Raw genomic sequence first — 72089 nt, 5'->3', positions numbered from 1 at the left:
GAGAACTTGGTACTTATGTTTTCCTGGGAAAGGTGGGAAACTAGTAACATTGGTTAGAAGAAGAATCACTGAGACAAGAGTGCCTTGAAATCATTGACTAAAGGAGAAGGCAAACAGAAACTTAGGTGCCCAAAAGTGAAGAGATGTACCAGTCTGTCTAAAAAGATCTAATAAGATTTTTTTTTTACTTAGCACGTATTTTTAAACACCTGCTATTGTGCTGAGCACTGAGCATTGTACTGGGCCTTTCATATACAATGGCAAGTAAGATAGGCATAATTCTAGACCTCATGGTGCTTGGTCTGTTTTCTGATGGAAGATTTTTACCATTATGAGGCAAAGAGTAAGAGAACCTGGCTTTATAGTGTTTCCTGGATGACTTCTAAGGGAATGTAACACTTATAACTGAAGGAGAAAAGATGGCCAGGAGAAAACAAGTATACCTGGAAGATGGCATGGCTGAGACCTAGAGAATAGCCCAAAGGCCTGCACAGTTCACTAGAGAAGTTGTCAGGAAAGGTAGTCCATTACTGCAGGAAGAAACTGAAAGTCGAGAAGTGACATTTATCATCATGACACTCATGATGAGCGATTTGCGTTATGTATATTATCATATATAATCTTAAAACATTTTGATTTATTTTTTAAAGATTTTATTTATTTATTTTTAGAGATAAAGGAGGGGAAGGAGAAAGAGAGGAAGAGAAACATCAATGTGTGGTTACCTCTCACACTCCCCATACTGGGGACCTGGCCAGCAACCTAGGCATGTGCCCTGACTGGAAATTGAACCTGCAACCCTTTGGTTTGCAGTCCAGTGCTGATTCCACTGAACCACACAAGCCAGGGCTATTTCTCTTTCTTTTTACCAATGAAGAAAAAAAGACGCGAAGAGAGACTAAGCAACTTGATCAAGGACATGCAGCTTAGTGCAAACCCACCTTTAACCCAACTTCAACCGTTGCGGTCTCTTAAACTGTGCTTCCCATGTACTATCTTGTCTTCCTTGGAGTTAAGGAAACAGTAAGCTATTCCTTGAAGAGAGCTGTTTAAATTTCAAACCAAAGAGCTCCTAATGTTTAAATAATACCAAACTTTTTCTGTGAAAAATTTCATGTCTGGTACATAGTCACACAACCAATGAGTGTGAGAGAGGAATATGGAATACATGGTATGCGGAGCACAAGACAAGGATACACTGGAAACAAAATGGTCTTTCGTTTTGTTGGGTCTTCAGCATATCAACTCAGCTGTAGGTGAATTTTCTAAATCCAGATCAACTAGCCTCTTTTTGCACCCTCTTAGCTGCCGCACAGAATTCTCTGCTTCCTGCTCTGTTCATCTTGTGACCATAGGACTATTTTTGTATTATAGTTTTGCACAGTTCTATGTTTTCTACGACTCATAAAATCTGTCTCACAGACTTATTTGGAAGATGGTATGAGATTAAAGTATATGTGAATTCCTGTTCTTATAAACTACATGCCACAGTGAAGTGCCCTCCATATATATTAGTTGAAGGCAGCGGCGAGGTGGTGAGTGTTGAACAGCACCTTTGAGAAAAAGAAAATTGCTGTGTGGTAGGATCCACAATTCCATAGTGTTAATGCTCCCCTGACTTCAAACTAACAATGTGATGTCACTGAGTGTGAACTTGAGAAGTGAGGTGCCAAAGACTCTTTTACGTAGTTCTCCACTGTACACATATGCTAGATTTAAATAACCTCAATAGCATAGAAATATAGTAGGATAATTAGAAAGTACTCTGTTTGAGTACTTGTTACTTTTAATTTCAACCTAATTTATTTCATTATAATTTTGAATAAATTTATTTTTATTAATGACCATGCTTAGTAATTGGCTTACAAAGTTCCCGAGAATTTAACGATCAGCTCTTCTGAGCTGGTAACAGCTGACTCCAGCATTCAGACTCATGAACATCTAAGGCAGAACTTGTTGTGTTCACCTTTGAGTTTTCAGGGCTCAATCCGTGCTCTGGAACTCAGAAGATGTTTAGTACATCAATAAATGAATTTTAAAAACTAACAAATACCTATATAAAACCAAGTTACTGCTGTATATAAAAAAGATCTTAGACATAGCCTACAGTCTCTCTTGGCTTTGGTTAATTCATTTGTAAGGCAAGGAGCTTGGATGATTTTGACTGATATAAGACTCCCCTGGCTATTCTAATGACCAGAAGCAAATTCTGAGATTATGTCAACTATTTTCTTAGCTGTGTGATTACATTGTGATGACAACATTATAACTACCTCATTTAGGACTCAAGCACTAAGTGAATGGGAGGTTCAGAACTTATTTACTTTCTCTTGAACAAAAATGAAGACTCTTAATTTGCTTTGGTTCACTGCTGAATCATTAGATGTTGGTCTAGATTTACTGTAACAGCATCATCATGTACTCTTCTGCATTTGGATTTAACCAAAAAATGACTATTTCTTTAAATGCCAGAAAAATAAAAACAGAAATGCCTTATTTTCAAATGTTTCATAAGGCTTAAGTGCTAACTTTTTGGAGCTTTGAGCTTAAGATTAATTTTTCCAAGCATTTCCTTTAAAGAGATCAGAATAAACACTAAAGATAAAGTCTTGACAGAGTTGCAAGACCCGCTCCTTAAACTCATTGGATTGTGCTGTAGAGCCCCTTTTACCTGAAAAATGCAGTAACACCTCATGGGACATTGGCGATTCATGGAACCCAGTTTGAAATACGCTGCTGTCAACGCTTCTTTCTGACAACTAGCCCTGTGCTACATCAGAAACAAATGCCATTACTATTTGATTATATATGTTGAATAATGTGTAATTTGAGGTTTTATGTTTTCAATTATTAATTTAGAATTCTACATTTCCAGATATCATATCGCCAAATCCACTAACCTGATCTGTGGTAAAAAGCAAAAACTGATGGTATATGCTGTATTAATGTCAGAGTAAGGTTAAAAAGGCTAAGATATTTCCTCTCCCATTCCTGAAAATGTTCAGTAAAACTTGTCACCTCAGTCACCTTATTTGTAAAATGAGGCAGGTAGATAAGATAAGCCCCAGAGTCTATAATTTATGCCATTAGCCCAAGTGACCACTGCCTAGGGAGCTGTAGCCATGGAGAGAATTTTGGTCCTAGAGGCTTAAACACGTTCACAGAAGTGAAGGGGGACCAGAGAAGAGTTTAATTAAGCTAAATGTTCTGATGTTTGAATGTTGACACACTCAGTCATACTTAGGTCCAAGAAAATTTTTAAAAATTTCCCCCTTGAGAGAATAGATTTGATTTACATGGGACTTCTTTCATTAAATTCAGTGAAGCCTGCAAAACTTGCTAATGAAGGAAAATTATGAAGTATGCTGGCTCAATTTACTTGCTCTTTCCATTATAATTTGGCCTCAAGCCATCTTACATAGACTCCAAAGCCATCAAATTTCAAAGAAATTTGCCTCATTCTTTAGCTTAAAATTCAAAGAAGCATGTTTTGCTCTTATCAGGAAGATTATGAAGATATGGCAAAACTAGATTGGTAATTTCATTTCATTGTGATAGATTATGCAAGTATGAGATTTTAAACATATTTTAAAATATTCTTAGATATCTTCATAGTACTTTTTAAGTTTTCTGAGGCTCAGAAAGTTTAAGTTATTATTGTGTCAGCTCTTGGAAAATAGGTCTGGTCTTGGCCAGGTGGTTCAGTTGGTTGGAGGGTTGTCCTGTACACCTAATGGTTGTGGGTTAGATCCCCAGTCAGGGCACAAACCTATGTTGCAGGTTCAATCTCTGGTTGGGGCATGTATGAGAGGCAACTGATTGATGTTTCTCACTCACATGGATGTTTGTCTCTCTCGCTTTCAACCTCCCTCCCTCCCTTACCCTTTCTCTCCCTTCCTCTCTCTCTAAAATCAATAAACATATCCTCCAACGAGTATTTTAAAAAAAAGAAAAAAGGGAAATAAAATAAGTTTGGAAGAGATGCTGTTCAGGAATTTGAGATTTTCATATCACCTCCTCCAATCCACTCTGCACTTTGCTGTCAGAGTGATCAATGTTAACATGTAAATTTTATTAAAACCTTCCTTAAAATCTTTTAAAAGCTTCCAGTGCTCTCAGCATATGATACATGCTCCTCAGCATGGCTAGGGGCATTTCTTGCCACTCTCATCCTGAATATGTTAGGACAGGCTTCATTTGGGTTGTTGGTTCCTGCGTAGAATCAACAACCTGCACTCTCAGGAGTTCAGCACAACACAAATGAATTGTCTTCCAAGAACAATTCAGCCTAGCAGTGTGGGTTTGCTCATTGTAGTCTACTCAGGACTCAGACTGTCTGAACACTTCCATCACAAGTATTGCTTATTGTCCAATCAGAGAGAAAAAGAACTCTGGAGTGTCACACCTCAGCAATTAAGTGCTCTCTCCTGGAAGTGACACTTCAGCTCACTACTCATAGCCATAACTAGTCATGTGGCTTCATCCAGCTACTGAGAGCCAGGAAGACAACCATGCTGTGTGTCCATGGGGAGAGAGGGGGATTGTTGGTGAGCAGCACTAATAGCTACTACAAGCTTCAGGTCTCTTGCTGTTTACTCTGCCCTGCAGAGCTACACTCCAGCTTCATGTATGTTGTCATTATAACATCATTCATGTAGTCACTCTTGCTCTCATCATGTCACCAGATCTGTTCACTCAGGCAGTTTTCTCATTCATTCCTCTCTTTTTCTTTCTCCTCCTCTACTTTGCAGTGATGCTCAGAACATTCTTCCCCTTTTTTCCTTCATCTTTCTTTATAATTCAGTGTTTTCATCACCTGGTTCAGGAGGTTTCTCTATCTCCACACTGCAAAGCTGACTTATTGGTCCTTTTTCTATCTAATGTAAACCTTAACACACTGCATTATAAAAACTTATTTACCCACCTCTGCCCCCTATCTAATGTAAACCTTAACACACTGCATTATAAAAACTTATTTACCCACCTCTGCCCCACGTCAGAGAGTAAGCTCTCTCTCTTACTGTTTTACTCTGAGTACCTTGCATAGTGCCTTGCAAGCAGTCAATTAGTAATGACTTAATTACCATTTGTTGTTCAAGTGAATTAGTTAGAAGAGCTTTTTCACAGTGAAGAACTTAGTATCATTATGGACACAAGAAATGCATTTTCCTCTGGTTTTCAGACTATTGCTTTAGTTTGAAAAATTATGCAACTATAGGTATAATGGTTGAACTTGATGGGAACAATTCAGAGAATGAATTTTAGATTTCTAAGTGGATGACAGTCTATAAGTAGCCACTGAGGCAGCCATGTAGGAAATAAGGATGAACAGCAGTGTGCAAGACTGATTTTATTCCATTGTTCTATATGTCTGTTCTTGTGCCACTACCAGGCAGTTTTTATTACAGTGGCCTTATAGTATAGTTTGATATCAGGAGTTGTGATGCTTCCAGCTTTGTTCTTCTGTAAGATTGCTGTGACTATTCTGGGACTTTTTTGGTTCAATATAAATTTTTGCAGTGTTTATCCTAGTTCTGAGAAATATGCCATTAGTATTTTAATAGGTATTGCATTGAATGTATAGGTTGCCATTTTAATGATGTTGATTCTTTAATCCATGAGCACAGTATATGCTTCCACTTATTTGTATCTTCCTCGATTTCCTTCTTTAGTAGCCTATAGTTTTCTGAGTACAGGTCTTTTATTTCTTTGGTTAAATTTATTCCTAGGTAGCATATTTTTTTGTTTTTGTATTAGTAAATGGAATTGTTTCCTTAGTTTCTCTATTTCATAGCTCATTATTGGTGTATATAAATGTCATTGATTTCTGGGTATTAGTTTTGTAATCTGCTACTTTGCCAAATTCACCTATTAGGTCTAGTAGTTTTTTAATTGATTCTATAGGGTGTTCATATAGGGTGTTCAATGTACAAAATTATGCCATCTGCAAATAATGAGAGTTTTACTTCCTTATTTCCAATTCAGATGCATTTTATTTCTTTTTCTTGTTTGATTGCTGTGGCTACGACTTCCAGAACTATGTTGAATAAGAGTGGTGAAAGCAGACATCCTTGTCTTTTTCCTGATCTTAAGGGGAACACTTTTAGTTTTTTTCCCATTGAGAATGATGTTATCTGTAGGTTTTTCATAAATTATCTTTATTATGATCCCTCTATTTCCACCCTGCTAAGAATTTTATCATAAATGCTTGCTGGATTTTATCAAATGCTTTTTCTGCATTCATATAATTATATGATTTTTGTTTTTCATTTTGTTTATGTGATGAATTACATTTATTGATTTATGAATGTTGTACCAACCTTGCATCCCTGGGTACTGGCATAAGAACAGACATAGGTGACTGGAACAGAACAGAGAGACCAGAAATAAACCGACATCGGTATGCGCAATTCATATTTGACAAAGGTAGCAAGAGCGTACAATGGAGCAAAGACAGTATCTTCAATAAGTAGTTTTGGGAAAACTGAACTGGTAACATGCAAAAAAATGAAACTAGACCACCAACTTAACATCATTCACAAAAATAAACTCATAATGAATAAAAGATTTAGATATAAATCATAAAATCATAAAAATCCTAGAAGAAAACATAGGGAGTAAAATCTCAGATATTTAACATAAAATATTTTGATGATATATTTTCTAAGACACTGAAAATAAAGCAGACAGTAAACAAGTGGGACTACTTTAAATTAAAAAGCTTTTGTAAAGCTAAAGAAACCATCAGCAAGATGAATAGGGAAACCACTCTATGGAAGAACATTTTCACCTTGATATATCTGACAAAGGTCTAATTTAAAATATATATAAAGAGCTAATATGACTCAGTGTCAGGAAGACAAACAACCCAATTCAGAAATGGGCAAAAGACCTGACTAGATACTTCTCCAAAGAGGACATACAGAGAACTTGTACACATATGAAAAATGCCAAATATCACTAATCATCAGAGTAATGCAAATTCATCACTTCACACCTGTCAGAGCTGCTGCCATCTATAAATCAGCAGATAGGTGTTGGTGAGGATGTGGAGAAAAGGGAACCCTTATGCACTGTTGGTGGGAATGCAGATTGGTGCAGCCATTGTGGAAAATAATATGGAGTATCATTAAAAAATTTAAGAAGACTCCTTCTTAACCCAGCATTTCCACTTCAAGAATATACCCCAAAGATCCTGAAACAGTGATACAATAAATATATATGCACTCCTATATTTATAGCAGCACTATTTACAATAGCCAAGATTTGGAAATAGCCTGAGTGCCCATCAGTAAATGAGCGGATTAAAAAACTGTGGTACCCTTATACAGTGGAATACTATGCTGCAGTAGAAAAAAAGCAGAAACTCTTACATTTTACAATAGCATGGATGGACCTGGAGAAAATTATGTTAAGTGAATTAAGCCAGTCAGTGAAAGAAAAATACCACATGATCTGTCTTGTGTGGAATATGATAAACACAATAAACTAATGAACAAGATAGTAGCACAAGCTTGGATACATAGAACAGACTGACAGCTGCCAGAAAGGGCTGGGGTACAGGAGGCAAGATGGTGAAGGGATTAACCAAAGAATACTTATGCACAACTCAAGGACGGAGACAACAATGTGGAGATTGCCTGTGGGTGGGAGAGGATGGGACTGAGTGTGAGAGGGGGAGGGGAGAAAAGTAGGAACAACTGTAACAGCTTAAACGATAATAAAAAATAAACAAAACTGAAAAAAGAAAGATAATGTTTAAATTCAAGGTAGAATGTTCTAACTTAATGGCTCATAGTTACATAAGGCAAAAAGGTTACCCCCAAATCCTGCTTGTTATTAAAATCCAGCCTTGAAAATATAGGTACTCAACAGAAACGTGTCAATTTTTAAAAAATATTCCATTCATTTATCTTTACAGAAGAGGGTAAGGGAGGGAGAAAAAGAGGAAGAGAAACATTGATGTGTGGTTGCCCCTCACACACCCCTACTAGGGACCTGGTCTGCAACCCAGGCATGTTCCCTGACTGGGAATCAAACTGGCAACCCTTTGGTTCACAGGCTGGTGCTGAGTCCGCTGAACCACACCAGCCAGTACAGAAACATGTCAATTTTCTTTAAATATTCAATTGGCCAAAATTTTTTTCTGTACAGTGGCTCTAGTAGTGCTTAGTTTTCTTTACCTCATTAGAAACAACTTTGCTAGATTGCATTGACAGCTTTCGTGTCACTGTGTATTTTTAAAAAGTTATCAAAATTGGTGAATTTTCCTGTAGCCATTTTAATACTGAAGATGAAAGAAATAAGCAACATTTTTGGAGTGTTATGCTTCATTATTTCAAGTAAGGTAAAAATGCAAGTGAAATGCAAAAAAAATGTTTGTGCAGTGTATGAAGAAGGAATTGTGACTGATCAAACATGTCAAAAGTGGTTTGTGAAGAAATCAAGTGGTTTCTTGGTTCTATTGACACTTTGGCCAAATAATTCCTTGCTGTGGGGTTGTCTTATGCATTGGAAGACATTTAGCATCTCCTCTGGCCTCTATCCATTAGAAGCCAATAGTGGGAGATAGCCCAACATACTCAAACTATCCAAATCAATGAAGTTATTGGTGAAAATGAAAAATGTATCTTTTATTCTACAGAAAAAACTAAATGGACTTTTTGGCCAACCCAATGCATTATTATCCTTCCCTGAACATATAGAAAATGGAATAGAGAAAGAGTTAATACAAACATTTTTTTTTGCTCCAAACTTCACATTCTTCAAAAGAAACTTTCCAGCTGTGCATCAATTATATGGGAAATTTAAACTCAAAGTAAGAATAATTCTGTTTCTCATTCCATAATGGACACTATATGTGGTTAAATTACCTGAGGGGATTGTTCAGCATGCCAATCACTTTACACTGGCCTGTTTTTTGTTTTTGTTTTTGTTTTTAATTCTGTCCCACAGTTTACCAGGTTTCTCAGATGAGGCTCAAGCAGTTCTGAGAATTAATAAAATTGTTAAGACTGATTCTTATAGTAAAGCATTAGGAATTAGCTCTGAGCCTTAAGTAGAAAAATCATTAGAAATCTAAGGGGGTAACAGCATATAAACAGAAAGTTAAGTTTTCTCACTGTGTGCACACATCCATACAATATTATTTATGTATTATATGCTTTGAAGTCTGGAGAGATTTTTACAAAAGCATTAAACCTTGAAGAAAGTAATTTTATGGAAAATAATCACATCCAAACAAAGGATTAAAGCACAAGTTGTCTAATTCTGTAAAATACTCAGATTGTGAGGATCTGTACTGGTTTCCCTCAGAACTGGAACTGGGAGCGATTAATAGTAAACTACAGTAGATAAATTCTAAGGCCAAAACTTAAATCTGCTAATGATAGGTGTCATATCCACAGGATGTGTGGAAGAGGAAACCCCTGAATGTCTTCAGTGCTGCTTCTCTGTTTCCTCAACCCAGGAAATGCATGCAACCCCAGTAGGGTGGGTGGAGAGCCAGCTTGGCCAAATAGGACTCTCAGGTCTACATTTGTTCCATTTGGTCAGCGTAATCCTAGACTTGAGGATATTCTCTGAATAATTACCAAATCTAAACACCACTTTGCAATATACCCACATTCTTTCAACTTTATATGTCATACATAATAATGCACAATTAATTTTGCTCAATAATTTTGTGTGATCATTGTATCTTGATATATGGTAACTTTTATATATGACATTTGCTTCAATTATTTTATAAATTATTTAGTCAGTTCTTGAAGACATGGAACATGTGCAAAATGAAAACTGTAAAGTTTTTTAATAACAGTGTCAGGTATCTTATAAATAGTAAAAACATGCATAAAAATAATAATGAGAAAAATGCTTCAAAAATGACATGAAAGTGCTGAAAAGCTCTCAAGAGTTTGTAGTAGCCTAGAATTAATGTTTGATTTGGGGACAAAAAAGAAACAAATCAGAAAAGATATTTTCTCACTATGAAATTACATTGAAGGTAATTTGAGAGGTTATATTTGTGAAAAATAATACCTGAACTTTTGTTTGAATTATTGTCCCAGTATAATCATCATCTCATTCATATATTCTCTAAGGATTTTACCAGAAAAGTGTTCAAAACTTAAATAAACTTGTATTGAGTCAGAGAGTGGGATGGGCAAACAACCCCTACACCCAGGGATGAGGAACACTATACTTACTCCCTGAAAGGGGTGAAGGGATCATTTCCATGCATGGGGGGAAGGATGGGACATGACAGACAGCTTCCCCTAGTGTTGAACTTGAATTCTCACAATGAGAGAAGGCAGATCTAGATGAAGTCACTGGCTCTGGAAATCAGACTTCTCCCTCTCTTGACTGCTTTGCTTCATAGATCCTGAATCTGCCAGAGTCCAGGACCTGGCTGATGCTGTCAAATAGGGAACATAATCAAAAGGCATTGCAAATTCAGTGCTTATAGCTCAAAGGAGTAGTCAAGTTTGCTGAGCCCAACTCTTTCATTTTACAGATGAGAAACCTGAGGCCAGAGGGGATTCTGTGACTTGCCCAAGCTCACACAAATAACACAAAAGCCAGACTCTTGACTTCTAGCCCAGTGTATTTTCCGTGACACAACACAACACATGAGCCATCTGGAGAAAGCAGCCTAGAATTATGAGGGTGGGGCAGTAATTGAAGAGAAATTTAGGTATGTAGCTTTGGCAGAGGGCTCCCTCTTAGACAAAAGAGCCATTCTTGCGAAAATGTCCCCAGTGTTAGCACTCAGAATTCCAAAATACCCATTGTGATTAAGCCATCAGGGTAAGAAGGTTCTCTCTTAGAGAAAGAAACAAGTTTGCCCTGGCAGACATCTACACATAGCAGATGGTTTCTGTGGGACCTTGTTCCCAGGAGCTCACCTTGGCTTGTCAAAGAGAACCCCACTGTGCAAGGATCTCCCAAGGTATCTGACCTGTGAGCCCTTGTGGTACTGAAGATGGGTGGCTTTGGGTAGGGTGGTGCCTTCTCACAAATGGCTCCCATCTGACCACCAAGTGAGAGAGCTGCCTTATGAAAAGGCCACTGCTTTCCAGGGTTTCTAGCATGTGCATTCCAAACAGGATCAAGAACATCTGCAGAACTTGGAACCAGAAACACACTGAGGTCATGGCCTCTAGGCAAGTGATCAGCAAATTGAGTCACTGAAATCTCTTATGAAGCATTAGCTGTAGGTCTGGAAACAGCTCTTAGGCGAGCCCATGACAGTGGAATCGATTTGCCTCCACCCGTTTCCCTGGGTTGGGCTTGTAGTGGAGCCCAAGTTTCATATGTGAAATTTGCTTTCCCACTAAGGAGTTGAAAAGCATGAGAAGGAGAATAGGCATGGATTCATGGGGGATGCTGAGACAGGTGGTAGAAGACCCGGTGCGAGAGCCCTTACAAATGTCTCTGGTGGGTATTCTGGGGGGAAATGTAGGGTGTGGGCTACTCCCAAGAGATTGAGAGTCCTGTGGAATACTTTGAATCTTTGTAGCATCTCCCACAGCTTATTGAATAAATGTCATGAAGTAAGGGCTTGTTTTCCTTGCTCCTCTTTGTTATTTTCTATGCCTGGAACGAAAGTAAAAAAGAACGACAGGAAATTTAATGTGCATAACATAAATTTTACTCAGAGATGGCATTTGTAGAAAAATATCTTTACAGTTAGGATCTGGAAGGCAAGATAGTTAATCTTTTTTTTTAATATTTTATTTATTTATCTTTAGAGGGGAAGGGAAGGAGAAAAGGAGAGAAACATCAATGTATGGTTGCCTTCCGTAAGTCCCCTCCTGGGAACTGGCCTGCAACCCAGGCATGTGCCCTGACTGGGAATCGAACCGCGATCCTGTGGTTCATTGGCCCGCGCTCAAACCACTGAGCTGCACCAGCCAGGGCAAGATAGTTAATCTTAATCCAGGATAGCTCCCTACCACCAGCACCATTTAATCACATAGCTCATGTGCATGCAATTATTACTTTGTGATTTTCTATTTTCTTGTTTATGTGTCCCTTAGATTCTGAGGGGCTTTGCTGCATAATTCATTTATCCTGTCCCCTCAGCAGCTGGCATTGTACTTACTGAAAGAAAAGAAGTAATGATATCCACCTAGTAATAATTGACAGTGATGGTCACAATTAAAATAGCAATTATACATGTACAGCATTTTATATGCAGTTTGCAGAAGCATTTTCACATATATTATACCATTTTAAACTTTGACAAAGCCCATGAGGGAGAGCAGGATGGTTTCTTTTGAGGAAATTGAACCTTAGATGGAAGCACCTGCTCATGGGCTCTCCCTTAACAATAGATGGGACCTTGATTCTAGCCCAGACCAGATGCTTTTTTTAATGGTCATTAGGTTATCAGATTTCTAAACAGTGTGTTCATCGGAGTATAGACTGACCATCACTGATAATTTGATATGTATGTGTCATGAGAGATGGACATGTATACAGTCTTACTTTGAATGTTAAGTAAAATTTAAGAGCAACAAAGTTTTGTGTTTATTATTATTCATTACTTTTAAATCATTTTCATTTTTCAATTACAGTGGACATACAATATTATATTAGTTTCTGGTGTACAACCCAGTGATTAAACATTATATAACTTATTAAGCAATCATCACAATTTCTAAGTTTTTAACGGAAAGATCTTTATCATAGTAATTCAAAAGCCAAACCAAATTCACAAGAAGCAAAGGGACTCTAAAACCTTAAATGAGGAAATTCTTGAGCAAAAGATTGGTTTTCAGTTCCTATTGTGGTGGCACAAAAAATTATGTCTTTAGTCATATCACTTAACTTTAATCTTCCCATCTGAGAAATGGTACATTGAACCAAATAGTAGTTCCTTCACTTCTCTTAGTGTCTTCAGGCCAGTATAACAGGAACATCACAGACTGGGCAACCTAATGAGCAAACACTTATTTCTCACAGTTTTGGAGGATTTGAAGTCTAAGCTCAAAGCACAGCACCCTAGGTATTTGGTGAGGGACCCAATTCACAGACGGTCATCATCTCATTGTGTCATCATGTATCAGGAGTGTGAGAGCTCTCTGGGAAATTTTTTAGAAGGGCACTAATCCCATTCATGACAGCTCTGCCCTCATGACCTCGTGATTACCTTCCATAGTCTAGAGGTCCAACCTTCTAATACCATTATATTGGGGGTTAAATTTCATCACATAAATTGGGGGGGGGGGCGGGCACAAACATTCTGTCCATAACACTTCCCATGACAAAATTTCATGCTTCTGTTATTCTAATTATAAGAGTGGGAAGGTAAGCATTTAATTATATATACAAAGCACAGTATTCATTTCTAGTTGGGAACTCGCCTTGCCACTGGAGCACAGAGTTACTAAGATGCTGCTAGCTAGGACCTAACAGGTAAAGTAGTCCATTTACAAAATGGTTAGGAATTAGGAGCCAGGGTTTGAAAGGTCATGCTTCATCAGTTTATAATTATGGAAAATAGAGAAACTGAGGACGTGTTCCTTAAGCATTTAAAACTCATGCCTCTAGCAAGTTTTCTTGTACTGTCTTCCATAGATTACTGTCAGTCAAGGACATGGTCAAGGATATTTGGTGAAACTGAATTGAAGATCATACTCTAAAAAATAATGAAGTACACTTTTTTGTATTCTATTTATGCTCTCGGCTCTCCTGAACCCAAGGATTTGAGGCCACAGGGCTGTGGGCCACCACTTGCCAAGCAATTCAAGGAACCCACTTCTAAGCGATCTCGTACTCAGCTGGCAAGACATAGGACTAGTAAATCACACGCAGAACCTGAAATCCAATGTCCTGTGAAAATTCAGTACTGTTTCAGTAACCCCACAGAATGGATTTACAGTCCTATCATAGCATAATGTGGGGGTGGAAGTCCTGGTTATCTAGGAAATGTAAGCATAACAGTGGTTCTTGTTCACTCACAGAATTTTCTAAAGAGCATCTATTTAAATCCTCTGGTGAGAGAACTCAGAACCTAAAATTATTCCAACTATAAAACATTAAAACAGTCTGGTGAAAATGAGGGCTTATACCTCATGCATTCAAAACTCAACAATTTTAAGGCAAGCTGTGTGTATGCATGAAAGACCCAGAAAACTGCAGGCTGAGATGTCAACACAGTCATCTCCACCTGTGATATCTTTTTAACTGTAGGTTTTAAAGCAAAAAATGTTAATGCTGGAGAATCATGTTGGGTCAGTGGGAATTGCTTGCAGAGGACTCGCAGGGAGGCTCAGGCTGTGGAGGCTGATGACAGCTTGGGCCGAATCATCCAGAATGACATCAGCAGCTGTACCCAGATACATCAGAACCATTTTCTCTGTTTCAGAGTCATTTCTAGCAGTGTGTGGCTCTTGTGGAAAAATCACTCACTCTGTAGGACCTTCCCTTCCTTGTTAACAGTTTTGGTGAATAAAACCCGAGTACAGTGAGCATCAAGAAAAGCCAAGATAAAATTGACACAGAAACAGACTGTATATAGGTGGTAATGGAAAGAAAAGCAGAAGCAGCGCGCAGTGAATGTTTACTGTGCTGCAGAAAGTATGTTGAAATATTATTTAATTTAATCCTCACACCATCCCCAGCAGGCAGGTATTAGTGTTTCAGTTTTGCAGAATTCAGGAGCTGAGACTGGGAGAAAAGGAGCAGCATGCTTTAGTACCCGTGCCAGTGAGCTGAGTGGTCAGGCTTGCAACCCTGGTAGATGTGTCTGTGCTGTTGTCTCACTCTCTTTGCTGGGAGGGATCTAACCAAAGGATGGTAAACAGCCTAAGGAATCTGCTAGAGGAAAGTGGGAAATTTTACATGATAATGATGATTTCATTTCATACGTTGATGAGTTGAATTAAATTTTAGCTTCTTTTAATAGCCCTCTTTTTTTCCTATTTGTGCTACTGCTTTGGGGCCCCCCAAAGCTTTTTACATTAACTGTGGAGCAGAGGCCTTTAGATCCTAGGGCACATGTTACAAAGTGCCATTTATTCCAAAATTCTGGTGGTTCAAGGGATGTGTCACTCACTGAACATGTGCTGTTGCTGGAAGCCGCACTATAACCCCAGAACGGGTATGGTTCCCATTTTATGGCTGATAGAACAGCCTCCGAAAGTCTACTATTTCTAACATCCTGCACTGTTTAAGTAATGAAGCAAGATAAGGACTGAGGGCTGCCAGACTGAGAATCTTCCCATAGAATAGGGCACAGGACTGGTGCTCCTCAACCCAGGCTACTTATTAGAAACATCTAGGACTTCAGAATAAAAACGCCTGCATCCATCCCCAGCCTAGTCCATCAGAACATCAGGATGTTCCTCAGTACTTTGCAAAAGCCCCACAATAGACTCTAATGTGAGCTCAAAATTGAGAACCATTGTCATATGCAGCCACTGATTAAGCTATTTTGCAGAACATAATAATCTCATAATCTCTTTAAAAACTACAGTGACTGAATAATTAGCTATGTTAGATTAGCTTTTTTTAGCTACTATGATGGTTCTAATTTTTCTGCATTTCTTGATATGCCACATAAATGGTATCTGATAATTGATATAATTTAGTAAATTCTTCAATGATTAGAATAGGCAGGAATTTTCCTGATATAGGACAAACAGAAGAGTCAGAAGAAGCACATCAAATGTCCATGCATTCTGATGGCTGTTTCATCTCTCTAGTAGAAGGAGAATGAAGTCTTTCACCATTGAACTCAGGACTCATGTCCCTGTGAATGCCAGAGTACCCAGGCCCTAGGGCAGCTCACAGAACCTTAGGTAGACTGAGGCGAGTTCTTGTCATTGTCCCGACCTTTTGCATCAGCGAGCTCCTACTCTTGATGTCAGTAGACACACGTAACTATTGTTATAGTTTTGAATATCAGTCTTCCTTCTGCAGGATGGTTTTCATGGTATGGCATGGCCTTGGCATAAACTCTCTTAAACGCATGGGATTTTTAGAATCATGGAACAAGGCATCCTGTGGGTAAATAATGGCCCTCAACAACATTTGCAATATACACAACTCCAGAAACTCTGATGTGTGCAGTATTTCTGCTATATCTCCCTTCCCACCCCTGATTCCCTTTACAACTCTTTAGCTCATAGCAAGTAATTACAGATTGGAATGAAAATTCTGGGATAACACTATTCCAGAAGAGACAGTTATGGTTTTATAAAGATTCCCTGAGTTGATTACCCCGTGTCCCATAAAGGTGCCATGTAAAAAAATGTACTTCGTGATTTTTGTTGGTAATTATGGTGTTAAATTTAATTTTAGATTGGTCTATGGCCAGTAGAATGTGGTCTCTGGGTTTAAATGATCAGTATTGTGTGTCAAATTTAAAATCAGCATTCTCAAACTGTGAAAGCTGGCTTTGCAGTAGAATTTGTGGTGAAACAATAACAATTTTCTTCTGTGAATTAAATACAAGTATGTTGGAGGAAATAATAATACTGCCCTTTTGCATACTAGTTGGATGGCAGACACCTGGCATGTGTACCCTTATTCCATGCCCCTGGAAGATGTTACAAATTGATCCTGATACTTTATATCCTCCTTTCGGGGCTAAGCACAAGCATGGACTTGGAAACTTTTACCACACTGTGACTGATGCAGTTACTGCCAATCGATCACACTTGGCACAAAAGATGAAACCTATTTTCCATCTCCATTAGAGCAAGCTCCAATTTGCAAATGATATTCTTGCCCCGTATCTTGCTAAGATTGCTCTTTGCAAAGTTAAAAGCCCTGTGAGATGCAAGGTGGTGGTGATTGTTTACAAGACACAGAGTTCCTCATATTGGTTTTGAATGATAGGTGGAAACTGTAAGTTTCCTTGTTTTTGAACTTGTGGCCATGTTCCTAAATCCAGCAGGGGGAGTGTCCTGCTTTACTAGACCCTGCTTTTAACACCTGCTTAGTTTCAGTGCTGACAGTTTATTTTATAATCCCCTAAAATTGGAAGAGCCAGTTGGGAAAAATCACATTGAGGCCTTACCGGATAGACCATCAAGGAAATTAGAGCGCAATACCTCCCAACTCACAGAGTCCTACCTGCGGTACCTCTCACTCTTCCCATGGATTTGGCACCAAAGTCTCGTGCAGGTCTAATAATGTGGGCTGAAAGCATTTTTGTTGGAATTCTTGTTTTTATAATTGAATATGAAATCATGATCAAATTTTGTCTTGAGTCTAGTAGGTTGCATGACATTCCTCCCACCCCACTCCCTGTGCTGGCTGAATTTCAACTTAGGTAATTATATCCAACTTCCCAAATTCCAGTATAGTTTATATGGTTCTGTTTCTTTACTTTCTCCCATTAAGGCTGTATTGGCAAGGAAAGAGTGCGGCATTCCTTACAGGAACTGGCTGGGCTGCCTTCCCCTGGCGTGTAAAGTAATGTCCCTTTGCTAAATAGCATTATACCTGTCAGATCAGCGCACAGGTAATGGCATGCTGTATAACATAATCGCATGCTGTGTAATACCAATCCCTCCTGTAGCCCTCAAAATTGTGCCTTAATATAATGAATTAGCAAACTGTGGCCCATGGGCTAGATACAGCCTGTGACCTCTTTATGTACAGCTCTGAAGCTAATAAAGGCTTTAATATTTTTAAAACATTGTTAAATAAAAGAGGCACACAAATAAGAATATGCAACAGACTGTATGTAGCCTGCAAAGCCTAAACTGTTTACTAACCACCTCTTTTTTTTTTTTTTTTAAGATTTTATTTATTTATCTTTAGAGGGGAAGGGAAGAAGAGAAGGAGAGAAATATCAATGTATGGTTGCCTCTCATGAGTCCCCTGCTGGGAACTGGCCTGCAACCCAGGCATGTGCCCTGACTGGGAATCGAACCGCAATCATGTGGTTCGCAGGCCCGCACTCAATCCACTGAGCTACACCAGCCAGGGCCTAACCACCTCTTTACAGAATAAATTTGCTGAGTCCTGCTTACGATGAGCATCATCATCATAGTATGGATAAGAGCCCCCTTGTAGAGTACTTCCTATGTACTGTCTTAAACATTTTCATGTTTTAACTCAATCTTTACAGAGACTCTGTGAGACAGTGTAGTAGGCAGGCAGCCTTTAAGACTGTCTGCAATAATCCCTGCCTCTGGCATTCATGCCCTTAGTGTGATCCCTTCTCTTAACTCAGGACGGTATTTAAGGACTGCCTTCTGATCAACAGGGATGATTCTCCCAGTGGAATATTGCATGGAATGAAGAATGTGCAGAAAATGATGATGGGATGTTGCACTGCAGGTTTGGCTCCAGACCATACCAATAAAGCAAATCATAATCTTCTTGCTGGTGGAGGGTCTTGCCTTTCATTTATAAACATCACAGCATCCATGAAGTACAATGAAAGAAACTATGCCTGTGCTGAGATTAGATGGCAGAAGACTGTGGCTTCCTTCTTGGATTTTCTCTTGGGCTCTCCCTTCTTTCCTCTCTCTCTTCCCCACTCCCCTTTCTCCCCCCATTCATCTGGCCTCCTCCTTCTCTCCCCCTTCTTCCCCTTTCCCCTCCCTCTCCCTCTAATTGCCATCTATGGGAGGAGCCACACGCAGGCTGTGCAGAGATGCCATGTGGTAAGGGACTGAAGCTTGACAGCCCTGTGTGAGCCAGGAACCAAGTCCCTCCCTCTCCCACCTCATTTAAGCCTTCTGATGAGATCACAACTTGACTGGAGCCTTATGGGAACCTTGAGCCAGAGGTAGCCAGCTAAGTTGCACCCTGGTTCACAGAAACCGAGGTAAAATGTGTGTTGCTTAAAGTCACCAGGCTTTGAGGCACATTGGTAGGTAGCAATAATTAAATACAGAGTCTCATACCTAGAAGGGGGAGTATTGCTATAATGAATCCATAAAATGTGGGAGTGTCTCTGGAACTAGGTAGTGACAGAAATTAGGAAAGATGTAAGATTTAGGAGAATGTTGATGAGCGTGTAAAGTACCTTGAATACATGAATTTGGGACTTTGAGGACACAGAGGGTGAAAAATTGCAAGAAAGTGAAGAATATTAGAGAATGGGGGACCTTCGTTATTTAGAAGTAGAAATTTTCACAATGTGGCTAATAAACTGGCTGATTTATAAACAAAATGTTGAAGATGCCGCCTCATTTCTTCTTGATAATAGTAAACTGTGAGAGGAAAGAGATAAATAGAGAGATAAACTAAAAGGAGTTAGGGATTGATGGTTTGGAAATTCTCCATCTCTTTAAATGGCAGAGGAAGATTAAATTAAGAAATGGCTTCTAAGCAAAGATCAAATACATAGCAAGAAAACATACTCTAAAGATGAGCCTGAGGGTGTGACTATAACCTTTTGTTAAGGCTTCAGAAAGATACAAAGTCATAGCAGAGCCTCAGTGTACTATTCAGCTGCACAGAAGGCTCTTTAAAGAAGGTAAGGGTGTACCTAACACATCCTCTTAAGTAAACAACAGGGCTTCTGGAAAGTTTAAGGTACAGTTGCCTCTTAGCCATCTCAGTAAGAGCCCAAGGATAGAGAGGGACTAATTTGTAAGAGATTTGTAGGCGTAACTTTTGTCTAGTGGAGTGAACTCAGATTCACAGGAGGCTCACTAAGTTCTTATAACAGTTACATATGCAGAAACATGAAAGCTTGAATGGAGGACAGACCAGGCAGAATGAAGAAAAGTCTTTGAATCCTCAGAATCCTACTGCCAGGAGTCAGGATGGGTGAACTCTTTCGCTGCAAACACATTAATAAAAGGAAGGATGACTTGGAGACTAGAGCCAAAAGCCTGAAGGACATAGCTGAGAGCTATGGAGAGTTCTTCTCAGGCCTTGAGAGCCGATCTCAGAACTCTCAACAGTGTTCTGGCTAGATTTTAGAATTCCTATGGACAAGTGACCCACCCACCCTGAGCCTCCCAGTTATCCCCATTTGAACAGGAATGTGTATGGTGGTTATCCTCTGCTTGCCCCATCACTGCATTTTGGAGTGTGTGGAGAGGAAACTGCAGTGTTTGAGGCTAGCATCTGCATTTGAAGAGCTGTACTCAGGAACTACATCTGAGGAAAATCTTCTGGGCCTGGATCTGATTTATTTAAGATTCTGGGCTTGACTTGATGCTGTCATTAGATGACATTTTGGGGGTCCTTGGGAAGGGATGAGTGTCTTTCTATGTGGAACATTCACAGCTGTTGGGGGTCAGAGAGTGGACTGTGATAAGCAGCTTCTAAGAGTTCCGAGACTGGCATCCATGCTCTTGAGTGTAAACAAGATTTAGTGACTTACTTTTAACACATAGAATATCACAGAAGTGATGGGGTGTCACTTCTAATTAGAGGTTATGACAGTTGTTCCTTTTATCCTGGGTAATCTCCTCTTATTCTTTTTCGCGCCACCAGTTCCGGGGAAAGCCAACCATCATGAAGGAGCCCTGTGTGCAGGGGCCAGGCCCTGCCAACAACCAGCTCAGTGAGTCTGGAAGCAGGTCTTGCCCTCCCTCGGGGAAGCCTTCAAATGAGACTGTAGCCTAGACCGGCTGCTCGCCTGCCGAGTGACCATGAGCTAGAAGCTAAGTTAGCAGCAACTGGATTGCTGACAAAATGAAACTTGCGTGATCATAAATGCTTTTCTTTAGCTGCTATATTTTTGAATAGTCTGTTACATACCTGAAGATAACTAATGCACATAGGTACAATTATTATCTATGTTTTATAGAAGAAATATTAGATATAGAGACCTATCCAATGCCTTAGCACTACTGAGGGGTGGAGCTCAGATTTGAACCCAGACAGTCTGTCTCCAGAGTCGGCATTGTTGAATCACAAAACTTATCAAGAGGCTGAAGTAGACGAGAGATGAGGATGCCTGTTTGTTAAATGAATGAACAGGGCACTCAAGTGTCAAGAGCCCTTTTGCTGATGTGTGTTGTCTGTGGGCATGTGAGCACACATGCGCAGATAAGTCACTGTGAGCATTCCTGGAAAGCAGGATGCTGCCTTCTGGGGACTTCTTTTGTTGCCAGGTGGTGCTGGGTGTAAGCAGATATTATTAAAATGGCCCTTTTTTTTCTTTCAATATTTACTGAAAGTTTAGGCTAGCATTCTGCTGAAGCCTGGGGATTCCTGAAACAAGTCTTTGGCGTCAAAATTTAGGGAGAATGTATGGGAGTAAGAAAGCTTAAAACACAGGGATAAGTCGTATACCTGAGTCTTCCCCTCATCTCCCCCTTGAATGTTTATATAACATTGTAAACATTATAATGAGTAAGATGTGGACTCCGAATTACCAATTTATGTGCCTTTTTGGCACATTTAAAAGATGATTGTTGTGAGGTATTGACTTGCTTAGAAAAGGGGGTCACAACATTAATCACTTTTGTGTTTAAACTTGTATCTTTAAAATATTTTACTATACACTTTATTTGTTAGTGCAGGTCTAGATTCACAGCACAAATGAGCAGAACATGCGGAGGTTTTCCTTAGGTTTCCTGCCCCATTGCCCCCACCCCACAGAGGCTCCAACTAATGTCTTTTGAAAATGGAGTTGAGTCACCAAGTTCTCACTAAGAAATGTCCAATGGTACCATTGCGTATAAATAATTCAGTCAGTTTATCAGGTATTAATGTACCAGGACATGGGTATTCTCTTTGGTTCCAGAGCTACAATAAACTCCTAGGTGATAACTTCAATTTGGAGAGTTTAACAAACCACACTATTTTACTTTGCACATTCTATGTATTTCCTTTTATTTGTACAAAATGCTACTAGGAGTCCAAGATTTTGTAGACTCAGCTCCATAAATAGTTACACAGTTCCCATTTACTTCTCTTCTGAAGAGGTTGGCGGGGGTCGGGGGTGGCCAGATCCTGGATGGGAATCAGGGGGCACAGGACTCTCCACTAGGGGAGGCTGTCTCTGCCCGACCTCTGTGTGGTATTAAAGGTGTCTGTCAGTTGTCAGTGAGCTTTCCTGGATGCCTTAGAATACGTGTTGACTGACATAGAACAAACCGCTTGAAATGTGTATCTAGCTCACTATTGCTCCTGAGACGACATTGTGTTTGCATGCTGACCAGGGACTGGTGAAAGAGTGAGCAGACAGCATTGTTGTCTTTTTTAAAAAATATTTTTTAAGATTTTATTTATTTATTTTTAGAGGGGAAAGGAAGGAGACAGAAAGATCAATGTACGGTTGCCTCTTGTGAGTCCCCTGCGGGGAACTGGCCTGCAACCCAGGCATGTGCCCTGACTGGGAATCGAACCGAGGTTGTGTGGTTCTCAGGCCCTTGCTCAATCCACTGAGCTACACCAGCCAGGGCAGCATCGGTGTCTTTGAAACTCATTTGCACTGCCACTTTTTCAAAGTCATGATTATAGTAAAGAGAGAGGTACAGATGCTCCAGGCAGTGTGACTTTGACCACAGCGTGTCTTCTCAAAATGCCTAGTCAGCAGGGCATGGGTTTTTTGATGCTCAAAAGGAGGAACATGCATCAGAAGTGTCCATATCGCCTGTGAGCTTGTCAAAAAACACAAATTCTGGAACCCACCCTTCCCCACCAGGTGTAATGAATCGGGATCTCTGGGCCTGGGACAGGCAAGCTGTGCTTTAACAGATGTTCGACACACAGAAGTTTGAGAAGTAAACCAGTGAGTCTGAACTATAGGTTAGGTTCACATTGTCAGTTTTCTGAAATCAGAAATACAGGGTTTTAGTTCTCTGGCAAGTGTTCCTTTGTTCACAGTAAATTTCTATCTTAACACCTCATCTTTTCTCCTGTGTAGTAGTGATGCTTAAGATGTGGTTTGCAAGAAATTGTTTTAAAAGGGGAAAATGCCTTAACAAGTCAATACTCATATAACTCTATGTTTCCCAGTGGACCATCCTATAGTGTTTTGTCTGCCTAGAGATTAATTTTTCTTTTCATTTGCAAAATGTTGCTCAGTTCACTAATTGAAGCAGCTTCAGAATTTAAATGTGTGGTTAGAACTGAAATCTCTCTCCTTAAATCCCTTCTTTACAAAACAAGCGGTTGTTGTCATGGTTCCGTGGGGCCAGCGCAAACTTTCAGGGCCATCAGAAAACAGTTATTAGCAAGCTCTGATAACCGTTTATTATAGATAAAAAGTCCTTTAGCTGTATAACTTCTCAGATAACTCTATTTAAAGGAAAGTAGAATCTCTTCATCGCTCTAGGGGTCTTCTCATTAATTGTCAGTTGAACTGTGCCAGGAAATTATTCTGCCATTTATATACTATTTTAAGCCTATTACAGATGTGGAGCCTCATGTCAAGGCTGGAACATTCTTAATCTTTCCTGTCTCCTCAGAACAAGGAGATAATAAACATTTCTGACAAACCGTAATCAGGAACTGGCCTGGTAGTTAATGAACAGGTCAGAGGTGGCCATCAGGGAAGTTTCTTAAGAATGTTCATAACGAAAGCTTTTGGCCTAGACCTGCATCTCCATAAAACTGGTGATAAAAGGCTTGGAGGGAGGGTTGAAGAGGACAGGATTCTACGTAGACCCTAGAAGTCAGAGTACTACTCCCTTTCCTCTCATTTTGCTCTCCTGATATTGTAGTGGGTTTGGGATGTGTCTAACCACCCTTCCTGCCCCAGTCACCATCTTCTCTGTGGCCCTGTAGGAAAGGCCACCTTAACTAGAAGGGAAGAATCTGAGGCTATCTGAGGTTGAATTTGGATTTGGGTACTACCTCTGCTTCAGCGTGACCTTCGGGAAGTCACAGATGTCCAAGCAGCTAGCTGGCTGGGAGGGATGCAGCATCTAGGCCCCCGGGGGAGACAAGAGCTTTTGTCCTGCATTTTCCTCCCTTTAGCAGCCCCATTGCTGATCAGCGAGGCTCTGCTCTTTCACAGAGGCAAGCAGATAGCTCTACCACCTTTGCCTCCTAGGGCGGTCTTCAGTCCTGCAGTATTTCCTGCTCCTTGCCCCACCTCCTCCAGATTGTATGTGATGAAGTCTGAATATGTGCTGAATCTGATTTTTATGTATGTCATACAAGGCTTATGAGTTGATGAATTTCAACTACATTACATTGAAAAACACTCATTTACTAAGGGACATCATAATAAAAAAGCATTTTTTTAAAGCTAACAGACATTATAACCAACATATGCACAGAGCATGATTAATGCACATGCTAAAATATTTCCTACAGTGAACATGAACTAGAATTGTCTACTCTATTCATGTTTACTCTGAAAATATTTATTGAGCATCTACTAATGGACTGTTTTGGTTCCGGACTACTGCATGATTTGGGGAGATAGAAATTGATCAAGGTCATCATTTCAGTCTCCCCGGCCTCCTTGCCCTTCCTCTGTCTCCCTTCTCTGGTCCTCTTTCCCTCTTTCTAGAGCTTGTGTCCTTAACATCTTTTCCTGTGACTTAGTCAGTGATGGGACTGGTTTGGAAGCCATTCTAAATTGGCTGCTTTTTGAAAGTAGTTCTTGCATCCATAGAGCTCTAGACCTCTGCCTCAGGATAACTAACCATGAGTGTAAGTTAGCAGTCTTCCTAGGACAGTGGCTCCCAATTTTCAGGGTGCATTGGAATCACATGGAGGGTAGTTAAAGCACACATTGCTGGGTCCCACTCCCAGAACGCCTGATTTAGTAAATCCAGGGAACAGCTCAAGAATTTAAATTTTGAAGAAAATCCTCATCCCACCTGAGGATAAGTTTTTATTGATTTTAGAGAGAGAGGAAGGGACAGGGGATGGGGGAGGGCAGAGAGGATGTGTGTTGAAGGAAGAGGGAAATAGAAACATTGATCAGTTGCCTCCCATATTTGAACCACTTCTTAGGTATGTGCCCTGAACTGGGATTGAACCCACCACATTTTCGTGCTTGGGAACAATGCCACAACCAACTGAACCACCTGGCCAAGGCAAGAATTTGCTTTTCTAATAACTTTCCAGCGGATGCTGATGCTGCTGGTGCTGGGACCACACTGATTCAGGACGTAATTTTAGAAGCAGTTTGTTAATATCACTTTCTTTGTGGAATAATTAGGGAAGGAAAATGTGTTGTGTGATATTTTCTCAGAATGAATGACCATGTGTGGTTAAGAACCCCAAGATCCTCTGCTTTTTCCAGACTTCCCTTAATCTCCAGGAAATGCACTGTATCTGGCTCATTAACACTTAAATTTACATTCTTTTTGGAACCCAGGTGGTGATTGGCTTGTGGATTTTGTTTTCATTAGGTGGGAATGGAGTAGTAGTATGGAAAACCATCTTCCCAAATTTTCTCCTGCTGGGCGGATTGTGGCCATCTGAGCATATTTCAGTTTAGAACACTTGTGTGCTTTTTCTGTGTTATTTATTTATTTATTTATTTATTTTTAGATTTTATTTAGTTTTAGAGAAGGGAAGGGAGAGAGAAGAGAGGGAAACACCAATGTGTGGTTGTCTCTTGTGTGCCCCATATTGGGGACCTGGCCCACAACCCAGACCTTTGCCCTGACTGGGAATCGAACCAGCACCCCTTTGGTTTGTAGGCCAGCACTCAACCCACTGAGCCACACCAGCCAGGGCATGTGTTTTTTGTTTTTATGTAAAATTTCAAATAATTACACTTAGTCTTCAAAGACTATTTTAATTATTTGCAATGAAAGCAAACATGAAATTTGCTAAACAGCTTGAACATTCAAGCATGTAGTAATATTATAGAGACTTCGGGAGAAAGTAGTTTGGTCAAATTTAATTGTTAAAGACTTTCAACTTACTAAACTGTCAGGTTCGGAAAGAAAAGGAAAATACTTTTTATAATGCTGAGATATTTAATTAAAATAGATTTTCCTTTGTAAAGTTTTATTTAAAGGTCTTCCCCCACTCCCTTCCTTCCTGTCTGTTTTAAATTATCATTTTGTGCTCTGACCAGCGTGCCTGTTTGTTGGGTGTCATCCTGCAAAATGAAAGGTCACTGCTTTGATTCCCAGTCCTGGGTCAGGGAATGTTGGAGAGGCAGCCAATTGATGTTTCTCTCTCACATTGATGTGTTCCACCTTCTGTTTCTCCTTCCCTTCCTGTCTCTCTAAATAAATAAATAAAATCTTTAAAAATTAAATTATCATTTTTGTCTGATTACATCTTAAATTGATCTACTTTAATGTAGTCTACTGCTTAGTTTGTTATTGATAAAAATGGATTGATAGTGTTCTTTGTCTTGATCATTGTTTTATGATTTCCATGGTAATTAAAACAAGGTAATTTTGTTACAATGAAAACAAAGGAAAAACAATGCTTTAAAATTGTATGAATATTATTGTTTCCTTATTCCCAATCCTCATAGCCTATGATAAGTTCTTCATTTGACCCCTCCAAAATTAGTGAATAATATTCTTTCAGATTAAGTTAGCTGTGCTCTTCTCATGACCGAGGCCATGGTTTGGTAACAAGGTGGATTTATTCATATGGTATCACATTAAAGATAAGAAATCACTTACTGACATTTACTAAGTGATACAAATGTAATTTTGGCACAGTTTCCTCTTCTTTCCAAAACTTCTCTAGTTGTCCAAAGTTGGCTTCATATGTAAGGGAAAAAAGATTTTAAGGAAGGCCCTTTTCTCCTGCCTATTTCCTGGACACAGGACTAGAGGTACAACTCTTAACACTAACCACCTACTGAAGCAGAAATGAAAACAACCTCTCAACATGGTGTCCCAGGTTTGAACTCTGAGACAACCAAGTTTCATATCTAGTGCTCAGTTATCTCTCTTATTCTATTGACCTTTGTTCCATCTTTGTACTTCGTACTGTAATAAGCATCTCTCATTTGAACCTGCTACACATATCTATTAGCTTAAGTTCCTTTAAGGGGAGAGACTACCTTTTACATATGTCCGTATTCTTCATGTAGCACAGTGTAGGTGGGTTCAGTATGTTTTTATCGGTTATTTTCTTTGTTTCAATTTCACACAGGTTATCATAAGATTTTTCTCATCCAATTCATGTTCTGTCTGTGTTTTCACTTATGTTTTCATTTCTCTCTCAGAGTGAGAAGCTGGATATCAAAGCTAACAGCTCTTACAGGGGCCAGAGCACTCCAGTATTTTGTCTCTCTCTTCAATTGTGTTTTTATTTCTATCATTTCTTTTTCTTTCCCACCTTGAAGCAACCATAGAAACTTTTCTTTGAATCCCTAACACTTTCAGTTAACACTCTTATTTCTTACCCCTTTGACTACTAATCCTCTGGAGAAAACAGCCTCTGCCTTCTTACCTCCTGACCCTTCTTCACTTCCGTGTCTGCCACATGCCCCCGCTGAAAGTACTGTTTTTAAACATTGTTCTCGACTTTCTCATCCCCAAACTGGACACTCTTAAGCCACTTTTTGTCTTTCATGAAACTCTTCTTTCTTGGCTCTTTGGCATAGCACCATGTTGATTATTCTCCTCTCTCTAGAGACCATTCTGCCTCAGATTTCATTGTCACCTTCTTTCTCTATTACTTAAATGTGAGTGTGCTTCCAGCGTTGGCCTCCCATCTATTTCTGCTGTTTCTTTCTGTTCTTTTTCTTCTGTTCATTTCATGTGCTCCCACAATTCAACTTTTTATTCTGTACCAATAACTTCCACATGTTTATCTCAATCCCACAATTTTGTACCAAGCTCCTGTTCCCTACTTATATCTGGCTCTTAGAAATATCCTTTGGAGTTTATCAAAAGGATTTTCACTTAAGCATACATACCATAAGATGCACCTAGGTTTTAGAGGAGGAAAATAAGAAAAAATTTTTGGAGCAAAAAATGTAGCAGAATATTTAATTACATAAATAACATAGTATTTCACCAATGTAAATGTAAACAGAACTCAACAGCAGCATTAACAACCATTATTCTTCCCAAATTTGGGGGGTGGATGTGCATCTTACAATGAAAAGTTTGTTAGACATAAACTCATTATTTTTCCCCCTTTCCTTCAACAGTTTTTTCTTTTTGACTTCAACTTCTATACATCTATGGACAAACCTTCATTCTGCAAGTGACCTTCACTCAAAACTTTAGTACCATTTTTGACAACTTCCTCCTCCTCTTTATCCAAATCAAGTCCTAGTAGTTGTCCCTTGTCTCTCGTGCCTTCGTTTTCACTCCCACTCCTGGCTGAGTCCCACATTACTTTACATTAGAAATATTGCTACCAAGATTGCATATGTGGTTTTGTTTCTATTTTGCCCTATTTTATATTCATTTGAGCTGTCCTGTTGATTTTACTTTTATAAAATGACACAAAAGTCATATTCTGTGCTGCTCTGAAAAGTGTTAGTCTCTAAAGACATTTGTTCAAAGGGCCACCTTCTCAGTTATGCTTGCCATGGTCACCTTATTTAAAATCACAACTTTTCTCCTTGGGTACTCCTATGCCCCCTCACCCTGCTCTATTTCCCCCCACAGTGCTCCTCATCTTGGAACATTCCTTATAGTTTACTTGTGTATTATGTTCATTGTCTGCTGTCCCCACTAATATTTAAGCTCCATGAGGACAGGTGTCATTGGCTGTTTTATTATTCTGATGCATCTAGAATAGATGCCTGACATCCAGTAGGTACTCAGTATATATACATATATTGAATTAAGCAAGAACTTAACTTGTTCAACAAATAATTTTTGTCATGCCATGTACATGCTAAGACTATGCTAACTATGGGGATCTATGGTGGAAAACAGAACAGAGTTGATCCCTGCCTTTGCCTAGTTTCCAATCTAGTCAGGAAAATCTATACCAACATGACAATGAAGTGAGATGAATGTTTTTCTCTGAGAACGCTGTGCTACCCAAGGGACATTGTATGGGAGGTCAATGAAGACATCCCTGAGCCAATCAATGTTGACCCAGCTGTGACCTGAGAATGATTAGGAGTTGACTAAGTAAAGAATGACATTAAAAGGAGCAGAGCTGTTCTAGGCATACTTTAAAACATGACTAGTTCAAGGAATTGCAATAAACAAATGGCTGGATTACAGAATGTGGAAGGAAGGCCGGTGCTAGAAAGAGAAGCAGGTAAGAGGTTGGAGAGTCTTTCTAAGCCCCTCCAACGAGTTTTCACTTTTCCAAAAGGCCAGTGGGCCCTGGGCACACATTCCACTACTGCATGTAGTAGAATGCATTTTAGAGTATGAGCGTCTTCCAGTTGACCTTCCTTTTCAACAGATTGGAAAAATACTTTGTAAAGAAGCATACACTCGGTCAGAGTAATTCTCGGTATAATATCACATTTTTATTTTTAGGATTTGTGGCTGCAGAGCAGCCACAATTCTGAATAGGGTATGTTTGCTTTGGCATTAGCCAACAGCTTGTTGTTTAAATAATATTCACATCTTGCTTGAAACAGCATAGCACAATTTAGCATAATTCTCGAGAGTAATCAGTTCAGTGACACACATTGGGAAGGCAAAGAAAATAGTTTTAGGAGGTATCAAATATCTTTCTTGGTAAAGATTTACTGTGATATAGGTCTCCTCTAATTAATTATGTTAAAATCCTGCATTCAGTACATAGGCCAAAGCCCAGATGGTATTATTGACATGCGTAGAAGTTTGCTTCAAACTTTTTTCCTATTGCTTTCCTTTTAGACCCTTTCTCTTCTTTTAGAATTCCTTTATGGACACATTAGTATCTTTCTTTGACTTTCTGATTTCCTGGAGGGGGACTCAACCCCCATCATTACATGGCGTTATTGGTTATTCACCTGACTACTAGTTTGTGCTCACTGCCAGTAATAACCTCGCAACTTACTCCTCTGTTCCATCCCTTTTGAGTCTTCTTAGGTGATTTGTTAACTACAGTTGACCCTTGAACAACTCAGGCCGTAAGGGTATCAACTGCTCTTCTAGTGGAAAATCCACACATAACTTAGCCCAGCCCTGGATGACGCTTGAACATCATGTTTCAGCTGAGCGAGTCAATTGAAAAAAACCTGCACATAAGTGGTCCCACAAAGTTCAAACCCACGTTGTTTAAGGATCAGCTATAATCTCTAGTAATGTTAATTCATTTTGAGGCCTTTATGACTGCTACACCTTTTGGAACTATTTACATTGTAAATGATGAAAGATGTGTTAAATCCGTTTGTACTGAAATTCAAGCTTCAGTGCTGCTGAGTTGGGTAAATCTTGTTTCTAAGGGAGAAATAAGAATACAAGGTGAGACTTGTGCACCCTTTAACTTGATCCTTGTGTGTCTGGTACTTGGTCTATCTCTAACACCTGTCAGGTCCCGCGGACTCCTATCTAGGTGATAAAACGTCACAAGAACTTTATTGTCTTCTGAGTGTTTGTGGCAGACTGCCCTATTTTGAGTGAGACTGCTTAGTTGTGTAGAGCAAAAACATCAGTGTTAAAGGTGGAGCAGCTCTGGTTCCTGACAATCACAAAAGTTATGTTGCCTGATTTCTTAAAAGCTTCTTAATTTTTTCCTCCTTTTCTAAAATGCACTACTTCCTGCACAGAATTAAATAAGTATTAAATGATTGTTAAAATATTTCAAAACTATGAAGTACATACAAATAGGTGGTGTTATCTAAATGCTTTCTTGTAGAAATCCAAAGATTTTATTTGTGTAAAACTTAGGGTGGCTGCACAAATGAAGAATCCCAGCCTATTGCAACTCAAATACTGATATGTACAATTTTAAAGACATGTATTTTTATTTACTTAACTGAAACTCACAAGTATAACTTCTTACTTGACTGAAGGAAAATTGTTTCATGTAAGATAAATATATCCTCTCTAAATAGAACGTGCAGAAATAGCAACTGAAGATTTATTACAGAAACAAAACAAATGGTACACAATGAAAATAATCATGTTCTTGGGGAGAATGTCCCTAGCAGGCCTCAGAACTCTGACTCTCCTTTTGGATTTGTTTGGTCTGGCATATATACAAAGAACCTAAAGTGTTTTAAGGTAAGACAAACTTTTATTTTAGTGACCATGATATATGAAATCAAAGGGAACAGGAGAGTGTGATTCAAAACCTAGCCCAGTAAGAGGTAGTGTCCATGGATGTCAGTGACCTTGCCTGACCCAATTCCTGGGCTGCCACCCTCATGGCCTTAATCATGCCTACCCGTCATTAACTGTGGCTGCCACTTCTGTCATTGGGTAGACTATCTGGCCATGCTACTTGCCCATGTGGGCCTTGATAATTCATTCCAAGGAAGCTTCAGGACATGTATTAGTGTGGTTATTGATGGGTCAGCAGCTTAAGGACATTTCAATATGGTGTTTTTGGCTGTTGCCCTTTTCTAGGCTTCTGCGTATCTTAGAATAGTCCATTCTCCATGCACCCCAAAGCCAAAACCAAAATCAAAACCAAAACTACTGCTGCCAGCATTTCAATTAATTAGGAAATCAAGAAGGCCCTAATCTCCCTGAAAGATCAACTTGGAAAGAGTTTTTTTTTAATACATCTAATTTCAAAAGTATTAAATGCATTGGTAATCATAATAGCTTTCAACCTGATGGCAATTTAATATTTTATAGTAACCTGTCACTTTTATATCTGATATCTTGACTACAGGATTTCAAAGCAAGGAGGTGTAGAGAGATGCCAGAGGATAGAAAAGTCAGCTAAATGAAGTAGCATGACCCAGAGGAAAGAGAACTGGCATGGGGTCTGCCTGCCTTGGGTTTGAACCCCAGATCCACTAGTTCCTAGCTCTCTGACATTAAAAGTTACCACTAACTTTTCACATCTAGTTTTGGGTAGGATTGATTAAGTAAGGCACATTAAGCACTTCACAACAAGGTGTAAAATACATGTTAATTCTACCTCTTTCTAGGAATAAAAATGTTATGGAGAGAGAGGTCATTGGTTAAAATTTACTGATACCATCACTTCCCACAGAGCAGAAGATCAGGTTGTAACAGTAATTGCTAATGGCAAAGCTGTGAACACATAAATTAGAGTAGATGGATCACCTGCTATAAAATTCAGGAACTTCTCTTCATAGGAATAACAAAGCACTAACCCCAGAGCCTAAGCAGACATTTGTGAAAAGAATATAAGACAGAAAACTGTACTTGAACAAGAATTAAATTTAAAAAAAAAGAAAATAGAATTCCAAGGCCGTTGGGAGAACTGCAACAAAGAAAAGCTAACACCAGATGAGAAAGAACTTTGCAGAAGAAAATATGACAGCAAATTATCTGGGTCATCATTTTAGGAAAAGTGTGTTGCTAAATTCAGCAGAATGGTTTTCTCATGTCATTAGGAGAAGACTGAACTGTGTTTAGTATATTTACTTTATAATGTAATACCATAAAGCGATAAAGATTTGGGTACATAGAGGGCGGGGCAAAAGAAGGTTCACAGTTGTTTGTATGAAAATAATACAAAAAATTCTAAATAATATAAGAATAAACTCTGTGGCTCATGTACTTACAATTGTAGACCTACTTTGCTCCACACTGTTTTTCTGGAAAACGTCACCATGTGCAACCTCACATTGACAGATTAATGAGATATTACTATATTTTATTTTTCTCTTAATGACAAATAATGTCTTCCTATAAGTTATATAAAAATATTTCTCCCTCAAAGAATCATAGTCAATAGAGCCTTCCAGTAATTTCTCTGGGTTCAAGAATTAGCAAGAGTGTATTATATTTTATGAACTTTTCTTGTTATGGATTGGAGTTTCTGTAGAACAAACATTTCTCACAAGGAACTTTTCTTCTTATAATACATTGAGCTAGTTTAGTTTCCAAGCTATTACTGGTGGGAATTTAAAAAATTTATACTGGGAAAACTGTCAAGTTAACCCTATGGAGACACAGACACATAAACACCCAGAAAAAAACTTGATCATTTCATCCTGTTTCTCTTCGTTTCTGCTATAGATCAAATAGTCTTGTTAAAATCAAGTGTTTAGGATGCCCATTTTTAAAAATAATTTTATTCCTGAGTCAGTGTAAAGATTAGGGAAGAAAGGCTGATTCTGAAGATGTTTGTATATTTAACTAACTAATTGGATGTTAGAGTCTGATTTTTCACTCTTCTTGGCACGTGGAAATGGGCGATTCCCCCCCTTAGGCATATGCTGCTATATATCGCTATGACAAAATATACATGTAAAGGGTAGGGTTACCATGTTCTCTATTTCCCTAGGGCAACCCTGATTTATGCCTTATGCCTTGGCACCTTGTTCAGCTTAGCATTTATCCAGAGTTTATTTTATTTTTTAACTAAGTGTTATTAATGTTATATTAAACACAAACCAGGTTGGGTTCTACCACAGTCTCATTCAGTAGTGCATGTGATGCACTTACATTGGACAGAATTCTCCCTTTAAATTCTGATAAAATCTAAAGGACAACTAGTGAGGACCTGCTTCTTTTTCCCAACCCTTTTCAGAAGCAAGGTAAGTAAAATTTTCTTTCCAATGACAGAACAATCTGTGATGAAAAACTAGCCCTCATGGACATGAGTAGGTAGGGACAGCCAAGGGCTTCTGCTTAACCTGTGATGGAAGAAATGCTCGATGCTACCTACTGCCCCTGTTGTTCACTTGGTTTTCCAGCTAGGTGGGCTGTGGCCCAGGCATGCAAAATGCACAAACTTTCAGGCCACCAGCATTCCAGGCCAGTGGGAAACAGAGTGAATTACACATTAGGGGTACATGAAATATATGTGGGAAATAGAGGTCAAGCAGTCCTGTCATGGAGTGTATAGAGAGAAATCTGAATGCTTCTGCTAGAGTGATTTTTTTTTCATTTATTGTATACAACTCTATACCTAAGTGTTTGCTTTTTCCAGGTAGTCAGAATTATTTTAGAGTAACCAGAGAGAGTTCCTATAACCTGAATGGCTCATTGTTTTAACCTTATTTGATTGGTGTTTCTTTGTGGAAACCAAGTAAAATGGAAAATTAATTTTGGGGAGATTGGATTCATGAAAGGCTGAAAATGTCATTTCTATGTAGGTGTCAAAGGACTGCCCAATGAGATAACGCAAAAGTCTGAGGTTCAGTTTATGCTGTCATTTTGCTGTTGCTTTACAACACTTTAATTAAAAATATTTCAAAAAAATTCATTTGCCTCTGCTGAGTTTTAAGTAGAATAATGAAAATATCAATTTCTCAAGTAATTGATAGTGAATGGGAAACATATAGGAAATGCTTATTGACATGTATTACCCACATGGGGGAAGTAGTGATATTTCAGTAACCACATGAAAACCAAAGACACAAATTTGCTGAAGGAGCATCAGAAGCTATTTCAGAAATTATTAGCTAAGAAGATTTAGCACATTCAGCTGTGGGAAGTGCTTTTATCATCAGCCTGTGAAGTCTGCACTTTCATTTTGAATAAATGGCTGTTTTCCTGAGTTAATTTAGCTAATTTCTTTCAAATTTCTTTGTGCAAAAAGTGAAGCAAAATGAGTTGACAATGTGTTAATTCCATCATTCAGAAAATAATTTTGCAAATATTAAATGGTGCAAATTTTATATCAATGTCATCAGCTGCTTTAAATAGGAAAATATCAATTTAGTTAATTCCAGTAATGGTTTGATTATTTTCATTTAACTTGTGGAATAGAGATAGTATTTGGAAGTTCATTCTTTGAAGATCAAACACTTGACGCTATTGTAAATACTGTTGTAGATTCAGTTAAAGATGCAAACTTAGTAATGAGATGATTTTTCCCACTGTAATACAGTCCCAGATGTTGGTAGGGGACTGAATCATCCTCAAAATGGCCTTGTCAACATCAGAAGCCTATGGAGCAAAAATAACTTGGAATTATCTGGGCATTTATATAATTTATAATCACATCCAAACAAGCTGATATTCTACCAGTTGTTCTAGTCTACTGTTTAATATGAAAATTGGAACTTATAAAAATATATGTATTTTTTGTACATACAGAGTTAGAATAATTGGGTACAAAGTCAACTAATGTTGAATATAAAAACAGAACAAAACATTTTAGCATGGTACTACATGCTTTCTTGCTGTGCTGTCCATAAATCATATATAGGTATGTTAGAAACTTTGAAGAACCCTTTTGCATATCAACTTTAGGGTCCTATAATCACATTGAAATTTTTTTGTAACTGAATATTTTGTTCAAAGTCAGTTTAGTATAGCCTTTGATCAAATTATTTAATACATGAAATGCTATTTTTTTTACCTTTAAAGCTTTATGTGAATTCCAATTACTAAAAAAAATTAACTTCTAAATAGAAGAAATCAGAATTTATTTTTCCACAAATAGCTGAGGTACCAAATAAATTAAACCATGAAATAATATACAAGTTATAAATCATAGCAATAGTTACAGCTCAGAGGCAAAAGTCTATCTCTGTTGATCTGAGGAAAATTGCTTAATATAGTGAATACTAAAAACATTAGAATTCTCATTCTGATTAAACTTAGTAAAATCAATAAATTTATGACAAAGGAAACTAAAAATAACATTTACTGAGTATTTATTATGTACCAGCAACTTTTCACAGACCTGCTCATTAATCCTCATGAAAGCTCCCTGAAATGGGTTAACATGGTCTCTTTTCTCGATAAACACATGAAGAGTTGAGAGGTCAAGTCATTTGTTCAAGATCGTCATATATATATATATATGTGGTACTTGAAACCAGATCTGCTTGATAACAAAGCACCCCTTTCCATTACTACTCTCTGCTGCCTGTATCAGGATTCTATCAGTTATCACAGAAATGGTTACAACCCCCGTGGTTCACTGTTGTGGCACTAATTTAATCTGTGTTTCTTTCTGGAAGTTATGTTTTAGAGAGATTGGACTTATGAGAGGCTGGAACTATAGCTCCTACTTAGCTGCCAAAGGTGTGATCAATGAGAGATCCTTTAAAACTTGGTTTAAGTTATGGTTAATGTGTGGTATTAGAGGGATGAGATTGTGAGGTGACATCTTTCCAAGTTTGTGGTGGTCAAGGTCTCCTTAGCCTTAAAAATCTGGGAAAAAAACCCTCACAGGACACCCATGTAACTGTTTTGCAGTAAGGAGTGATTGAAACTAACTTCATAGGTGGGTAATTAAGTGAGAATTCCTTCTCTTTAGCAAAAACAGGAGAAAAGAAAGTCATGAAACAAGAACTTTTCCAGTCTAGAAAACTTGAGAGACGGAAGCTTGTCATATTGGCCAGTCTTTTTCAAGCATGTCAGACATCAGTTACCTGGGACACTTCACATAGTACATGTTCATGATGCCTTCCCCCTCCAAGGAAAACTGTGTCTAACCTTCTGTCACTGGGATTTATATATGTTTTTAAGTGCTTCTAAGGTGATTATTTTATCAACCAGGATTGGGAACTACTAGGTCAGAATACTCTCGAGTTGCTACACTTTGATTAGATGGGAAAAAAATAATTACCCTCGAAAAGTAGTTGAGCTCCTCCTAAAAAAAATGTATAGACTTTGGGGATATTTAGAACCAGAGAGACTTTCTAGACTAATTAGACAATTCAAGTTATTTTGACTCTTGTGCTAGAGCAAGCAAAAGATAATTTGGATATATAAGAATAATTCCAGATTTTCGTTAATCACCTGAATTATACATTTCAATGATAGATAAGAGGGGAATATAATTTAATGGTGATGAACCAGTTTACTGACACCGATAGTAAGTAACCTAATGCTCATCTTCCTCCTTCATCCCCCTTCATCCTCCAGTCTCTAGTGAATTTTTACAACTCTGTGATGCCTATCTTCATGTATGTGGCCTCCTCCCACCCAGTAACTTCCTATTATTTCCTTGATTTAAGGGTCCCTCAATGGTACCCTTGGGAACCACTGTTATCATCATGATCAACAACAAATATTTATTAGGCACCTGCTATGTGTAGGCTATTGCACAAGGTATAAAAATAGGTCCAAGTTATTTCCTGTAGAGAGTGGACTTTGATCTAGCTCGGGACAGAGGGCATTCATCAAGACCAAGTGCCAGGTGGCTAAGGACCAAACAAACAGTTGGTCCTCAGTAAAAAGAGATTGCAAGGATGAGGCAGATGCAAGTGGAGGAGCTGGGGCTCAAGTTGGGCCCTCAAGGAAATAACAGCTCTTAGGTTGATGGAAATGAAGAGGGTATTCAGCAAAGACCCAGAAGCAGGGAAGTTTATTGTTCTCTATGAAACAAGTAATAAAACGGGTGGTAGGATGGTTTAGTTGTTTTCCTTAAGGGAGGATCTGAGCTAGAGGGTTAGGACTAGGCTTTATAGCTTTTGATCTATGTTTTGGATTTAGGGAGTTTAAGGTGGAGGACAATATTGATCATTGATTCAGCTAATCGGATTGGCTTTTTTATTTCTCTGCCTCTGTCTTTGGCATCTTATTACCATGTAGAGAAAGATTAGAAGACAGGGAAGATGGGTAAATTTGAATTCAAACTGCAAGCCAAGTCAGGGTGTTCAGGAATCTTTCTCCCAATTCTAGAATTATAGAACCAGAGCATGTTAAAAGCCCTTTAAGAATAGTAATCTGTCCCTTCATTTTACATTATTTGAATTGATCTAAGTCAACGTGGAAAGTTATTAGCAGAGTTATTCCTGGAAGAGATTAAATGGCTCACATTTCAAGGCCTTTCCCTGTGAAACGTGTGGCTTTCCTCAACTATGAACATTAGAAAGTTTTATTCTTTTTCCAATTGCCAAATTGTGATTAATGTAAAAATTCCAACTCATTTTTACTCATTGCATTTTTTTCTTGATCTTGAATGTAAAGCAGAGGGTAGTGGAGTTAAGAGCTCTGCTGTGACATGGGTTGCTGGGCTCCACTGTAGGTTCTTTCTCCTGCTGGTCGACAGTCCCTTAGGTTAAGTCCCTACAGCCACAGAGGCTCTGTGGGCCTCATCAGCCAAGAAAGGGGGTTATATCTGAAGCGCATTAAAGTACTGTGAGTCTTTATTTGCTCTGAATTTAATATTTTTTTCATGTTCGAAGTGTCACTTGCCAGAAAGTTGGATTGTGTCACAACTGAGCATATGTAGTTTGAGAATTGCAGGATTTATTCTCTTGCTAAATGTATTCTGGTGTGGTAGGTTATTCTACTACTTGTCAAGTATTTCTTAAATCAGCAGTTGGAGTTGGCATAAATGAAAGGGGCACCAATAAGTATAGCTCTCAAGCCTCAGCACAAAGAAAGTGATTTTGCCTTCTTTTGCTGACTCTAGGCAAATTCAGTAAAAAAGGAAAAAAAATCTGCAGAGATGGTTTTGACGAAAACTTGGCATTTTGCTTCGTCGGTCCACAAAGATACCCATTCATGATCAATGAATGCTTATTAAATTAGATGAATGGTTAAGTCCAGAGGGAATTTCGTTGCCCAAATACAAAAGCATCGCCCTTCCATAGAAATTCTCACGTGTAGTGATAGGTTGTAGCTTTTTAGAGTGAATTTAACACTATTTTACCCTCATACATTGTTGTCACCATTTTGCATGGATCAGGCTATCTGCCTTTTTCCAAAACATTGAATCTTTTTTTATTTGTAAGTTGCATGGTTCTTTGCTACTCTAGGGCCTGACACTTGGATGTCACCTTTATTTTCTGGGTGATGTCAATATAGCTAAGTTCAAATATGTTAATACTTCATCTCAATCAACAATTTTAGAACCAAAAAAGTCCCTGTGCTAAAGAGAAGAAAAAAAGCAAATAGAGATATTGGGGAAGCCATTTGTAATTAAGGGGGTACTAATACCTAATAGCCATTGCGGAGAGAATCATCTTGTTCCTAGGTGATGATTCCTGGATAATTTTTTCTTTGTGTGTAATCCATCAAACAAAACTAACCACAATACATTTTTAAGGAAATGGCAAATTGAGGCTAAACCATGGGAGGTGTATATCATAAAGGAAACATACTAGCTAAGATACAGGGTTGGCTGCTATAATGAAGAAACTCAAACAATAGTGGCTTAACTATGACACTGATATATTTATGTCTTACATAATAGTCAGTTAGATGGTTTCAGATTTCTGTGGTGGCCTCACAATCCTGAGGGACACAAGCTTTTTCTATCTTGTTGATCTACTGGGTTGATCAAAAAGTTCATTTCATTTTTTCCATAAAATAAAATACACATTTTTCATTTTCACCAATAACTATTGATTTGGATATTTTGAGTATGCTGGCTATCTCCTGCATGGTAGAACATCGATTGTTCTCAGTTAATGTCTCAGTTTGATTCTTATCAACTTCAATTGGTCTACCCAACCAAGGAGAATTATCCAGCAAGAAATCTCAAACATGAAACTTAGCAAACCATTTTTGACATATTTGATCAGTCGCAGTATCTTCTCCACATACTGCACAAGTTTTTGTGTGTGTTTTCAATTGCATTTTTACTTTTCTTTAAATAACAAGGCATAATATGCTGAAAATGTTGCATATTTTCTTCCATCTTCAATATTAAAATGGCTACACAAAAATTCACCAATTTGGTCAGTTTTTCTTGAATATACACTGGTATGACAGCTGTCACAATACAATCTAACAAAATTATTTTGAATGAAGTTAAAGGTAAGTAAGTGCTACTACAGCCATCTTATGAAAAAAAAAAACCACAAAAGAACTTTTTGGCTAACCAAATACAATCTTCAAGGATTGACTTCCATCTAGTGGTTCAAGACAGCTGTTCTCATTCTGGTCATAACTTTCACACCTTCTCAATCTGCAAAAAGAAAAAAAAATGCACGCAAGTTTTTTCCCATTAAGAACTAGACCCAAAAGTTGCACTATCACTTTTATTTTTATCCCATTGGTTATACCTAGTGACACACTTATATCTTGTTGCAAGGAAGGCTAGGAAATGTAGTTTTTAGCTGAGTAATCACGTGCCCAGCTAAAAATTATATGCTAGAAACAAAGCACTATAGTGTCTGCCATGGGAAATAAAATTTACTGAACCCCTATTTTTTACACTTAGTTATTTACCTAAATAATGATTAAAACTAACAATAGAACCTACCTGCACCTGCCTCATCACTTACACTGTATCTATTACAATCTCAAGTTAGCAGTTATCTTAGAGAAAACTGAGGCTTAGAGAGGATAATCAACTTGCTGAAGAATACATAGCTAGAGTAACGTCTATGGAATTGCAGGAAAATTCTTTGATTCCTGGGATTCTCTCAAGGCCAAGTTTAAAAGTTGAATTTTATTCTGTACAATGTCAGAAATCACAGAAAACTGGATCAAAATTAGGTGAGGGATGTATTGTGGGGTCAAGATGGATTGCAGAAATGGAAGGCAGGAAAAAGGCTGAGGAGCTGACTACATAGAATCATGATAATTAGGTCCAATTGACAAGGATGAAAGTGAAGATACAGGGATGAATGCAGGACATGTTATTATAGAACACTGTGGAGGGGGGCGGCCATAAGACTGAAACTACCCCAATTACCTGAGTGAGAGAATTTCATAACAGAAGTGTTAAGTAGGTACAAAATTATTAAATAGGCAACAAAATAGGTAAAAAGACAAGTCTACAATAGTGGTTCTTTACCCAGCGTGACTTTGCACCTCACCCTTATCCCCTCAAACATGTCTTTCAGGTTATGAGGAATTTGTGGAGTAGAGTTACAGGTTTCCAGGGGATACAGGATGGGAATGCTGCTCCACATCTTAAAATATACAAAATGAGCCTCAATATCAAAGGAGAACTATATTTTCTATGTATAATGTGTACTTTTTTGCTCAAATTGTTGAGAAAAAAATAAGGATGTGCATGATACGTGGGTAGTACAAATTCTGTATCTATATAAATGTTTTTAATTCTTTTGTTCATGATTCCACATTAAAAGTGTAACTCTAGAAAGTGATAATGACGTATGTTCAAAAGAGAATGCTAAAATTCCTTTATGATACAAAAACCAAGTATCTAAATATAAATAAATAAATAAGTTTAAAAATTAAAACAGTAGATTTTTTCCCCTGAACAGTTGGGCCAAAGACGTGGTTGTGCATTATATGCCATTATACATCATACATGTATACATTATACATGCCATATGGCAAAATACAGGTATCCAGGCAAAATGTCAGTAGTGCTCAGGTGGAGACACCCTACTTTAAGGCATCAAAAAGTACTGACTGCAGGAAACAAGCAGCTACTACAACTGGGGCTTTGGAAATAAAGGTAAAGGATTGGAATTATTACATTTAGGAGATTAGAACATTGGCCTTTTATTGTAGAAACTTGGACCTCTGAGCAGGGGCATTGGTTAGCTCACGTCTTGAAGATGCATGTGGGTCCATGGGGTTAAGTTCCTGAGCGTTTGAGAAACTACCAACTGAATCCAGCTGAACTGACAGACTTAAAATCACATACCAGTATATAGCCAGAAGTGGGATGAAGGTTGAAGGGGAATGAAAACCAACTTTGAGGTCTCATGTTCAATATTACAGTACTAACACTGGGAGAAGTATTTCCCTTCTCTACTTGATTTGGGTAAAAACATGTGTTTAGTTTTTAGAGTGTTGATTTTCAAGAGGAATTATCCAGCAGGCAGTGGGAAGATTGTGCAGGATATGGAATAAAGATAAAGACATGAGTCCTTAACCAGAGGTCGAACTTGAAGCCCCAAGAGGAGATGAGATCATCAAGGGAAATGTGGCAAGAGGAGCAGAGTGTTGAGCACATGATTGTCGTAATTGCTCCATTTAAGAGCAGGGAGTAAACATCATGCTCATAGCATCATTATCTTGGAAGAGCTGATAGAATTTTTTTTATTTAGAAATGTGGCTGCTCTAATAATGATTATTCTGTTATATTATGGTATTTTCCAGGGCACTAAAGCTCTTCTCTTTGAGTTACTCTTGGAACAAAAGTTTGTTTTCACATCCACCTACATTTTGTTTAATTGTAGTATCTACATTCTTTTTGGGATCCCATTCTGCCTGTTTCTTTTATATAAAAATGTATGAATACACAAATGTCATGATAATTTTTATAACTATGTCTCTTCATTTTACAAAGATATTTAAAAATGGGTGGATTTCCAATATAACTATTGTTTACTGGAACAGAAAAATATATTAGGTAAAAACTAAGGAAATCTGAATAAACTATGGACATCAGATAATAATGTGTAAATATTGGTCCATTAGTTGTAACATTACTGTAAGATGTTAGTAATAGGAGAAATTCAATATGGGGCATATGAGAACTTTTTGTACTATCTTCACAATTTCCTGTAAATCTATGACTATATTAAAATAAAATACTTTGAAAAGGAATATTAGATGAAAATTTCTGTTTGAAAAACAGGAAGGTGTCTATCACAGCCACTGTTAGTTGCCCACCTTCTTTCTTAACAGCTTTGTTCATGCATCTACTCTCTCCCATGCCAACATGTTCTTTAGAAAAAGGCTAGTCCAGCCCCAGAGGGTCAACCCTGTATGTCACTTGCTAGGGCTGCTGTAACAGAGCACCATGAACTGGGTGACCTAAAATAATGGAAGTTTATTCCCTGATGGTTTAGGAGTCCAGAAGTGGAAGACCAAATTGCTGGCAGGTTTGGTTCATTCTGGAGGAAGAATTCATTCTACATCTCTCTTCCAGCTTCTGGTAGTTGCTGGCAATCTTCAGTGCTCCTTGGCTTGCAGCTGTGTCACTCCATTCTCTCCTTCCATTCTCACTCCCCTTCTGAGTTTCTGGTTCCCCTCGTTGTTCTCTTAAGGACATTAATCGCTGAGTTTAGGGCCTGACCTAAATCCAGGATGATCTTCTCTCAAGATCCTTAACTCAATTGTATCTTCAGGACCCTATTTCTAGATGTGGTTAAAATTAATAGTCGTGGCCAGTGATAAGATTCAGCTTGTACTAGTGAACATTTTCATCATGGGAATTTGTCACAGGTCTAGCTGATAAGATGGAAAGTGTGGGGTTTTCTAGAAAAGATTGTACTGCTCTTAAAAAGTAACAGAGGTTGAAGACAACCCCTCTTTTTCTTTGGACATTGGTATGTGTGGATATAATGACTGGAATTACACAGCCACTTTAGGACCATGTGGGGACAATAAAGCCACAGTATAGAGAAGGGCAGAGGTAAGAGTTGGAAAGAAACCAGGCTGAGTCCTGATTGTGCTGTAATGGAAGCCTCTGATTCTTAGACTTCTTATTCTTTAGGAAAACATGTTTTTATTTGGTAAGGCATGTGAGTTGGGAGCTTCTGTCAGTTGCAGCTAAAGGAAGTGCAACAGCTATACATTATCTATATTTATATACTCCCCTCAAAATTTAATGGTTTTAGTCATCTCTTGGAAAAGTTTAGATAGTGTTGGAGTTTTTCTCACAACCTAATATGGCATTGAGTACAAATTAAATTGATGTTAAGATCTTATTATACAGGAGATATAAAATATCCTGTTTAAATTATTAAAATGAAAGACATGGTTTCTTAACCATTCACTAGTAGATTTTAATATAGCAAATACTTTCCTTAAGTTTACCTTTATTATTTTTTAAATTTTTATTTATTTAATTTTAGGGAATGGGGAAGGGAAGGAGAAAGAGAAAGAGAGAAACATCAATGTGTGGTTGCCTCTTGCATGCCACCAACTGGGGACCCAGCCCACAACCCAGACACGTGCCCTGGCTGGGAATCGAACCAGCGCCCCTTTGGTTTGTAGGCTAGTACGCAATCCACTAAGCCACACCAGCCAGGGCACTTTCATTAACTTACTTTTAAATTTTCTGATAAGCCAGTAATCCTTTCCGAAAGCAGTTATGGAGACCCATAAACTACTTAAGTTTTCTTATGTTCGTATCAAATTATTAAGTACTTGGGTTGGGAGTCAGTAAATGCCACCTTCCAAAAGTGACTTTTCAATAGAAATTTCAGTGTAAGAAGAATGAAAGACAATTCCATTATGATCTAAAGGATTCCAGCATCAATTTCGATGAAAAACCTCTAAACTGGTACAGCTGCTTCCATATCCGAAGGGTCTCCTTATCCATAAACATCAGCCCTCTGTAAAATAGCACTGGAACTTGAAATATGTTTTCCCTAAATAAGATTGTTGCCCAAAAATGTTGCTTCAGGAGAAACACGAGCCTGTAAAGCCTCCTTGCCGTGTTGTCCTGAGGATTAAAGACAATTATATAGAGCCGTTTTCACAGTAGAAATTGAACTAGAATAATCATTTTCATCACTATTTGTTTTAGTTAACCTTTTGAGGGATCTGTTTTATATTGTTTCAGAGTTAACCCAGTCATGTTTTGTACTGATGTCAGGGGAGTGGGGTGGGTGTCTTTTTGGAAGTCAGAGCAGGAAATCCTCTGTATATTTTGAAAACTATTAGAATTAGCACACATCAAAGCAAAATCTTTACAGCTCTGTTGTGGCTACCTTTTAAGGAGCTAATAGGTTTGAACATGGGAATCTAATTGAGAAATGGATTTTCCTTCTGCAAACAGTATCCCTCCTGTTTCTTCAATCTTTTGAGTAAACTTCAATAAAATATTACTGCTTTGATTTTTGCCTTAGTACTACTTGGTCAAAATCAAAACTTTTAAAACTAAGGAAACACCACATAAGCCATTCTGTTCTTGCACTTCTGAGTGGAAACAGGGCTTCGTGGATTTGCTGCCTGAGTGTGCAGACCCGCCTTCGTGGGCAGGGTCTTCATGGGGGAAGTCACACCTGCAGTGGCACTGCCCTGGCGAGTACAGTCCTTGCTCTGCATTTTTAAAAACGTTCTTTTATTGTTACTCGAATACAGTTGTCTCCATTTTCTCCCCACTACTCCACTCAACCCCAGCCACCCCTAGTTCCCATCCTTTACCCTACCCCACTTTGGTTTTGTCCATGTGTCCTTTATACACGTTTCTGAAAACCCTTCCCCCTTTTTCCTACATCCTACCATGAGACGAAGAGGGCAGGAGAGAGAGGAGGCATCTACTTTATTGCTCCTTCTATTGCACTTTTATCTTCTAAAAAAAGTCCTTTTGAGAATTAAAACTTTTCATGTTCCTTCACAGTAAAGAGATAAATTCATTCCCAGAAATTATAAGGAAATTGATTCAGTATGTTTCATGCGACACTATCTTAATTTTTTTCCAATTTAACAGTTGCAGCATCTTATTTATTTAATAGAAATACAAGCAGGGAGATATGTAGGTAGAAATTCAAAAATGGTCATATACTTTGATCCAGTGACTATACTTTTAGAAATTTCCCTTCATGAAATCATAAGAAATGCACCCCAAAATCTGTGTAAGAGTGAATAGATTAGGAGATTTAAAATAGCAAATAGTCAACTACAGCTAGGGTGATTACAGACAAGGTGACTAACACTATCTTAATTTTTAAGAATGTGGGGCATTTTCTGATTTCATGAAAAGTTATATATGGTAGTGATCATATAATGTACTCCACCTTGATTGTCAACCATTCTTGACTCATTCTATATACATTTCTTTGAACATTGTTGTCCAAGTCTTTTTGTTAATAAGAAAAATTAAAACACAACAGAAACCATGAAAGCCATTATGATTATCTATCACTCTCATGCTGCATCCATTTATCAGTTCTTTGAGCAAATATTTACTGAGCACTTACAATGTGCTGGCTCTGAGCGGGCTTCAGGGGTAAAACATGGCCAGACTCTGGTTACTTTGGTCTGTAACTTCCAAGTCCTAACATTTATCAGTTAATGTTTTTCGAAGTGGAGGTGTCTGTTTGTTTTTTCTTAAACTGTTGGTGTACAGTCTTCAGCATTTTTGGCATTTTGCAGAATGTTCTGAGGTATTACAAGTGTGGAATAATGGCATGCCCCCTGAAACAAGTAGCAGGTATAGCTCCACATACAAAAGGACACAGACATTTATAATAAAAATGTTTTTTCTTTAAAAAATGTTCAATTATAGTTGACATATATTAGTTTCGGGTGTACCACATAGTGAATAGATGTTTGTATGCCTTATGACAGGGGTGTCAAACTCATTTTCACTGGGGGCCACATCAGCCTTGTGGTTGCCTTCAAAGGCCGAATGTAATTTTAGGACTGTATGAATGTAACTGCTCCTTAACAGTTAAGTGAGAGCTCGGTGCTGCCACTGGGTAGAAACAAGGTACCAGATAAAACAAGGTGGAGGGCTGGAGTCAGCCCGTGGGCCTTTTGTTTGTCACCTGTGCCTTAAAAGTGATCACTCTGTTAAGTGTAGTACCCATCTGACACCATTCATAGTTATTACAATATTGACTATATGTCCACATCTTTTATATATGTTTTTATTACACAAGATGTGTACTTTGTGTACATGTAGATAAACAAATACGTACACACATTGTAGATAATTGAGAACCTCTGAAAAGTCCCAAAGAATAAAATTACATGCCATTCTATATCCAAGAGTTATCCTTTTTTAATATTTGGGGTTATATTCCTCCATATTTTATTGTATACATAGTGTTATATGTGTGTTGGGGAGAGGAACGAATATTAATTGTTTCTTACATTTTAGGTGCCACTACACTACATATGCATGTTTTCTCATTGAATTATTCCGACCACCTTGGGAGTGTGGGTGCAGAGTCGCAGCTAGTACACAGATAAGGGGATTCTGATTTACCAAGAGTCGTTCAGCTGTTATGTAAAAGAGTTGGGGTGGCGTGCATATAGGTAATATTTTTTAAAAACCCTTTCATTATGTAGATAGTCCCATGTGTATCTGGATGCTTGGCAGACTGAGAATAAAATTAGAAGTTGAATTGTCTTGGTGGTCACAGTAGGGGGTGCTTTATAATACGTGAAGTTTTTCTGTTTTTTTGTTTGTTTGGTTTTGGGTTTTTTTTGCTTCCTTTTACTTAAGAAAGCTTTTTAAAAAAAAACTAGTCCTTCCATAGCAAAGGTAATTACACTTGTTCAGTTGTTATTTGGAACTTCCTACGAAGTTCTGAAGGACGTTTACATTGGCACCAGGGCACATGCCTGGTCCCTGCAGCACTGCAGAGGAGAAGAGGGTGGACTGCAGGTATGGGAGGCTCCAGAGCCCCACACCCCAGTGGGTTGGGGTCCGCTTGGGAGACCTGTCTCTCCCTGCCCCAGGGCTCAGATGCAGCCGTGTGTGTTCTATGAATGGTCTCTATTGTGCCATTTTGCTAAAAAGCACGATAAAATGACAAGATTTTTGCTATGTCAACCAAAATCCTAAGGTAGTAACGTGTTTTTCTTGGCACCTATTTATAGTTAGTTTAATAAAAGCAGTTATATAGCTATTCTTACAGACAGAGTCGTAAAATATAAGGCTTTGGGCCTCACCATCTCAAGCATTTTTATTGGTTCTGTTTTCAAAGCATTTGTTTATAACCATTGTTCTTGTATTACCTTTCTTGCATGGGCTAAGTGCGGCCACACCCCAGTCAAAGGAAGTGTGTAAAAGTAGGGTCAGTCTTATTGTGCTTTCATGGATTAACATTTTTCTCATAGAAACTATAAAGGCTCATCTAAAAACCTTTCTATAAACTATAAATGAGCCCTTCAGACCTACTCGAATGTTTACACATTAAATGCTTAATGTACATGCAAAGACCAAAGTGAGTTTTGCTTTTCTAATGTTCCTTCTGAAATTCTGCGGTCTTTCAAAGTTACAACCACAAGGCATCCTAGATACATGCGTCACCGGTACGTCACCTAATGGTGGGGGTGTTGTGTCTTAGAGCATGCAGTGCACGAAGTCAGTGAGTCCACACAGTCAGTGAGTCCACACGTGCCTCTAGCAGCTTGCAATATTTATGATAGAGAAGAATAAAGAGGTGGATTAGGATGGAGCTCTGGCTTTGGTTTTAAATTTCCTAGATTTTACAAGCCCAAGTTATTCTTCACCATCCTGACAGGGTGTGTTACTCAAACATCAGCTTGAAGCCCTTGTGAGATTAATCAGATATTATACCTATACATTCATCTTTAGTTCTTTTTTTAATAGTCTTTTTCCCTTTTTATGTTTAGTTCTTAGTTTAAAAATGCATCTAGTAATCTGAATTGCTACTATAGCAACATACATGTTTTTGAAAGTTTTACTGCCTGAGGCATTGACCAAGGAACCCTGGCAAAAGCCCTGTCCCAGGATCAGCTGTACATTTTGCCCTGTAAGGGAAACAGGGCCATAGGAACTGTTGAATATTGAGGAGGGGTGACCTTTTTTTCTCTCAGCTAGAGAAAAAAACCCCAAAACCTCTTTTCTCCTTTGCTTCCCCCCTAAAATATCAATATTATAAAGCAATCTCCTACACTAAAAAAAAAGAATAAGACATTTTTTCAATATTATGGAATGTTCCTAGGGAGACGGAATTTTTAGCGAAGAAAGGAAATGTGAATGTCTTCTGTTGCAAATACGGAGGCAGGCTTGGGTTCACTGTGTTTGATGGCCAGGACACGAGCTCGTTTTGGCTCCATCAGGACTGCCTACAGCAGCTCAGATGTTAATGTTACCCACAGCCTGGCTGCGAAAAGCAGATGAGTGATTCCACCTTCCGAGGGTGACCTGCTGGCACTTCCTCACACGTTCTCAGTATAAACAATGCACAGGGAGCTGTGTTATGTGCTGGCAAGGTACATTTCTGTGGGAGGTAAGGAGTGAAAGAAGAGGCAATAAAAAGAGACTTAGATAGTTGAAAACTACAAATCTCAACATGGCAAGCAGTTCAGAGCATGAAAGCTAGCCAAGAGGAGGAATCTTAAGTGTAAAAACACACGTCTAATCTCTGAGACCCTCCAGGTAGATCTATAGCAAGGGAAGGTCCTGCTGCGTTTCATCTAGCATGTTCTCTAGACCCCACAGAGGAACTACCTCTGGGTTTCTGCTCATTTCTGCCTTCACTTCTCAGCCATTTCTCTAATTCCCCTTCTCCACTTTTCCTCTGTCTCCCTATGTGTGCTTCCCTGAAGACTGGAGCCTGACCTAGACACACCATTACTTTGTAATATGTGTGATTCTCTTTCTCATCTACCAGGAGTATCTCATGATGAACAGCTCTGAAGGGCATCTGAAACCACCCAGGGGGGCTTCACACTACTTATGCAGGGGAACTTTTATATCCATTAGAGCAGAGCCACCCCCTTGCCCCCCTTGCCTCGAAGGCAGGCAGTGGCCTCTCTAGAAATGCAGTATTTTTGAGAGCTTGCAGACCACAGACTTTGCATTTCTCCAATTAGTTTTCCTGTGTGTGGTACTAATGCGCAGTATTGGGTCAGATGATTTTTCCTCCATGAAGGAAAATCTTCTCAAAATACCATAAAGGAGACTTAACTATTTCCCTAAGTCATTTTGGGGGAGATTTGATGTTAGTCTAAGAAACAGTTTTACAAACATCATGTATGAAGTAATAAATACATTTTTAAAGAAAGAGCAGAGCTCATTCTGCTCTCCTGGCGTGACGGTAAGAAGCATATTCCTTATGTACCTGTGAAGACTCAGTGAGCGTCAACTGCAGGTAGATTTGCAAATTCCTCACCCCAATGGAAGGGAGTTTGTGACTCGTGTATTAAAAACAATGGCAAGATCATGTAATCAAATTCAGTACCTTATTTCCTGACAGATCAGTTTCAGTCATATTTTTTAAGTGAGAATCTGACTGTGACCTGAGACTGATCTATAGATCCTACGTGATTTCATCCTGGATCAGAATCACATCTCATCACCACCACCTGTGTTCTCTGGTACCTGCTGAGCCCACCAAGTCCCACGTCAGCTCAGGTCCTTCACGGATGTTGTTCCTTTTGTCCCTGATGGTCTCCCCAGCCACCCTTCATCTGCCAATTCTTTCTCACTGCTGAGGATTCAATTTTAGTATCACCTTTTTAAGCAGACCATTTTCTTTGAAACTCTAGTCTTGTTTAAATTCCCACATTATCCATCTTTATCACCTACAGTATTTCTTCTCTAAAATATTTATCTCAACTGTGAAGGCATGGCTGTCTGGGTGGTGGTTTTTCGTTGCTTCCCTTGCTCGGCTATAATTATGAGGGCAGGGATCCTGACTCCTTGCCCATCATTGTATCTTTAGCATACAGCACAAAGAATGGTACATAGGAGTACCTAAGTAAATGTATACTGGATGGATGGGTAGGAGAATGAACAGCTGGAACAATGGATGGTTAGAACAGACAAATGGAAGAATGGGTGAAAGAATACAGGCATGTTTAGAAAAGTAATTTAGGATAATGTTTTTTGTTTCTACCCAATTAGCAGTCTGACTACAATCACCTTAATTACAGATTAGGAGATAGACCCTCCCATTTCTAGATGCCGGATGCATCTATCTTCTGGGTGCCTGAAAATGACATTTCTACAAAGAATAGAGATTGAATGGGCACACTGCCTTCCTGGGGGTCTTAGCTTAGTATATAATGGACCTATTTGCTTTAGTAATTATTCAATCATAAGATTAGCCATTGAGGAGAAAATACCACATCTCATTGGTATGCATGCCATTTGTTACATTTTGGAATGTAATACTCCAACATTATGAATGTTGTGAATATATTTTTTCAATAAAAAGAACTGTAAATGAGGATTTGGGGATGAATGGTCTTTCACTGATACACTATAAATACTGGCACGGCTCACATGAGGAAAACTATGTAAAACCCCACATCTTTGACCCGTGAAGTGGGTCTCACTGATTCTTTCCGAAACAGAGAACTTGCTTTGTCCTTATGATGTGAATGCACACAGAGACTATATGAAAACATTTTTGTCTGTTCATCTATTGTATTTCGGCACCATTTTATTTTATGAACAAGCCAAAGAGGGATGTTTGCCTCTCATAAATCTTTTACAAGAACAATTTCAGCAAAAGAAATTGCAGATGTAACTGCCAGTTTTAAGTTTCTAACAAATTACTCTGCCAGCCCCACATGAGCTTCCAAGTTGAAAACTTGCAATGCTGGGAAATCTCATGGAGATCCCTGCATTTTAGCTTTGGGGTGAACCTTGCCAGTGGTAAAGTCATGTTCTCATTTAAGCCTAAGGAATGACAGTGTTTAATGTTAATTTAAGATTAACCTCTGCTACTTTGGCCCTGTTCATTATCTTGCCCTCCTTTGCTTCCTTCTCAAATGTCCCCAGTTTTCCATTAAATTCTGTGCTTCCTTCTCTTGGAGGGTATCCCAAACACAAACACTGATATCAAATGTAACACTCACCATCTAGTCTCTCCAAGGTTAATTTTTCTACTGGACTGTCCACTCCTCACCAAAATCCAGCACACGTAACCTTTGCCCCTGTCAGTGCTGGGACAGTGGCTGGTGTCTTAAGGATGTCTGTCAAATGTTTGTGGAATGAAGCTAATTTGAGTATCTTTTTTTTAATGGTTGAGTCATTTATGGTACTAAGTTTGTGTCATATAGTTTGTAAGATTTTGACATGTGTATGAAATTTTTACCTCTAAACATAGTACAGACAATAGTGATGAAGAGGCATGCATATTCAAGCCTGGTAACATTTTGATATATTTGTACATTGCATACCATGTAATTTATGGAATGGCTTTGATAGACTTCAGCAGAACATGAAATTTTTTCTTACAGTTATAAAGAAGTGGGTTTTTATACACACATGCCATTAGGTTCAAGGACTATACACACTAGGTCTACTCTTAAACGATTTCTCTTGACCGTGTGAAATCTTACCAAGAGATGTTTGTGTCCCATGTTTTTATAATTTCTAAGCTATAAAAGTGAATTTCTACCTCACCTCATTAAATTTTGAAACATTGCAGTTTGGAATTAAATAAAAATACGGAATTTGGCTCGATTTGTCAGCCTGTATTATAAATCTTACTTTGGTACCATTTTAAGTTCTTTATGTGCATTTTTTCCTCCTAACTGAAGGTCCTTAACAAATCTTTTTTTTTAAAAAAAAACTTCAATTTTATTCATTGAGTGGCTAATTCAATCTCATAGCACAAAATTTAAGGGGTTCAAATAATATATAATATGAGTATTTCTTCTCCTCTGTTGCCCCCCAGCCACCCAGTTGAGCGTTTGGGAAATAACCACTGTTGAATGGGATCTTTCCAGAGCTGGTTGTGCACACACACACACACATACACACACTCCACGTGGATGAGGGTGTGCATGCATGTCTGTGCATTTTGTAAAATGCAAGTGGTAGAATAACACATATTCTACTTTGCTCTTAAGAGTATGTATTTAATCCTTTTTTTAACCATCAAATATTTGTGTTTACAAATGACTTTCCATTTGTGGGTTCATGCAAATGTTAGCTGCACATCAGTTCAGTCACTGTTGAATGTAACTCTGTAAAATCTGGAAAATGACCCCAGGGACTGAACCACCTGGGATATTTTGTTTTCTTTGTTTCAAAAATGGAAAAGCATCAGGCTTCTATCCACTGTGGGTGGGGGCGGGGGGGGTCACAGTCTCTGTGATTTTTCTCATTACCACTTTCAGCTTCTGAGAAGTTGGACGAGACTAACCACAAAACTACTTTAGTAAGCTGCTTGTCAAAGAAACAAGAAATGCCTATTATTTAGTTCTTATTATATTCTACCACCTTAAAAATATCTCCTTTTATTTTTGCTCTGATGTGTCTACCCTGATTTTAGTTAGGTTAACTTAATAATTCTTCTCACCACCTCCTTTCCAACTTTCAGAGGTCTTCTGTTTATGCGCTTAGAATCCCATTGCTAGCCTTTTCACACACTTAGTATATGTACATATTACCTTATTTATTAGCTTTCTGGATTGCACTTGCTGGACTAGAAAATATCAGTGATGGAAATTAAATTTAAATTTCCTTACCACTGATGTCCATCAGGTATAGTGTCACCTAAGAAAATGACAAACCCAACTAGAAGAGAATTCTAGCTAATTAATAATAATTAACATAATAACAATTCTTTTGCAGTGAGAGTATCCTAAGAGTGATTGTCTTCCTTTTTCCTTGTTGTTGTTCAGAAAATCCAAATTCTGTACCTCCCTAGGAAGGGAGTGGGAGTATTAGAGGGACAACAGGAAGTCTTGATCAAATAGCAGGAAGTCTTGATCAAATCTAAATAGTTGCACTTAACTAATTGTGTGATATCAGGCTAGTCAGTATCTTTGATGGTAGCACTGTCAACTATTACACGCAGAAGAAGGGATATTAAAGTGTTTATGAAACGCTTTGGTGGTTAAGGTGGGATGGTTTTTCTTTCATGTAGCTTTCATATGTTTCCCATTAATTTTTCATTTTTTATGATCTTTTGCTTGCACCTGATATCAGAGTAGCTTCAGTTTTTACTCCCATGTAGAGTGGTGCCCTAGTCCTTCCCCTGACTCTGTCACAGAATTGCCGTGGAGATCAAACAAAGACAGTATCTGTTGAGACTGACCCATAACCTGCAAAGTAGTCTGCAGATGTCAAGTATTAGCATGCTGTTTCCTAGCACGTGGACTGGAGCTGGGTTCTGCCTGCTTCATGCGAACCAGTCTTGTTTCCTCCATGAGGATCAGGAGGAAACAGAGAAGCTGGGATTGTGCTGTATGCACTGTACTCTACGCATTCAGTACTCTTTGAAATGAATTTGTCTGAAGTCGGTGTCATATCATTTGAAAACAAGTTGCAGTTTTAAGTCTCTAATAAATTATCCTTTTTTGTGTTTCAAAGAGATCAGTTTCTGGTCAGTCTAGTGTCTATGCATAGATAAAATGCATTATAACTGTTTTGGTGTCTCTGATAATAGAAATGCTTTGAATTGTCAAGTGGCATCTTCAGTATTCACTAGAAAAAATGGCCAATCATTCATGGACAGAATCTCAGGACCAGTAAAAAGCTACACGTATTTGCTTTGTCGTTTAGCAGGAGACCAGGCGGAGAAGTGCATGTTGCAGAGCAGTGAGTCAGGGCCAGCCACAGCAACACACAGCAATTTTAGTCACTGCTTTTGGAACACCTTCATGTTCCATGGTGGATTTATAAAACAGGAAGAATGGGCATTTTATAAACCATATAAGTTCCCCAAAGAGACATGGTGAAGACAGGCTTCAGAGGGGTGTCCGACCCATAGCCTACAGGCCACATGAGACCCAGAATGACGGTGAATATGGCCCAACACAAAATTGTAAATTTACTTAAAACATGAGATTTTTTGTTTTTGTTAGTGTTTGTGTATTTAATGTGTGGCCCAAGACAACTCTTCTTCGGGTGTAACCCAGGGACACCAAAAGTTTGGATAACCCTGGAGAGAGAAGCTGGTAATTTAGAGTAACATATATTATTTCATCCTTATTTTCTGAATATTTTAACCAACTGGCTCCTCTTCTGAAACATTTAAGTTTTACAACACTTTCTTTTGAATGAAATGTCTTGATTGGCTTGTGTATGAGTGTTAGAGGATATGTTCATTGTATGTGTCTCTTAGGATAAAAGCAAATCAGAATTTAACAGTGGGTTAAATGATCACTTGCTGAGCATTAAAATAGCTTGCAGAGCCCTGGTCAGAGTGGCTCTGTTGGATGGAGCGTTGTCCTGTGCACCAAAAGGTCACAGGCTGGATTCCTGAACCCACGTACACCTAGGTTGTGGGTTCAGTCCTTGGTCCCTGGTCCCCAGTCATGGTGCATATGGGAGTCAACCGTTTGATGACGTGATTCTCTCTCACACTGATGTTTCTCTCTCACCCCCCTCTCTCCCCCCTTCTCTAAAATCACTAAATGTATCCTTCGGTGAAGATTTTTTTAAAAAGCTTACACAATATCATACTGTGTACTTGAATGTTGTTGTAAACTTTATTGAATAAATACACATTATGCCATATAGACACAATATATAATATAGTAGGCAAAAAATAAAAATACGAGGGAAGTTTTATAATCAGTCCTTTTAGTTTGTAAATATATAACACTTACCGTGTACGAAATAACCTAATGTGCCTTAAGCTGTCTACCCTTAATTGTAAATGAATTTAAAAAGCAAATAAAAATTTAATAAGAACAATAAGAGATAATTTTGAATAGTCTGTAAGAAGAATCACAACGTAAATATTTGGAATCTAAGGAATTATACAAGATTCTAAACATTTATAGTGTCTAGTTGAATAATTGTAGTTTATTCAATCTATGGTGTATAGAGACAGCAATTAAAAACAGTTCTTATGCTTTGAAAAATTTAATGTTTAAAAAAACAAATTTTGTGATTTGTGGCCAGATACCTTGATGAAATATTTCATTAACAGATACTTGTTAACATTACTTCCTCCTTGATTTTGCTAATTTTCTTAAATTTAGTATTATTTTCTTCTTAAGTTGTTGACAAGAAACTATATGGCACATTATGCCAAGAAAAGTTCACTTTATTAAATAAATCCAAATAACATACTGTATCCTTATTATATAAGATTTCATATTTAAAAAAATAGGATGGTAGGTCTACCACTTTATTTTCAAATGGTTAACTAAAGGCTGCCTTTAGAAACCAAGAGGAAAATAGTATATTTGAAATGAATAATTTAAATCTGTTTTCTCTTTTATCTAAACATGTGTGTGAACTATTTTTTCAGTCCTTGAAGAGGCCACAGGGATGCAAAGCGTTCAAAACAGGAAAAATTCAGTGCTCTTTTTTGTTGCGGAAGCCAGTGCAGGGGAAGGGCCCAGTTGAGTGGGACAGGCAGAGTGCTGGGGCCACCACTTGGGGCAGGACAGCAATTCTCCTTCATTCCGCCCTGGGAAGAACCTGTGGGTAGTGTGCACAAATTGCATGTCTCGATCTTGTTCATTGAGATACATAATGGGAAAAAGTAAACCAGAATCATCTTTTGAGTATCGATGCAGGCATAACATCTGTAGGCTGAGTGGTCTGGCTATCACAAAACACCCTATTTTCTCACAGCTCCTGCCTGCCTCTTGCTGTTGCAGCCAGGCTTGGCCCTGCACCTCTTTCGTGAGTGTGTGTTCCACACCAGAGCCAGGACTCCAGCTTCCGTCCAGGTTCAGAATATGCAACTCCAGGACTCATATTTTATTCTTCCTTGCTTCCCTCCTGCCTTTTCATTTATAGTCTCATGTATATTTTTATGAATCCTCTCCCTTTTTAAAGGTTAAAAAAATTAGGTGAGCACAGATGCTCCTGCTGTAACTCCATATGGAAATCCACTTTCTAAGTGAGCAAGCTGTAGATCTGGGAAGTGCGCTGAGCTGTCTCAATTTTTCCCTCCTCGGGAATGTACAGCTGGAGGGGATTCTTGATTCAAAAGAGCAAAGGTGACATTGTGTGCGTTGCAATGGGATGATCAATGGAGCCTGTAGGGACATGCAGGAGAAATCTGCAAAATGTTCATCTCCATCCCAAATGGTTTGCAGCCTATCCAGTTTTAAGTTTACAGTAGCATTCTAAAGACACATGGAATTTGAGGAGTCATATTTAAATGAACTTCATATTTCTTTTAGAGTTCACAATTTAGAAGGTCCATTTCATCAGAATTGACTCCAAAAGGCTATCTGTAGAAACATAAAGTGAAAGTTCTTTTCTTTTAATTTCCAGAGTTAGAATCCTTTATTTTTTTTCAAAAAGTATTAAATGTATTAGAGTGACATTGGTTGGTAAAATTATATAGGTTTCAGGTGTACAATTTTATAATACTTCTATTACTACCTTCTTGATCCATAATTTCTATATTCACTTTTAAGAATCTAATGTATTGATACAGAACTCTTCGCTTTTTATATGCCCTTTAGCATAAACCTCATAATACTGTGAATATTCATGGATGAATAGATGGATCAATTAAAAATTATTATACATTGCTTAAAATTAATGATCAGACAAGGTATCTGTGAAATTTCATTAGATTTTTTAAATTTATATGTTCATGCCCTTTTTAAGGTTTATAGGGCTTAATTTTAAATCATATAATTTCAAGTGTATATGACATATAACTTCAAATATCTACATTATATATACGATTGCAAATATCTACATTATATATACAATTGCAAATATATGTACATTTGAAAACTTTGTAGACATTAGCTAGGCTAATACTTCCTAGAGATATCTTTGAGTCATGACATTGGCACAAAATATCAAATGGCATTGTTCATTCCGAGCAGAATCACGCTGGTATTCAAAGGTTGATTCATACAACACTACTTGCTATAGATTTGTTTGGTGGGTTCAGAATAAATCTGGGAATAAGGATAGGGTTGATAATGATAAAGATTTCTTAGTAAATAGTCTTGAAGCAGTTCAGTACCTTAGGGAAAAAACAATTTCAAACTTCCAAGAGCTTCTCTGCAGCTGGGAAAGTAAATTCATATAAAAACTTTTTCATGGTTAACTCCAGAACACGAAGGCTGGCCCTCTACGCTGCACTGACTCATGTCTTACCCGGAGGGACAGATTCCCATCTCTGTTGAGATGCGCCTGCCAGGATTTCCTGTGCAGAGACAGAATAGCTATTGCCTTTGTTGGCAATTCTAATCACAGAGTAAGGAGACTGTATGTCTTTAAGGGTTTAGGTTTTCATCTTTAATTATAGTTGGTTAACCATGGTCTTCATTGTTCCCTTCTCAAAGTTCAATCATTTGAATACCCACTTTATAATTATTGCCATTTTCATGTACCATTGTAATGTTGATATATTTCATTAAATAGATCACTTTGTAAATCAATTAACTTAAAAATAAACTTTTTGTCACTACTATAAATGGAAAGTCAGTGCCACAGGCCACAGATCAAACATAACTGTAAAATTACACACAAAGAAAACAAAGCAATGTTATTAATTTCTACTAGGTACTGTCATCTGCCCAAGTCTCTGTGCTTCAGATCTGTTCATTGCACATTTTAAAAAATAAAAAAATATTTATTCAACAATGAAATGTTCGCTCTCTTCAATGTAAGATTACCCGTGTCTGCGAAGTTAAAGAATAGGACCACCAGAATGACTCACTCACCTTCACTTAATCAGGATGACCAGAAGAGATAGAAAAGAAGTGAGCTTATGTAGTGTTATTTCATACAGTCTCACACTGTTCTTTCAAATCATCTTGTATATTCACAAAACAATGTGAGTGTACCTAAAATCCTGGGCACCATCAGTGGTGAGGCACCCCATATCTTGGGAAACACTGCTCTATAACAAAGTAAGAATTTCAGCATAGAAATGGAAGTGGCAATAATGAAGTTGCCGAATGTATTTTTCTCATTTCCTAGGATGCTAGCTAGCATCATTCCATAACTAGTTCTGAGTTGCATTGAGACAGATAAGTTCAAATGTTCATAAATTTAATATTCAGAAAGTAGAATTAACTCTGACTAACTTTAAGATATATATACACATATAATGATTTCATCTTAATTATTTTGTATATCTATACTCCATACTTTTTGAAAATAAATATGGTATCTTTATATAATATGTACCTACTGTACAGAATACATATGATTATTAAAAGAGTAGCTCTTTACTGAAATGCAGTGTCTATATTTTTAGGTAATTAGTGACTGCTATTCTTAGTAGGTGTTTTGTTGGCATATTTTGTTGGTGTTTATTCCTTTAATTTCAATAGTGAATGGAGATTAAAAATATGGCTGGGAGACCCTGGTAAATACATAGCAGTGGGTTCAGTAAACCAGCTGTTAGGTTAGAAAGCAAAGTGTTTTTGAGTAAACCAGGTTCTTTGGATTCCAGTCCCAGATCTACCGCTTAATTATTGTGTAACTTTGCTCAAGTTAGTCAGTCTTTTTGTTCCATTTTTTTCAGTGGTAAAGTAACAACTATAATAGTGTCTACCTCATTTTTTTACTTAAAAAATTAATACAAAGAATAGGGGTGTCCAACTCATTTTCACCAGGGGCCACATTGGCCTCGCGGTTGCCTTCAAGGGGCCAAATGCAATTTTAGGGCTGTATAATGTAACTACTCCTTAACTAGGGGCAAGGAGCTCAGCACTGCCACCAGGTAGAAACAAGGTGCTGGGCCAGATAAAACAAGCTGGAGGGCTGGATTCAGCCCGTGGGCCTTGTGTTTGCCACCACCCCCCTGCCCCGCCTCTGAGGTAGAATGTGTGGAACAGTACCTGGCATTCAGTGAACATTCAAAAACATTAGCTGACATTACTGCTGCCAGTGCTCCTATTCACAGTAGATGCCATTTGCTATGATGACAGATGAGAAAAATGACAGCACAAAATACCACACATCTCCATGGAAACGGTAATCTTTGTCATCCCATTACTGTCACATTTTAGTGAGCCTAAGCAGTGGGCAATTTAGGCTCAACAAAAAAAAAAGTTCCAGGTTTTGAGAATTGCCTTCACGCGAGTTCAAGCTTTCCTGATGGCACTACATAGTATGGAGGGGATGTTATTCCTGGTGGAGCTGGAGCACCACTCGGGGCCCAGGGCTGTCGGCGGCACTGAGCTTTACAACGGGAGCAGGACACCGGAACTTGGAGAGCCTAGTCTGGAGGCCTGCCATTGGGGTGATTAAAAGCTTGTAAAATAAGATCTATGGGGGAAGGCTAAAGAAATTTGGACTGTTTACCCTGGAGAAGAGAAGACTTAAGAGTGATTTAATGCTGTTATTGAAGTGTAAGAGGGTTCTTTTTCAGAGTCTCATGGTGAGCTTCTCCATAGCTTTCCTGAGTCCAAACAGAGGGAAGTGGGCTGACATTGAAGCACAAAGGATTTAGGGTAGGTGAGAAAGCTTTTTAATGTTGTTTTTTTTTTAATCTGAAAGGAAGGCTGTGTGAGTTTTTTCCAGAGGTGTTGATAATGTCATCTAGAACGGTTAGGTCAGGTCCTGTGTGAGGCATGGTGGTGGGATATGTGGCTGGAGAACACACCCTCTAAATCAGTAAAGGGCTGGCCCACCGGACTCTCAGAAATTGCTGCTGTAGTAAGAGAGCAACTCTTTCCATCAGGAAGAACATAAGGAGAACCAAATAGTGAAGCCCACAAAGGAGGTCTGAAACCCAGGTTTATTAAGTAGAAATACAAACCTATCAGTCCTGGAGACTATGGCTCTGAATTCAAGTCATGGCTTACTGTGTTTTCCCCTGGATCCTTCTAGAAGTTTTCCGTGTTGTGAATCTAGAAATTTGAGAATATTTAACAAGTTTTCACTGAACAACCTCTATGTGGCAGTAACTGCGCCAAGTTCTAAGGATTTTTATAAAACAAGTAAGATTCACTCTTTGCCTTCCAGAAGCCCAGACTCTAGGTAGGTGAGGCAGCACGTAAAAGGGCAATGAGCACAGTGCAGTGCAGCGTTAGTGCCTCAGGAGCGTTTTGCTCGGGGATCCTAGAGGATAGTGCCTCATTGGGTCAGGGCCGTTTCCAGTGGGGTGGTCCTTAAGGTAAATATAAAAGATGAGTAGGAGACACCTGACAGATTTAAAAACAAAGGGACAACATTGAAGGAGATTCCAGGCATTAAGGAGCAGCATGTGCAAAGACATGAAGGTATAGGGAAGAATGCGCTGGTTAATGGGGTCACTGTGTGTCTAGAACCGCTCTGTTAGTGCAGCAGTCCCTAACCACATGTGGCCCGTGAGCACTTGAAATGTGGTATCCAAATTGAGATGTGCTTTAAGTGTAACGTACACACAGATTTCAAAGACTTAGTTCAAGAAAGAATATATTTCACAAATTTTTAAAAATTTATTATGTGTTGAAATAATAATATTTTAGATATATTGAGTTAAAATATGTCACTAAAACTCATTTCACCCATTTCGTTTTACTTTTTTTTAATGTGGTTGGTAGAAAAATTTAAATTACACATATGGCTCACATTGGTGGTTTGCATTATATTTCTGTTGGAATCGCCTGGTCTAGAATATAAGGTTTTGGAAGAAGTAAGGGAAGTGGTGGGAGATGAAGCTGGAGAAGTGTCCATGAATCAGATTACTGCAGAACAGTAGACTTAGAATCCACTTTTTTGCTGTTTGCTACACTGTGACCTATTAAACATATAGATACATAGATACACAAACATGAGCATACATGGACACATGAAAAAACTGAAAAAGTTCACAACTTTACTCTTCTGTGTTGCCATGCACTCTGATATTATCTATTCTGTTCTGTTTCATATTCTTTTTTTAAAAGATTTTATTTATTCATCTTTAGAGGGGAACGGAAGGAGAGAATGGGAGAAATATCAATGTATGGTTGCTTCTCGGGAGTCCCCTGCTGGGAACTGGCCTGCAACCCAGGCATGTGCCCTGACTGGGAATTGAACCGAGATTGTGTGGTTCACAGGCCCGCACTCAATTCACTGAGCTACACCAGCCAGGGTATTTCATATTCTTTTAATGCTTGTTAAAACCTAATAAACTGATCTACTGATCAAAATCTACTAATGGGCCATAATTTACAGTTTTAAAAACACTAAATTACAATCTTATCTCCTAATCTGAGTTTTATCCTTTAGTTACTAAAATGTTTTTCTCACTATTGTGATATTATTGGATTTATCCTTAGAATTTGTCTATGTGTGTAGGATGTATTGGGTAAAAGTGAGGAGATGACCAGAATGCAGACATAGATCTTTCCATGAGAAGGGTCAGGAATCTTTAAACCACAGCCATGGCATTGGTGGTAAAGAGAAGAGAGTCCGTAAAAAGATGGGGAACAGAAAGAAGAAGCTGTTTAAAGGTGTATTGATTTGAGATTTGGTGAGGAATTGGATGTGGAAGAGGAGAGCATAGGAGTCTACAGCTGAGTCTTTGGTTTCTGGTTTTGAATAATGAGATGTAGGTGGTGATAAGGAAACCATTTGCAGTATAAGGAAACTTAATAGAGCCAGTTTGGGGAAGGTGAGGAGTTCAGGTTTAGAAATACTGATTGGCGATGTTTACTTGACATTTAGAGTAAACCACTGAGCAAAATCATCAGTGTTTAGCTTACATATGAGACTGAAAGTATAAATGGATGATCCAAGGAGCGTGTGCGGAGTGAAGAGACGAAGGAAGAGAACTGAATTCTGAAGACTATGAACACGTAAAATGCCAGGAGAGCCATCAACAGGACAGGGTAGGAGAGCATGGTCCCATAAAGCCAAGGAGGAGAGAGTATCAAGAAGGAGTGGACACATAGTCATTCTACAGAATGGCCAGTGGTTGGAAAGGCTTGTCTGACTTGATGTAGGAACGTATTGATAAGAAATGCTTCCATAGAGGCAGAGCAGGGCCTTGCATTTGGTTGAAAAACTAAAAGAAAAAGAAGAGAGATGATAGACTGTTACATAGTTTTTCAAGAATTTTGGCTGGGGAGGGAATTTGACATGAAGAGAGAGAAAGAGAGAGGTAAAGAATAAGAAAGCATAACAAACCAGAAGAATGGAGAGGGTGGAAGATGCAACTTTGACCAAGTGTTTTGGCCATTATTAATATTATTTTAAGGAGAGAAAGATTTGAGTATTTTTCTAAGCTGAACTAAATGAGCCTGTGGAAAAGGAGAATTTGAAGACCAATCATGGAAGAGGATAATGAAGCAAAGCCCCCCAGGAGAGAAAGGGGTGTTATTGTAAATTAAGCAGTGGATTCACTCTAGCTAAATGAAGAGTGAAGTTAGGACTAGATAGCAAGAAAAATGAGAATGGGATGTTTGTGGGGATGTATGATGGACTGTTGAGAAGAATAGAAGAACCTCACCCCCACTCTGGGCATCAGACACTCTGAACAGTGGTGGCATTAGGTACAGAGATGTGCCTTTCTTCACAGGACCCATAGCTTAGGTTCAGAGGTGGAGAAGAAAGGATGAGTGTCATGTCTGAGCTATAGTACCTGAGCTAGACAGGGTAAGAAGGAAGGCAAACCAAGAAGAGAAGTGAGGGGGTCATGGGACTAAAGACCTTACTGAGGTCAAAGATGAAGTCTTTTCAGCCCTGGCCATTGTGGCTCAGTTGGTAGGAATGTCATCCCAAAACTAAAGGGTTGTAGGTTTGATTCTCCTTCCACACACGCATGGTGGGAGGCAACCGATCTATATTTCTCTCTCACATCAATGTTTCTCTCTCTCCATTCCTCTCTCTCTAAAAGTAATGTAAGAAAAAAGGTGTGTTTGGAATAAAAAAGGAAAAAAACCAGAATGGACAGGAGATTGTAGTCAGGGTTTAAGATTTTAAGGTCCATTTTCTGAGATAGAGGCTTTATGGAGAATTGCATGTACTCAAGTTGATAATAATCCCATGAAAACAAGTGGGCGGGACATAGAAACTATAATATTTTTCTGATTGATATTTTCAGGACTAAAATATTTAAAGTTTTGGTAACTCCAGAGATGTGAGCACCTTAGAATTTATTTGGTTAAGGAGAAATGTGTGTGTATGTCTGTGTCTGTCTGTCTGTGTGCTTCTCATTCTGTCCAGATACTTGGAATGAAAGAAACCCCTGCCTTGTACAGAAGATCTCCATGGTGAAGACATAGTGAACGATAGTTCAGGATTTGTTTAAAATATAAGTAATTGGTAGTGTTATTTTTATAAATTCTCAAAAATTACAAGTACTTTGTAAATTACTGGAATATTATAAAGATGTAAGGAATGTTAATAGACTCAGAGAGCAGTAGCGATAAACCTAGTAGCAGGTACAATTTGTCAATTGCATTCTAATTTAATTCACTCGCCTAGCAGAGCACAGATGAACAAGTGAATGGAGTTTTGTCAAGAAGTGTTTCTATATCTGAGCGTTTGTTTCCTCAGAAGAAGTAGGTCACCGTTGTAAGCATGTGCCCGTACCTCAGAGTGCAGCCAGTGAATTAGTTGATATAGTCTGTGTTCTAGGATAACTCACTCTGAGAGCTTGGGAGTCAGTGCAGGAGATCTGGTGATGGTGCTGAATAGTGAGACTCATCAGTTTCGGTTCCTATGTGCTCCTTGCTAGAACCTGATCCTCAACTTCTCCATTTGAGAAAAACAAAAAGCAAACAAACAAACAAAAAACCCTCTTTTGAGTTCTGTTTTAATATAGAACAGTCTTAACAGTTCCAAGTCCTTGACAGTGCCAGAAGCTTCCTAAGCCTCTTAACTATTCTGGCAACTGTGAGAAAGAGAACATTGCCCCTCACATTGCCAAGCTTGTGTTTTCTGGGTGGTCCAAAAGCCATGGCCTTGGGAATCTCACTTTTGTGCTGTTTTTGTCATTTTTGTCTTGTTTTTCAGAGAAATGATAGTTGCAAAAGAAAAAAAAGGACTCAGTGAAGGCTTCCTGAGTATTTTTTATTTCTTTCAATGGCAACTGGTAGATTTTATGTTTTTAGTTACTGATGTGCAAAGCATGATTTCAGTCACTTTGCTGAATTTGCAACAACAGGTATATAGTAAATGTCACCCTCAAATGCAAGTTGCAATAGAATGAACCAAGCCTGGAGTGTTACACTGTTAGATAATTTGCCCCAATTTTATAGAGGTTCCTGGGTTTTCATATGAGGAACTAAGTCCTACAGCTCTTGGCCCATTCTTCAAAACTAACACACTGTGCTCGTATAACATGAAAGCTGTGCACAGTAACTCAGCCAGAGTGTGTTTTGTTTTTGTTTTTAAAGTAAAGAATGTTATTTTCCACCTTACAAATGATATGCCTTAAACATTGGTCATCAAGTAGATCCCTCAGAGTCAATATTGCTCAGCCAGGAAAAAATAAAAATCTTAGACTATTTGTATGTTCATCCGGATAATTATATAAAGTCCAGTTTTCTCGGAAAGGTTGGTAGCTAGTAGGTTGACAATTTTCAGTGCCTGCTAGGGGCTAAGAAGGGTAATGAATAAAGCAGCTCCCCAGTTCAGTCCTCTGGCTTACCCAGTATCCTTTCTCTTTTCTGAAGACAAAGGAATATTTTTCCTTTCTGGGACAAAATGTATTTGTTACCCCTTTGCAACTTCAGGCCAACAGAAAGGAAAATTTTGTGTGCTGTTCAGTTCAGTGTTTGTTCCCTGCTTAGGAACGGAGATAATGAAGGTAATATGTAGATCATTGCCTCCTGGGGAAATTAATAGACTTGTCATCACAGTCACTGTTATCTTCATCAGTGAAGTGTACTTAAGTTCATTCCATTGTAAGAGGCATGGGGTAGGCAAATCTTGCCTGTTGCCATGTTATTTGTTCTTCTAAATTTTCAGATTCCTTGGAATTTGTGGATTAAATATACTCATCCTTAACATCTTGAAGGTAACCCACAAAGTCCATGGCAAACAATTCATTACTTAAATTTGTGCATTGTGTGGAGAAGGGCGATTCAGAGCCATGGGCTCCCAGAGTGATGAACATTGCCATCCCCACTGGTTTTGCTGCCTTCTACTCAGTTGTGTGAAGTCTTTTTGAAGAATTCCTTTATAAATCAGTGTAGGTGATATTCAGAGGCCCATTAAGATCTAATGGGTTCATGTGTATTTTTCATTTGTATTTCGCACAAAGGAAATTACCTGCCAGAGTGCTATTTGCAACCGGAGTGTTGTCATGTCCAGAAGCAGCACAGTTCTGAAGAATACAATTGTTCCTGAGTAAAAAATAGGAATGCTTCACCCATAACTAAATTACGCTGTTGTATTTTGAAACTATGCATGCATTTTTGATGCACACGGGACTGTACAAAGATGAGAGACAACACGGTATACTTGAAAAAGCCCTGGCAAGGAACTAAAGAGAATGAATGCTGATTTCAACTAAGTGAATGAACTTAAGGTAGTCATTAGCTCATAGGGTCTGGTTGTGCCATTTGCTAAATAAGGTAGTCTTAGTTATAACTTCAGATTATATTTGGGTGCTAAGAATTCTACGTCAGAAGCCTCAAGCTCTATTTTAGGTTAGTGCTCTAAGAGGTGGCTTGACAAAGGAGGCAGCACTACCCTGTTTCATTCCTGGCTCATAAAATGCTGAATTTCTAACATTAAAAGAGGTGAGGGTGTAGGAAGAAGAAGGCTCATTTATTTCTTAGTGACTGGCATAAGTTTTTAGGTTCCTTTTGCATTTCTTGGAGCATCTCAGAATTCCCTAAACTTTGAGCATTGGGGCCAGGAGATTAAAAACAAAGTTCCCTCATATTGGTGCAGATCCCAGGTGCCCACCAGCTGACCCATGCCACACATGTTCTGTTGAGAGACAACCTGGCTTTCCTTTTGGGTTAATAAACAACTTCTGAAATCCCTAGGGTCATTTCCTTTTCTAAAACTATAAACACAATGCAGGAAGCACCATCCAGGATGTCCATGGGCTGCCAGAAAATGTGATGCTTGGGGTGGCGATGCTTGAAAATAGATGTGACATAGCAGAGAAACAAAGAGAGTGCTCACCAGCAGTTGTAGGTGTGGGGCGAAGGGCGCTGTGGGCCTTTTGGAGGCCATGTTTCATGCACTGCCCTTGAACTTGACTTGCAGGCTCTGGAGTTCATCTCTGAGCTCTGATGGTTCCTGCTCTGGTGCTTGCATTGCACAAACTCAAATTCCTTATGTTCTCCAGGGGTCTTCTATGTTTTCACAAGAAAGGTTCAAAGTGGCAATTAGCTTCCTTCATCTATAAGCCTTCTTTTGCCTCTTACTTTGGTTATAATTTTTTTTCTGGTCATAAATTTTTGGCAAATTTATTTATTTGTCCATTTTATTGACGACTTTTTGTGTTCTCCATCTTCAGAGAGGAATACCGTTCAGCCTGGCAGAATAAATTTATTTGACATGAATGTACATTCCTTCTTTCCCTTCCTCTGTGACTTCCTTCCTTTATAAAAGTTCTGAGACAAAAATGTACTTCCCTCTGAGCCCTGAACTAATGTCTTTACTATGGTAGTAATTGACATTTGTATCATTTCTTACTTATTCTAATTAAAATATTGCCATTGCCATAGTTGTAACTAAACATTAAATAAGACTCCTCTAACATGAAGAAGTATGTCTGGTACCCTTGTATGCATGGAAAAAAAAAACTGCACCTAACCTGAGGTCACAGTCAGTGTCCAAAAGTTTTATTTGATGCAAAAAGCCATGACAGTTTGACCTTCATAGGAGCCTCTAAGCATTTAGGGCCCATGCTACCTTACCTCATCCTTCTCAAACTGTGCAGTTTAATTATTGTATGATAAAACTGGTTTAATGTGTTTGGTTTGAAGAAGCCAGTTTCAATATAAAGATTTTATAAATGTCAACTACTATATTACTTTATAGCCCACCAAAATCATAAAGTTTTGGCATATACCCTCACTGATTGCACTGATTATTTAAGAAAAAGATACTTTCATATCTAAAGGAAGAAAAGGCAAAATCATAGCCAGCATCAGAAAATGGAGTAGGGAAAGAGAGCAACGTCCTTGGCTGCAAACCCACCTGGGAGGCCTGTGCAACCCCATCAGGAGCCCACGGCTCTACAGTGCTGACCCAGCCTTTGAGGTAGTTGGTTCCAAGCTGAGGGCTGAGTTAATATGGGAAGTTCCCGCTGAGGGCATCCTGTGCATATAAAAGGTGCTGATAGAATATTTATTGATCAAGCTATTAATTAAGCCCAAAGAGAACTAAATTGGCACTCAGTCCATCTGAATTTCAAGGGAAGTAGTATAATGTTTACACAAATAAACTGACCTAAGTTATGAGCAAATAGAAATGTTGCACAATGTAAACATCACCTCAAGTTGAATCTGAACTCAAGTATGAGGATATTAGTTTTTCTCTTTTATTAGGTTTTGTTTAAATGCCTTCAAAACAAAGTCTGTTCTCATGGCTTGGCTTTTTATTTATATTTTCCCCCTTTCTTTGTGTGAATGGCTGAGTCCTAATGCAATCATTGCTTAAGGTAAAAAAAACCTAGGATATTGTATAAAATTTAGGCTATGGCATGGTGATGTGCTACCAAATTAATATATTATTCTGCACATATGATTGAGAGCTTTCCATAGGCTGGTATTGGGCAGACACAGGTAAACAATACCAACACAGTCCATATCTTTAAAGAGCTTAAAGCTTGTAGGAAAAGGTAAGTAAATATATGCAGACATGGGTACAAGTGGTTGTAAGTGCTATGACAGAAATGGTGGGCACACAGTGATAAAAGTTAGTGCCTAGATGTGGTGATCAGGAAAGGCCTCTCTGAGGAGCTGGGAGTTAGGCAGAGTCTTGCAAAAGGATTGGATGTAGCCTGTGTTTGGAAATGAGTGCGTTGACACGTGTTCCAGTGAGAGGATGGGACATTGTGAGGGCTCTGAGAGGCATGTACTGGCAACTAAGATTGGTAGCATAGCTACATCACATGAGCAAGGATGTGAAGTTGATTGCTGGGAGATCGAATTTTGTTGAGTGAATTGAGAGCCTTTATGTGTGTGGTAAGCAGCTGGAGATATGTGCATTGTTGAATATCACTTTTGATAATGGGTGGAGTGTGGATTGGCAGAGAGTAGGAAGGAAATACAGGGGTAGTGAGGAAGCTTTTGCCCTAGTCCAGGTGAACTATTCCATGACAGTACTGATGGACAGGAGTGGCTAGGGGCTTGGGTAGAAAGGAGAATCGATTAGAAGTACATATTGCCAGTTATAAAAGTAATCATGGGATGTGAAGTATGCCATTGGGAATATAGTCAATGATATTCTAAGTGGCTATGGTGTCAGATGGGTACTAGACTTATCGGGATGATCATTCCATAAGTTATACAAATGTCTAGTCACTATGCTGTATACCTGAAACTAACATAATATTATATATCAACTATAATTGAAAAATAAACAAATATTAATAAAAAAGACATACCGGGAAAACATTTGATAGATTAACTATGGGGGATGAAGAAAAGAGAGAAATACGGAGTGACTCCCAGTTTCCTGATATTTAAATGCTGGTGACATTTACTGATATGAAAAGTGTGAAAGGGAAGCAGTCTAGGAGGAGGAGGAGGATAGAGAATCAGTCGCCTATTGTGGACAAGTGCAATTTCACATGCCCATGAACTGTCCACATGGAGGTATAAAATGGCTGTTTGCATATGAAAGTCTGAACTTCACAGGAGAAATTTGGGATAAATACTGTAGTTATTAATATGCAGATGACAGTCAAAGCCATGGAAAGAAAGAGAGGGCAAAGAGCAAAGATACAAAGACCCAGAGGCAAGGCCTGGCTTCTTCCACATTAGGTCAAGTAGAAGAGGAGGAGGAGATTGCAACAGAGACAGCAGCAGCAGCCAGAGAGCGAGGAGAACTAAAAGACAGTGGTATCATGCAAGTCAATAGCAGAAAGTGTTTTGTGATTTTAGAGAGGGGGTGGCAATATCGTGATAAGGAGTCCCATGACTGAAAAAAAATTCCTTATATTTTACGTTATGAAGTCAGTCACAGGGACCTTGCTGAGCGGTTTCAAAGAGGGGAATGGTGGTCAGAGGCCAGAGGGGAGGGGCTGAGGAGTAAATGGGAGGTGGGGAAGTACAGACATCAGGTAAATCCACCTTTGTGAGAAGATGAATTATGAAGAAAAGCCAAGAAATGAAAAAATATAGCTGAGAAGTAGTAAGGGACCCAGGGAGGATTTTTAAAATGTGTTTGCCTTCGGTAGCTAAACTGTGGTACATCCAGACAGTGGAATATTATTAAGCACCAAAAAGAAGTGAGCTATCAAGCCATGGAAAGACTTAAAGGAACCTTAAAGGCATATTAGTAAGTGAAAGAAGCCTATCTAAGAAGGCTACATTCTGTAAAAGCCAAAACTGTAAAGACAGTAAAATGACCAGTGGTTTTAAGGTGGGGGATTTCAGTGCTCACTCGAGGCTGTAGAGATCCCTGGAACCCCTCTCTCTGTTGGGAGGGACTAGGCTCAGCATCCCAGCACTTCCCACCAAACAAGTCCTCTCCTTACAGTGCATTCTCAGTCTTTTACTACCACCTTCAGAGATGTGCGGTGTCTAAATGTCGTGCAATCACTTTCACTCTTTTCTTTGAAGACTTGCATTGTGGTTAACACTTCACTTTGGAGTTTTTGGTTTAATCATTTCCTGGCATCTCATGTTAAAGTTCCAATTTTATATCCTTTATAGTCACCTCTTCATATAACATTTTAAGTGAGCTTTGGCAGATAACAGGCTCACCATGATGGAGAGCATCCAGATTTTGATTTTGTAGGCAAGTAGGGAAGACACAGGAGAGTTGGATGTTTCCAAAGAGATGACTTTGTGGAGGAGCTTAGGATCCCAGCTGGAGAATAAGAATGATTGAAGACAGGAGAATTCTTCCTGGATGTGAGGAAGTGAATGCATTAAAGGTCACAAGGAGGTTGAAGAATATTGTGGTGGACTTGACCAGATAAGCTAGTAAGAGGGGAGGTGGTGGTTAGTGCAGATTGTTTACTGTTGATGGTACAGGCCAAAGGGTGACCATAGGAGGCATGGCGGAGACAGAATTGAGAAAAAGGTGGTCAAGTAATAAGAAGCCAGAGTGATGAATGGCTCATCTTCAGACTGTTGCAGTCATGTGATTGCTGTGCTGGAAGTAAATAGGAAGACTGAATCAGAAGTGAACATCCTGAGTGAACAGAGGTAGTAGCCACAAAGTTGGTACAAACACCAAAGAGGTATGGGGTGGAGGATAAACTATTATTTACATGATGTGAGGCTTAAAGGAGCATTGGCTTTTGTAAGACTGAAGGGGGGGAATGATAGAAGTGAAACCAGAGGTGGCAGGGAGATACCAACAAGATGCCTCTGGAGAAATATTTTAAGATGCCATTATGCCTTACAAATTGTGAAATGAGTATACAAAACAAGAGAAAAAGGTCCACTGTAGTAGAAAGGGCATGGATGTAGCCAGGAAACCAGATGACTACAAATGATGCTGTTTCTGCCAATAACTGGCTGTGTGTGATCTGGGACAAGTCAGTTAGCCCTGAATGTCCAAACCTTAGGCTGAAAGAGCAGCCTACAAAGCATTTTCATAGTCAAGTTTGTTATCATTTTGTAGGAGTAACTACCCTATGTGTTACACTCTATTTTCTCCTTTTGATAATTAGGAAATTAAGGTACTGAAGCATTAACTGGTTTACCACAGAGATGGGATTACACTTGAATGCAGGTATTTTGGTTCCAAGTCATGCGCCATCCATTTCCATTCTATGGCCATTCTGTTACCTTTCACTCTAGATCCAGCAATGCCCCCCTGGATTAGTAAAATTTGTCTTTGAGTGAAAAAATGTATATCTTTATAATGTTAGCCCATAAAATTTCATGTTTAGCTGAAGTTTAAAAATACCTGTTAATGATAGAACTGAAGAGCGTTATGCTAAGTGAAATAAGCCAGACAGTGAAAGAGAAATACCATATGATCTCACCTGTAAGTGGAATCTAATCAACAAAATAAACAAGCGAGCTAAATAGAACCAGAAACATTGAAATAAAGAACAAACTGACAATAACTAGAGGGAAGGTAGAAAAGGATGATGGGGGAAACCAGGGGAAGGTCCATCAAGGAACATGTGTAAAGGACACATGGACAAAACCAAAGGGGGAAAGTTTGAGGGTGGGAGGCAGGGATGAAAATGGAGACAACTGCACTTGAACAACAATAAAAAAATGTAAAAGTATTTAAATTTTTTAAATAAAAATACATATTCATATTTAATGTATTTGTGAGTCACACTTTTTATAGTAATGATTTACCTGCTGATATAATACCTATGTTTAAATAAAAAGGAATCTTGTGCCTTGCACACATAGATTACTTGATATCTTGAACTTATCCCTCTCATGGGAAAAAGGAAAACTTCATACAACTTGTTCATATTTCTGCAGCTTGCAACTTTGAGTGTGAAGGACTTTGGGAAATCTAGTCTATTGGAATTCGTGGGCAGAGAATTAATGTGGTTCCAGAGTAGACACTGCTCTTCTAATTCTGAAGAGTGCTGAGATGCCAGCCAATCTAGTGCCCATGGCTGCATGCCCCAAAATATACTTACTACTGTTTTTTCTACATTTACTTATGCTTTGTGGTGAGAAGAATATCTTTTTTTCAGACTGTAACATGAATTCCTTTCCATTTTTTTCTGCCTTATATTGCTCTCACTTTATAAAACATTCCCAATCTTTAAGAACTGTTAACCATCCCACAACTGACCTTGCACACCATAGTACTCAGTAGTCCTATTAAACATTTAACAA

The sequence above is a fragment of the Sturnira hondurensis genome, unplaced genomic scaffold (assembly GCF_014824575.4).
Source record: "Sturnira hondurensis isolate 20B ecotype Veracruz unplaced genomic scaffold, ASM1482457v3 Scaffold0013559, whole genome shotgun sequence".
Classification (NCBI taxonomy): Eukaryota; Metazoa; Chordata; class Mammalia; order Chiroptera; family Phyllostomidae; genus Sturnira; species Sturnira hondurensis.
The sequence above is the reverse complement of the archived record's forward strand: the minus strand, read 5'-3'. Positions refer to the sequence as shown.